The sequence below is a fragment of the Drosophila teissieri genome, chromosome 2L (assembly GCF_016746235.2).
Source record: "Drosophila teissieri strain GT53w chromosome 2L, Prin_Dtei_1.1, whole genome shotgun sequence".
NCBI lineage: Eukaryota > Metazoa > Arthropoda > Insecta > Diptera > Drosophilidae > Drosophila > Drosophila teissieri.
The window spans coordinates 14,256,824-14,327,797 of record NC_053029.1 but is presented as its reverse complement, the minus strand read 5'-3'; the positions used below and the strand labels follow the sequence as shown (position 1 = coordinate 14,327,797).

The 70,974-nt window shown below is 41.7% G+C and overlaps 6 protein-coding genes across 6 annotated transcripts; 3 read left to right on the top strand and 3 right to left on the bottom strand.

Annotated features, from left to right (window-relative positions):
* Positions 1–11,489: 11,489 nt before the first annotated feature.
* LOC122626585 lies at positions 11,490–11,875 on the top strand. Its single transcript, XM_043806902.1, has one exon. It carries the CDS (start codon positions 11,503–11,505, stop codon positions 11,794–11,796), a length of 294 nt encoding a protein of 97 aa, XP_043662837.1. The 5' UTR covers positions 11,490–11,502; the 3' UTR covers positions 11,797–11,875.
* Positions 11,876–12,210: 335 nt separating this feature from the next.
* LOC122626212 lies at positions 12,211–12,626 on the top strand. The gene has a single exon (XM_043806384.1). It carries the CDS (start codon positions 12,256–12,258, stop codon positions 12,574–12,576), a length of 321 nt encoding a protein of 106 aa, XP_043662319.1. The 5' UTR covers positions 12,211–12,255; the 3' UTR covers positions 12,577–12,626.
* Positions 12,627–21,249: 8,623 nt separating this feature from the next.
* LOC122617442 lies at positions 21,250–25,688 on the bottom strand. The gene is made up of 4 exons (XM_043793302.1): positions 25,530–25,688; positions 22,808–25,468; positions 22,245–22,693; positions 21,250–22,185 (listed from the first exon to the last, which is right to left on the bottom strand). Exons 1-4 carry the CDS (start codon positions 25,566–25,568, stop codon positions 21,345–21,347), a joined length of 3,990 nt encoding a protein of 1,329 aa, XP_043649237.1. The 5' UTR covers positions 25,569–25,688; the 3' UTR covers positions 21,250–21,344.
* A 10,257-nt stretch (positions 25,689–35,945) lies between these two features.
* On the bottom strand, positions 35,946–37,040 carry LOC122625992. Its single transcript, XM_043806082.1, has 4 exons — positions 36,876–37,040; positions 36,728–36,818; positions 36,577–36,669; positions 35,946–36,519 (listed from the first exon to the last, which is right to left on the bottom strand). Exons 1-4 carry the CDS (start codon positions 37,014–37,016, stop codon positions 36,308–36,310), a joined length of 537 nt encoding a protein of 178 aa, XP_043662017.1. The 5' UTR covers positions 37,017–37,040; the 3' UTR covers positions 35,946–36,307.
* Positions 37,041–37,420: 380 nt separating this feature from the next.
* On the top strand, positions 37,421–37,771 carry LOC122625994. Its single transcript, XM_043806083.1, has one exon. It carries the CDS (start codon positions 37,561–37,563, stop codon positions 37,729–37,731), a length of 171 nt encoding a protein of 56 aa, XP_043662018.1. The 5' UTR covers positions 37,421–37,560; the 3' UTR covers positions 37,732–37,771.
* A 9,883-nt stretch (positions 37,772–47,654) lies between these two features.
* Positions 47,655–50,436, bottom strand: LOC122622986 (tetratricopeptide repeat protein 30 homolog). The gene is made up of 5 exons (XM_043801823.1): positions 50,163–50,436; positions 49,927–50,105; positions 48,842–49,843; positions 48,498–48,708; positions 47,655–48,170 (listed from the first exon to the last, which is right to left on the bottom strand). The coding sequence occupies exons 1-5, from the start codon at positions 50,220–50,222 to the stop codon at positions 47,655–47,657; spliced, it is 1,968 nt and encodes a 655-aa protein (XP_043657758.1). The 5' UTR covers positions 50,223–50,436.
* Positions 50,437–70,974: the final 20,538 nt, after the last annotated feature.

Here is a 70,974-nt window from a genome sequence, read left to right as displayed (position 1 = left end):
TCAAAACAGTTGACCTTATTTACCTTTTTCAGATGAAGAATATATATGGATGTCATATGATCAATACAGGTTTACTTCCGTAACTTCTAAAAGATTACATTACCTTGAGTGGTACGAAATTTAAATTATCTTTTTTTTGGTTCAAAAAGTTATTTGTAAATGGTAGTATTACTTTTCTTAGATGACCTTCTGTGCCTTGTACCAGATCAAGAATACATATGGTTTTTACAGGATCAATACAGGATCATTGGTGCTTAATGCATCGAATAAAATTATATCTTTTATAAGGGCCCCAATTTTTGTATTATCAAAGGTATATAAAGACCTACATAGCCACATATGTACATATGTATGTACATATATATCCAACTTAATTGGTCAATAGTCTACATAAATTGTGCTTCTTTTTATAAACACTTTTGGAAATTTTTTTCTAAAGCGCGGTAATACCATCTGTTCAGTTTAAATCAAAGTTTATATTTTTATATATTTTTCTCTCTTTTTAACTTTTTAAGGGATGCTCTTAGTGCTTGATCAGCTTGGCGAAAATCGAGTTTGCAAAGATTGAATGTATGGCATATGTAAGCTTTAATAATTCACACTGACAGTCGCCAACAGGTAATTTTCGTGTTTTCGGGGAACAAGAAACGAATTTCTTGCTCGCCCCTTTTTTTATCGTACAAATCGCACGCAGCCTGCAAGTTGCTCTGTATTTTAAGACTGTTTTTAATTGCTTCGACTGGTTTATGAGGTGGTCGGGGTTCAAGAGCTCGGAACCAGCTGGCTGACAAATGCAATCGCAGACCACGACAAAACAAAAAAAAAACAAGTAAAAAGCAAGCGTATCGCCGAAAAAAAACCTAATTAGTCATATGAGCTGTGAACCCTGTAATTATAGCTACCTGTTAAGGCATCGGCTTTTCATAATTTTTGGCAATTTATATGCAACGCTTGGCTGCATGGCGACATGATACGATGGGCAGGGGGCCAATTGCTTTGTCCAATTGCCCCTCGTTGGAGTTCAATAAACGCGCGGAATGGATGCGAAATCCCTGTCCCCGGGTCCCGGGTCAGAGGCTCATCAAGAACAGTAGTAGTCGCATTATATGGGCATCAGCACTTCCTGCTTGCAAGTTAATGGCGTTTTAACATGCATTTTAAATTAAGTGCGGGCCACACACTTAAGTTTTAATGTCATAGCCCTGCTCGCTAAGTGCATTAGTCGTTCGCAGATTAATCATACGCCGTGTTGTGCGCTAAAGACCGAATGAGGAGCGAACGGAAGCGGGACGCATGTTTACTCCACAAAATGTATTTGTTTCGCATCTAATCCCCTCTGACATTTATCGTCCGAGCGACGAAAGCGTTTAAACAACAAGCGAGCGGAGCCAACTTGTTTGGCTATTCGAGGGTATTGAACCCGAACGATTTAAATACAAATTATTCAATCGCATAAAATGCAATATTCAACGCGAATTTCAGATGCCATTGAAAAAGATGTGCGACAACATTTTTGGCCACACATACAACACATACAACACGAAATAGCCGTTTTGCATATTTATGAAAATTTCTTCGCAAAAACTACGACATTATTGGTATAACGCAAATTTACACAGGCAAATCCAAATCGAACACAAAGTGCTAATTGATAGAGGCATTTAAAATTTATTTATCAAAATATTAGTTCAATTGAAAACGTTTTTGTTTCTGCACATGTTTACATTAAAGTTATATAAGCATGGGCTTAGAACTTTATTTTTAGCTATTATCTCTGGCTCTTACTTAACTGCTAACAATCACTTTACTCGGAGTAAAATGTAAACGTAATTAGACCTACTCGAGGGGCAAAAGTACTACGCAACTTTTTAATTAGACTGCGGACCACCTTGAGGAGTAATTTACATTTTCAAATAAATCGAGCGACAGTTTACCCAATTTACCCGACTACCAGACTCAAAATGGAGGTTCTCAGTCACAGCTTGGTCGGACTTTCGGTTCGAAAAATAAATCTCCCCAAAAGGCATCTGTCGTATACGCAATTTCTTCCAGGAACTGAAAAAATTGATGCGACTTTCTGCCAGCTGCTTGGGTCATTTTGTCCATGTCTATCAGTTGGCTTTAAGCTTTCGTCTTTGACTAATTTGATTGTCTTAATGCTTTTGCCCCGGATGAAATTATTCGTACCACGAAAGCAGCAACTTGCCGAAAGCGAAAATCTGTCATTAGCCGACTAACAAACATCTTAGTTATTTCCTCCCAGCTGCTCATCAGCATCTGGATTTCGCTCCATTGCAAGGAGCTGAGCAGCAGCTCCTTTGGCTTCTTCAGCGGAATATGCCACACACTTGAACAACTTTCGAAAACACCTCCGTCAAGTGGCGGAATGTTTTCCACTTTTGTTAGTCAGCCTGGCAACTACGGCTTTTCCGCCCACTGCCCTCCACGTACTTAGGTATTCCTTTTTGGCTTGCGATGGTTTCGTGAGAATAACAACATCCAAATTTAAGTACATATATAGTTAGGAGCATTCTCACTTAGTTTTAATAAATGGAATGTTAAAATTTCAATTAATTTTGTATATTTCTGGAGTGATTTAACTTATATGCTTTGAAATAAGTAAATATTAAATATTAATATACATGAAGCAACTTTTTAAAAAATGAGTAATAGAAATATCCCTAAATATCAATGTATTCTTATGCTTTACTATGATGATTTCTAGTGCTTATTTCGCCATTTGCAGATAGCCCATCTCTAGGATTCGAATTCGCTTAGAGCGCAGTGAACTTTTACCCTAATAAGCGCAATTGACATTTCAAGCTGCGGAGGGGGGAAAAGCCGGGAAAGTGGGTGAAAAGTGCAGGCGGGGGAGGAGACAATTTGGCCAAACAAAGTTGCCAATCGAGTCTGCGAAAGGGCGAAGGATGTTCCTGTGCACACTCCGTATCTCCGGCAGGAAATAAAGGGAAAGGGTATGTTGGAGTAGCAGGACCTCCTGGTTGTGGAGCAGCCAGGCATAAACATGGACATCCCATGGGGGCACCTCCACCTCCAGCACCATCTCCACCACCACCTCCGCACTCCGGGAACATTCAATGGAGCATTAAACTGTCCAAAATCAAACGAAACGAGCGCCGGCGACTGCACAAAAAAATCAATAAGCCCTGGATCTTTCAACTTTAAACAGGATGCGAGAATCGCTGGAACGGATTCTGAGTTTTACTTTTTTTTATTTTTTACTGCTCCACGTCTCGCTTCAGTGTGTAAGTGAATGGGGGCGTGGCCACAACCTGCCAGCGGTCATTAAAATTTCATTGGGTGTTTACGACTTTAAAACTGTTGTAAAAGTTGGCTTTAATGCGCGGTGCCAGCCCGATGCCCGATATTCCTGTGGCCAAAATAACAGCTCAACTTTAAATCGCTCGAGTCGCTGGAGGAATGCCGCCGGAGTATCTATTGGAGCACATTAGCCATGGCACATTGTGCCTACTAATGAGCTCGTTTATGGCAGACATCCGCATCCGTATCCGCATCCGTTTCCGAGCGTTGTTGAAAACAGAAAAAAAAAAGACAGACAAACAACCGCAGGACGGGGAGTGGGGGAAAAAACCAAATGTCAGTCTGTGGATTTTGGTCCGTAGGCCGCTCCAGCACACCTGAATCGCAAGACTGTGGACCATTTTATTTGCTCTGCCCTTACCGATTTTTTATGGCCCACTGCAGGATATTATGGGTTTTGTCGTGCAGCTTAGTTCGGGTCTCGTTTCGTCTGGTCATATAATCCGCCCGGTGTTTTAAAGCCCCAACTTTGTTGTCCTGCCGAAGGAGTCGTGCTGAGTGACGTAATCTGGAGTATTACTTCCTTATGGCCGGGTGTAAACTAATAAAAGGCGGATGTATAAAAGCTATATAGTTGGAAGTTATTTCAATTCGAAATTAGGTCACGAATCGTCGGATTTGTGCTGATTGCTTAGGATGTTATGGCAGCACTTAATCTCTAAACTAAATTGTATTTAATAAGCGGTTATTAAACTATTTGTAGCCATGTTGCTTGTACTAATGTAGTGATGTTTTACTCTGAATGCGTTACTATTAGACTTTTGATGTAAAAAGCTTACTATACTGATTTATTCCTTATCCCTAAAGTTTCGCAATAAAAACTTATTCATAATCAATATTTCTTCTTTGAAATCCAGTCTATTTATGTTTAGTTATTAGGGAGTTTATGACTTTTCTCGACTTTTATAGAGCATTTAAAAGTCTTGAAGGGTCGTAATGAATGAAATCACCTTCCTTTGCGTTCGCTTTCAGCTTGTGTTTTTCGGTTGGGAATGTCGGTTAGATTTCCGCTTAGCTGCACACGCCAGTTCACATATGCTCCCATATTCTTACCATTTTATTACTCCTTTTCTGCGTGTTCTGAAGGGCTTTCCCCCTTTTGGTACCTTGGCATTTGCCAGCCGCCATTAACATGAAAATTATGTGTAATCGCCGGGATGCGAAAAGGGTTCTGTGGCTCACTAAAGTGGGCATAATCTGGCTTAAAGGCAACGCCACGGAAGATAAGAGTCCGAAATTGCTTTAGGTTTTGCAGTAGATATGTACATACATATGCACAAAGATTGGGGCACAGCTTATTAGTTTGATTCCTGTTTGTACTTTTTTTTGGGGCCTGCTTTCGCTGTAGGCCAGGTTTCGGTGACACTATGTGGATGTTACAAAACTTTGCAATTAATTGCGCCTTAAGACGTTTCGGCCATGTCGTGTCAAGACCGAAATCCATTAAAAATGGTCTTAGGTATTTTCGCCGGCCGGCCCTACTGGTGACCATGCCCCAAACATAGTTCAAGATTTCACATTAAGATAATTCCAAGGAAATACCAACCGCCGCCTCGTCCGGCGCCGAAGACATCAATTGACAGTTTCGTTTCTTGCGGGCCAATAAAAAATACAAAAAGTACAAAAAATAAGAAAATAAATAAAATAACAGATACAACATTAATTTGCTTGGGGATTTTATTTGCGTTCGGCCGCACTGAAGGTCTGCAAAAAAGAAACAGCCATATACAAACACAAATAAATATTTTTTGGCCAGGTAGAAATTGGCCGCGTGACCGATACCCAAATTGGATGACCATTCTTCGGGGAACCAACAGCCCAACCACACCCTTCAAGGTATGTGAGTAATGCCTTAAAGTTAAGTTTCACAAAATGCGTAACGGATTTACACGACACTTGATTTACAAGTTATGATTTTAAAGTAATTACAGCACAAACAAGAACTACATTTACCACACCGATCTACTTAAGAAATGGCTTATAAATATTGTTGAAACAGCTAAAACTTGTTTATTAAATGTGAAAAAATCTAACTGATGTGAAGTATTTCATATAAAATATTACTTTAGGGCCGCTCAACACTTGGGGCCTGCGATCACGTCTTCTTTGCCATAAGAGAAGTGAAAATCCGGCCGTCAATGTTTAAGATCTCATTAACTAAATGCAGCCAACGATATTATGAGGGCTCCCAGCCATATCGCTCATAAAAGATCAACTGCAGGGTAAAAATCTTTAGCTGCAAAACGTTTTTGAGGTCACTAATTGTCTTTGTACACTTGGGACGCGTCTCCATTTCACGGAGATCTTGGGTGCGGCGCAATATGAAATGTATGAAATTCTTTTCCTTCTTTTTGTCGAATATGGTTTTACCGTAAGCCACTTTTACTTTTTGGCTCAGATATATTTATACATATACTCGTATTCGTATGTATGTGTTTTTTTGGTGGGTCTTGGCTTTGCTTTGCCGCTAACTGCAGACGTTTTTATAGGCTTAAAGTGGAGGCTGATTGCAGGCTGATTGACAGCTGCTTCGGCTACTTGAAGCTCAGTCGGTAAATCACTTGGCCAAAAGTCCCCCTGGCCACTTTCCCCCACCCCCATCCCCATCCCACACCCCGACTTGGTCGTCCTCCTTCTGTTTTTGCGGCTCATAAATATTTGGAGAACGCGTGCTTCGCCTCCGGCTTTTGGCCGTTGTTGATGCTGAAACTAAGGCTGCTGATAAACAGGCTCAATGTATTCCCTCAGTTTTTGATGCCAGTCAGTCATCCAGTCAGTCATCCAGTCAGTCAGTTACCCAGTCAGTCAGTCACTCGGTCATTCGGCGCCTGGCCTGGAAAGCAAAATATTGTTACTGCGCCAATATGTTTTGCCAGATATCCATCTTTAGTGGCCCGGGCCAGAATTTGTTATGATTTTGCACCGCGTCAGTATACTTGGTTACAAAATCGATAATAATATGAAATATTGACAGCCAAAAGTGGTCTTGACTTGTCTCGAATTGCTCTATAATTTGATTACCGGTAGATATATAAATACATAGTAAATATGTATGTACAATTTCCCGGGGTTCTTGTGACGCAAAATACAGCAATTGCTGAGAAGGGGATTTCTGGCACTTTATTCAATTGAAAAATAAATAATTGAAAGCAGTAGCAAAGATGTAGATAACATCCCTTTAACCTTGAAGTGCTATACATTTTAAAGTACTTACATTAAAAGTCCAGGACAAGATGACCTAAATAATGGCTTGATTCATTAAACTAAAGTCCTAGATCGCCATAATCCGTACAGTTGAAGGAAAGCAATCCACAAATTTCATAGGTTAGTTAATCAAGGCTAAAATTAAACAATTTTCTCCTGCCACAAGTCCCATCTCTTCCTAAAATATCTATCGATCCTTTATCGCGTGTCCTAATAAAACACGAATTTCCTAACAAATCTAATAGACGCATTTCCAGCATATATGTATTATACACAAAAAGTATCGCTGACAACTTTTCAGGCTTGTTTGGCAGTTCTCCAGCATCGCCACTTCGCTCCCTACCATAAATTCAAGAGCGAAACCGGCAAATAAAAACAAATTTACACACAAACAGGGTTCGTTTCATGTATATATATGTGTATGAATATATATAATGGTACTGGCAACACATCGTGGCAGAAACATAGCGATCCAAGTGTCCAGATATGTCAACAATGTCGCTGTTAAGCGCCGGAGTCCGATGATTTTGGGATGCCCCATGTTGCCTCTTTTTTTTTTGTCACCAAACGAGAAGGGCTTCCGCTCCACAGGAAGGGAAGCGTTTTCCCCATGCGTCACGTTAAAAATACAATAAATATATGCAAAACCTTTATAAATTTTGAAAACGAAAACCGAAGCTGTGCGCTCCATTGCCCAACTATTTTTTCAAAGGTACGAACAGACAGACCAAATTGAATCAGCGGTGCTTAAAAGATTCAGCGGAAAAGTCCATTGCACACTACCAAATATTTAAAGCTTTTCATTCGAATGAAACGTGATGAGATTAAAGCCATCAATGTAAACGGTTAAATGAAGGGAGAATTTTTGGTGCAGAAGAAGTTTAATTGGGCATTCATGGTAATTGTAAAATTTTAATGAAACAGACATTCGGATGAATTTGGTATAAATCTCTTTCTCTAAATTTTTAAGTTTAGTTGGGATACAAATTTTAAGTGGATTTTGTTGTGATATATGATGAAATATGATATGAAATGATTTTTAAACGTGCATCTGCTTAGTTAACTATTTTCCACTTTTTTCTTTTGGGAAAGGCATACAAACTATTATATAAATTAATCATGCTTGAAGTTCAGGAAGAATTACAATACTTTTCCAAACATTTGAACAATGCAAGTCGCAATGGCAGCCACAATGGGAAGTCGCTCAAACCCCCACTGACTCATCCGCGCAAAGTGGCTGCATTGTCCAGATATATACGAGTACTGTCATTTTTTTGGTATATGCAAATTTGGATTCATATTTTTGCAACTTTATTTTAGTTTTAATTGCGCGCACGCAATAATTTTCCTTGATGGCGCATCAACGTCAAGGCGAATCGCTCGCCAACGCTCCATCCATCATAAAAGGCCAGCTCAGCAGCGAGTTGGCCAAGTTGGCGGGTTTCGAGGGTTTAGAGGGCTTGGGAGGAGCAGACTCTTTGATTATGAGCGCGTGCGCACAATCAGGCAGAAAAATTCACAGAGGCACCCAGGCCCGTCTCGACTGGACTGCAGTCCAGTGGACAGGGCAAAGTCAGAGATTCACCCAGTTGGGACTCGATTATCATTGTCATTCAGGGGGCGCATCGGCCATAAAAACGATTCTGCGATTCCCTCTGTGTGTTTCTGTTAGCCAAATGGCGTCTTGCGCCTTGTTTTGCATGCTGCGCTCGTTAAGAACGCCACCGAGAACAATGCAGCAGTGGCAGCACTGGGAGCAGTACACTGGAAATAAAAGCGGGTAGTGCTAGAGGGTAAACACTGCATTTGAAAGGATAGAACCACATTGGAAGATATTTCTTTAAGGGAAATTGATTTAAGTCCAGATTATCATGACTGATTTGATAACCATTTGATCATGTTGATGTACATATGTCAACAATTGTTACCAATATTTTTTTTTTTGTTGGTCTCTTTAATTTTTTTCTGTGCAGCACCAGCAGCATCGCCAGCAGTTATCCAACTGGTGTCCAGTAATGGGCTTAGCCCAAGTAAACCCCCTCGCCAACCGAAAACACTGCGGTTATAATGACGTATCGGGCAAAATAAGAATTGAGTCAAAGCCGCGACCTGCATATTGATTTGGCACGGATTAACAAACCTGACTCTCCTTCTCCACGGGCCAAGTAATAAAGCCAAGAATGCGAGACGTTTGCCTACTCATGCCAATGCAATCCATTCTTATATAAATATTCATTTTACCCCATAGATCTGCTGGCCAGTGGCCACTAGCAGGTGCCATGCCTGCAAATAAGCCAAGACCAGTAGTCGCAGAGATCAAATCGATTTGTGGTGGACCTTGATGGTCAAAAGAGCTAATCTTTTAAATATGAATTATAAATATCACGATCAAGAACCACTTGCTGCATTGAAAATGGGAATTTTTTTTACATTAACCTAGCCTTTAAAGAGCAGCAATTATAGGTAAATAATATGATGGCTTTATAGTTGCAGCCATTTTGTAACATTGATAAAAAAGTTGATTCATTTACTCTTAGAGTAGGTGAAAATATTGTTAAAAACTATAACATCTGTTTCACGAGCAGATCGAAACTTTTAACGACTTCTCTTGGCTTTAGTTCTTACCAGTTCTCTTTGAAAAGTTTATAAATCTCTTTGAGCCAACACGGCTCTTTTGTGTAGCTCTTAGCCAAAAGTCGTAAGCCGAAAAATAGAAGAAAATCGGGCAAAAAGTAGAGACCAATTTAATTTGTTTGTTTTACTAATCAGCCGCACGTACTCGCACGTTTTTTGCGTCCAAGTCTTTAGTGCGGTCTTTAGCTGAATTCTGTTCGCCAATATCGGAGCTCTTGTTGTTGGCATCGCTGCTATTGGACGGTTCGCTTTTGACCAGGTCGGGTGTATCGGCTGCCGTTTGGCTAAACAGCCCACGTTTAAACATGGCTCAGAGCGTGCTAATCAAGTGGCTACGAAAACAAAATTACGCGACCGACTGAGCAAAAGCCAGCTTTGACTTTGTATCGTTTTTCATAAATTTCTGCTTCACTTCTAAAAGGTTTCATAATTTGTATAAGAGGTTTGTAACACTGGACAAAATATACAAAAAAGAAGGTATGTATATTGGAATAAAGTGTAACCGCTAGGACGTCATTTATTTTAGTTATTAAAATTAAATATTTGTATTTAGTTGCTAAAATGAAAAAATCAAAATTATATTAAACTTTTTATAACATTTTTGAAAATTTTAAATAAAGGATTATTGTGAGTTAACGAGTAATCAATTTATAGTAATTAATTGTAGCGTAAATATTTGTTTGTTAAGACTAAACTTCTAAAGGGTATTTACACTTCAGCTGGAGAATGAATAATTTTTCCTCTTTTTTTGATTGACTTTGGTTTTTTATGTTATTTGGTCGCGTTGCGTTGAAGTTGCTTTTGGCTTTGGATTTGGTTTTGGCTTTGGTCTCCGGCGGAGCTTGGGGTTTTGGGGCTGGGATTTGAGGCTAGGGCTGGGCCGCCGTTTGGGTACGCTTTGATGGCTTCTAGGTGAAGGTCATTGTGTGACTGAAATGTTAATTTGACTGACTGTCGTACTTTTGTGTCGGAGTGCCTGGGCCATTTCAGTTGTATCTTTTTAATGGCACTTGCTAAGGTTCTATACACCTAGAAGTGGGTATTCACGATGGCTTCAAAAACACTGAACAAAAAATCAAAAGCAAGTTTGATTTGCTGCGCCGCTGGTATCGGGGATTTTTAAAAGACTGACGCAGTTGTCATTACTGAGACGGGCTAACAAGTCAATTAGAAGATGGAGGAAAATATACATCTACAATATACATTTACAAAGACATGTATTATTAATAGAATTTAAGTGTGAATTATAAGTTGAAGAATATTTTAAATATTTTTTAAATAAATCCAGTTACTTGCACAAAAGTTATATAAAATTAAACATTTTCTGGAGTGCTTTGCAAATGAGTGAAAACGATCCGTGTAAAAGCTAACGCTGATTTCAATGGCGCAGTCTTAGACTCCAATGATGATGATGCAAATGAGCGACATATTTGCAGACAAGTCCACCAGCAATTGGGAGGATGGGTGGGTGCTGGGTGCTTTCCCGGAGGATAATGAGCTGCAGCCCCCGTGAATCGAGTCGGTGGCCCATCTAATGGTGTTGTTCGCATGGTGGTGGGGAGGTTGAATGCTGCAGCTTTGGCAGCAGCGATTCAGCACCGTTTTGCTGATGCGGCACACTCCAATGCCATAAAAGGGCATTAGCCTCGTGAGTAGATTGCATGTTTTTACCACAGGTTTTCGTGGATGGGCTCCTGGTTTTAGGGTGGCAAAGTGGGGTTGTACTGGCAGCTGAGTGCGCGCGCTTTGGAAAATTGAATAAAGTGCCGGAGGAGCCAAAGAGGCAAGGTTTGAGGCAACGAAGCGGAGTAAAGTGCTCGATGTTCGCAACCAAGTCATTTAAGGGTTGCCGGCAGCACTCACTGCGGCCTACAAGGAAATCACTCGCTAAGTACAGTCACTTTGCTAAGTCTATGATCAAGTATTTAGAGTATAACCTCTGACTATCATTTCGAGCCAACTAACACTTCTCTAGCAACTGACAGATGATTGGCATGGCCGAGAATTTTCTTTACGGACATGGTTATTATTTTAATTAATCATAGACTTATTTGCATGACTGTTGATCCGCAAGTGGCAACGAGTCGTATGCGCAATGCTTGTTGACTTGGTCTGCGATGATTCAGATTCACTGGATGAGGGGACTCCAGAGCCGCCCATCGCATAAATATGAATGAGGAAATCCAAGCAGCTTGCCACTTGGGCTTAGCCCGGACTGGATTTTCCAGAATTCCACTGAACTTATTACCGACCGACACGATCCATATAAAAACGAAAGAAACTGCAACTAGATATGCAGTTGCCGGCAGAGCATTGAACAGTATGAGGAGCCTCACTATTCCATTGGTTCTCCTACTCGGAATTATTTGTGCGGCTCTAGTTGCTGCCCATCCGCACGACCTCATTGAAGATCCGGAAGATTCTACGTATGATTCCTTGGTTGAATCCGGCAGTGGTTACAGCAGTGCCGAAGAGTTCCTGAGTGCCATGGACGAGCTGGTCAGACGGTGGCAGGAGTACGATGCAGCCCACGAGAACTCAACCGACTACCCAAGTGTGGATGACGATGAGACTACCTTGGATTTCATGGATATTACCACCCAAGCGGCGATTTAATATTGAAATTATTAGTATTGCATGTCAGCCTTCCTAAGTCACCCTCTCCTCATGTCTGTGAATAAACTAGTTCTTCAATAATAATTAAAATAATTAAAAAAGCAATACTAAAATTTTATCTGTTAAATAAGCTACATATACGATATACTTTTATAAGTGGGTTTGAAATCAATCAGGAGACCATTTAATATTTATTTAGTAAATTTCGATATAAGAGTTCGCACTATGTACTAGTCATAGATTAAGTTCAGTAGCTCGTTTAGTATACTAATTTAGCTTGAGGTAAGCACTGTTCGACGTTCAGCTGGAATTTCCCGGCTTACCTCAGTCTAAAAGTACACATATCACCTTTCGACCAATCATTTAGAACTGCTGATAACCCAGGGCTAGGCTATAAAAGCCAAGCTCAAGAGCCGACTGACATTCAGTCAACTGCAGCCAGAGCTAATCGAAGGAAAAATGCAATCCATTCTCCGACTGCTGGTGCTGTTTGGATTGATCTACAGCGCGATCGGTGCATCGGGTATATTTCAGAATATAAACCTAGGTGGCGAAGCAGGAAGAACACGATCTTCAGGTAGCAACCTTGATTGGAGCGATAGTGCTCACAGTTCTGATGTGGATAGGACTCTGAAGCTGCTGGAATCACTGGACAACAGTGGCAATGATAGAAATAATTGGGCCAACGATGCCGCGAGGAATTCTGGATTCGATATCGATAGATCCGGAGGTGACTCAAGTGAAGCCGCTCGTGGATTCCAGTTTATAAGCACAGGCTGAGCTCTACGATGCTAAAATACTCAATCTAAATAAAGTATATTTTTCTTTCATGTTTATAATCAATTTTATTGAATGATAACAAATAGGTAACGCTTTTATTGCTTTAACTATCAAATGTATTATTTTATGAGCTGATCTTTTCTAACAAATCCAAAAAGCCTTGACCCATTTCCAACTCACTTTCGCCTGTGTTATCATTAAGAAAATCCACTTTTACTGTCGAGTTAAAATTGCGCCCCTCACTAAATGTATTTAATCGAACAGCTTATGCTAATTAGCTGAATAATAAGTAGAAAAAAACGAAACCAATTTCGAGCTTAGAATAGAAATACTATGACGATGAAAACGAAAACAAAAAGAAATTAGCATATTTATGCGATTTTATGGTCGAACCAACGTTCTGTGTTAACAGCCGAGTTTCAGTCTTCAGCCGTAGCGTTAACCAGTTATATATAACTATAACTAAAGGAAGGCTGTCGAGAGAAATGAAATCGATTTCCGCATCATGAATACTTTTATTCAGTGCTAATCAGAGGAAAATGTTACGCAAGGCCTTATCAAAAATAAGGTAATTAGCTCTTACCTCTGAAAATACGAGATACATTTTTACTGGCCTTTTATCTAAGCAACGAATAAAATATTTGTTCCTAAACGTACAGCAAATCTAAAGTTAATTACGCACATTACAACGTAATTTCTATCTCGACAAATCAATCAAAAACAAACATCAAACCCAACAATCAAGTATTTCGATTGCAATGCAATCAATTACTATGCAAATTCCCTTGGCACAAAGTTACGACTGTATTCGTATAATTAAACAATTTTACGTTTTCATTTTGACTTAAATTTAAATGCTTTAAATTGCTTTTGCTAATTATTTACCCAGTTAAAATAAGAATTACAGCAGCGAATTCGAGGTGTAAACAATGGAAACCGCACAATTGTGCTGCGTTTTTGCCACAGGACAAACAGCAGGTTTCTGTTTTAAATTTGCAATTATATTTAAACGTTTCCCTTATTAAATGCACCCCACTTTCCACGCACATTATTAAACACGCAGAGTTTTCTCAGCCACATTAAATGAATTTTAATTGGGACTTTAATCCTCATAAGTAAATAAACACACACAAATAGCCGAAAGGATGTACATTTCCAAAGGGTGAAAAATCATGGAAAACTCGCACGACGAGTAGCGGTAAATAGAATGTGGTAATAATGCCCTTAAAACTGGAGGACGCACTGATGAACGTGAAATAATTTGAAAAGTATGTTAGCTGCCGGCTATGAAAACTCGCTGGGTGTCACAACACAATTGCCCTTTGAGTCGGATTTAAGAACTCGATTACGTATACGCAACGTGGGCACAGCCACAGCCACATTGTCCCCATGCCCAACGACAGACACAAGAACGGAATTAGAATCGGGCTTCCAATGAGATAAGCCAGTCCCAGTCAGTTGAGGAGATGGCAGAGGTGGAGGTCATAAAAAGGGCGGAATTGAAAGAAATGAGCGCTAAGCACTCGAAATATGAACTGATGACACAGGCGGCACAGGCGGCAATCTTAAAGTACATCTTAAATCCGAAAGTCAAAGACACTAGAAGTGGAAGCTGCCACGGAATCGGATTCGTATTGGGTTTCCACTTCCCCCATTCCTATTCCTATTCCTATTCCCATTCCCAGTCAGCAGCATCAGCAGAGCTTTTACGCAGCCAACTGATTAAATTTATTTATTATGTCACTCTGCGTCTGTGTCTCACTAAATGGATGGACGGCTAGATGGCTGGATGGATGGCTGGTGTCCCCTCCTCCAAGGGCTTACTTTATGGCCTGTTCTAGCTCTTAAGACCCATAATGGCAGAGCAATCGTTGGCTTAGGTCGCCCTTCGGTTCCATGTCCCCTCCCCTCTCCCGTTTTCTTATCGATGGGGGGCAAAATGAATTTGGACTGCTGCTTATCAGCCTTTTGTTTACTTGCTTATCGGGTATCCCAAATCTCTGCAAATGATACGAGATATACTGGCTCTGTGCCAAATACTTTGCTGATAACAAAAATGGAGGCGGTAGCACCCAGCACAAAAGTGCAGTACGTGTGTTGAAAGCACTTTCTTTTGGGTGAAAGAGTTGTCGATTTGGAATAAAATAATGTGCAACGAAATACGAGGCTAGTTTATATAATCTCTATTGTTCTCAGTTCTGTTTTGTATACTTTCCTCATTGCAGAGACATACAAAATTAGCGCTTCTTGTTTTTAAGTTCGGTGTTTTGGTAATCCCCCGATTTTGGTTGTTTCACTGCTACGGAATATTTGGAAATTGATATTCTTGTTTCTTTAATCACACGTTCTTTATTACAAAGTAATAAAAACTCTGGTTCGATTCTTTTGAATGGCATTAACCCCCGTGGCTGGGGGATTCTGCCATCGATTGCTGGCCACAATTAATTACCACATGCGAGCAAAACAAATTCTGCATTTACCTGTTTTTCCTCTTTTGCATTCGCCCAGACAATTAACACAGGCAGCTGGATGATTGTTGTTGTCGCTGTTGTCCCTCTGCGATTAACAAATGCAAAAATAATTATAATTAATGCAGAGTTTTTGGCCTTGAACTTGCATAACCTGCTGTTGCTCTCCCCCTCTCTCTCTCGACGTAATTACTTTGTGGTGGTTCTGCTTTTTGGCCAGGCCAACAAAATCGTCATCGGCAGCGGCATTGTCATGACCAGTTCGTGGGTGAGCCGCAACGCCAAACAAATTTCGCATTCATATTTGTTTAGTCGCCGCAAAAAAAAGAACAAAACAGGCAAAAACGTTGCTTAGCATTTAAATATTTTCAGCTTCGTTGAGCAGCGCGATGCAACTGCAAAAAAGAAGGGGGCAAATGGGTAGGAAAACTCAAATTCATATTGCTAACTAACATCTTTCTGCTCGCTTCTCTGGCCAAGTTCAAGGTGAACATTTGCCGCGAAACTTGGCGAATTTCTGTGGAAACATCCAGCGAAACATCCATATACGAGCTCCCGCTTATTACTCACCTTTGACAAGGCCCCAAAACGATCGTGAGTATTAGCCTGACTCAGAGAACGTGGGGGGCTGGACAGGGGCGGAGAAAAGGGGTCGGCAGAGCAGTCAAGTGCAGCCAGTCCAGCTCATCCAAAGAACGCTCTCGGGGAAAAGCGGGCTGCTCACTTACTCTGCTCGCTAATTAATAACTCAGCCAAGTCGGCGGCGGCACTAAATCATACTGCATGTATTTGAACAAAATGATCGCGTATCTGGGGATAAGTTTGTAGTTTATAGGAATATATTGCCAGCTGAAGAGATCAGGTTCTTATACATAAATGCAACAGAGTTGAAAGCTGGGAGAAGAAGATACTAGTGTTGCATTTGTAATAAACATTAAACTGTCGGGCTATTCAAATGTAATATTCATGGAAAATTAATAAACCTAAGCACTTGTAGCGAAACTCCGCAGATAAATACTTTATGATATGAAAGTTAATTGCATTAACTACTGTCTGGGTGTTAATGTCGCGGATTATTATTCAATTATTCTTTAACAATAATATATAAGGTTGTCAAATATCTCCCTTCCGCCTTTTTGTCTTTTGAATTTCGCGGCTATGTACAAAGCGCTACAGAGCTCGTATCTGGCAATACTATACATAATTTGAAAGGTCTTGACATAACCTACAAAACGACGCTATGCATGATTAGTTTGGATATTGCGTTCAACAGTTATAGACGTGTAAACATGGAGTTTACTAACGCCGAAATTCGCGCTATTTTAAAGTTTTCCTTCGTTAAAGGCAAATCCGCTAGAGAAACGTTCCGTGAGATTAATGGTGTTTTGGGGGATGGTACTCTATCACTTCGAACCGCGGAGGAATGGTTTCGACGATTCAGAGCCGGTGGTATGGCCAGACGCTTAATTCTACCATCTACTGCGAACAACTGGACCGCTTGAAGCAGGCGATCGACCAGAAGCGTCCAGAATTGGCCAACAGGAAGGGTGTAGTGTTCCACCAGGACAACGCCAGACCACACACTTCGTTGATGACTCGTCAGAAGCTACGGGAGCTCGGATGGGAGGTTTTATCGCATCCACCATATAGCCCGGACATAGCGCCAAGTGATTACCACCTGTTCCTGTCCATGGCGAATGCCCTTGGTGGTGTAAAGTTGAACTCAAAAGAGGCTTGTGAAAAGTGGCTGTCCGAGTTCTTCGCAAATAAGGAGGGGGGCTTCTACGAGGGAGGTATTATGAAGTTGCCGTCTAGATGGAAACAGATTATCGAACAAAACGGCGCATATTTGAACTAAATCCGATCACTGTAACACTTTTTATAAAGCATTGAATAAAGAGCAAAAAAGCGGAAGGGAGATATTTGACAACCTTATTTATATACATACAAAGAAGGAGACTAAAATAGATGCTGCGCCCAATTGGAAACGTATAGCAAATAGTTCTTAATAATAACCATAGAGTTCCCCCTTTTCGATGCACCACTGACCCACTTCCATCATGAATGCGGCGCCTTCTTCTCCCGAGGGCAAAAAGTCAACCTGCCTTGCCCCGCCTCCCATATTCCCTCCATATTTTCCCATTATCATCCCATATGTGCCTCGGCAGTTCTTATGCAACATTTGCAGATGCAATTCTTTTGAGTTTGCTCTCGATTTCTCGGTTCGCGGTTCTCGGTTCTCTGCTCTTTGCCGGCTGCAGTTTTATTGCTAAATTAAGTAATTGGTACAAGAAGCCGCCTCCGCATCACATCCGCCCTCCCATCCCCCTTCCCCTCCCTGACCTCCGGCGGAGCTGCATTCGCTTTGGATTCTGCAATCTAAATGTTCTGCTATGCTTGCCTTTGTGCGAGTATCTGGGTATCTCTGGCCGAGTATCTGTATCTATTAGACCGCTGGCGGCCTCGTATCTGCATCTGCATCTGGGCATCGCGGAGCGGCACACAATGAGAAGCGCGCTCTGTGCTCTTCTTTGGTATTCTACATCTGCCTTCCATGGCGAATGTATTTTGCAGATGCAATTGGCGAAGTGGTGAGGGCAACAGGGCGTATGCTGAATGCGGGTTCGGGGCGAAAACCAAAATAATGTAAATATACAAAAGGAAAATGAAGTCAAAGAGGCCAGGCGGCGAGCAAAGCAAGTACTCAGAATGCGAGTGTGGGTTGTGCAACTGTGGCAGATACTACAGAGAAAATGGTATCGCCTCTGCTACTTGCATTCTAAAGATTCTTTTCGGGCGTCGTTCTTTTCACATATGCATACTCCTCTCGCTCCTCTCGAGAATCGAAGCAAACAAATTCAAAGAAATCCGAAACTGAACCGAATCTTTTTATGGCATCCAAATGGCCAGACGTAAAATGGCATTACGAATTAATAAATAAAATAAAATGGGGGGTGAGATACCATAACATGAAGCACGCAAAGCAGATGAACTGAAACTGAAACTCCCAAGGTCGCTGGCAAAAGAACTTTTTGTTAGCGTGTTTATGAAGATTTCTTAACTTACTTTTTCTTTGTTGCTGGTGCTGCTCATTTTTCGGTTCTTCTCGGTTTGTTTAAAGAAGAATTAGTCGGTCGATCGGCGGAAGCCCCTTGGGAACTGGAATTTCGGGACTCTCATGCGAACTGAGTGCTCGAGAGTTGGGTAAATGGAGTCTCAGGTAATGCGACAAATGAAAGGAAAAAAGCTCAGGCCGAAAAAAGTTTAATTTCAGTGCTAATTAAAGACGCCGGATCGAAGCCAGCTCAGAATGCTGTATGTTCAGATGTATGTGCACATTTAGCCAACTGAATTTATGTGCACGGCTTTCTTTGAATTGCGCAGCAGGCACGATTCCGAGATCTCTGTTCTGGGATTGGGTGCTGAACCCTGTCCTTGACCCCAATGATATCAGAAAGCACCCATGAGCACCCATGAGCACCCGCTCCTTGTTTTCTCAGAGTTCTATAAAAAGCACAAACGAAACATCAGTTAAGACTAATTGAGTTTGGCTAAAATTGGTCAAAATGCGCAGCAAGCGGCCAAGACAAGAGCACCTACTCTGACCAATTCAATCGCATACAATCCAATCCAAGCCAATCCGAGATTCGCCCCAACGAATCCATCAACGACAAGCAGCTCGCCACGATGACTGCTGCAAAAAGTCACCTTTTGGCACCTATATCTACCTGCCGGATGACATCACCGCGTCAGCAGCGACGACAATTACTCGGAATACAAATAAAGAATTGCGACCCCAACTTGGTCGCAGGCTATCCTCACAAGCTCACAAGCTGGCAAACTGCAGCGCGGAGCATGACATGGCACCAAATGGCCACGGAACGAACTCGAACTCGCAATCGGAATCGGAATCGCAGCTGAGAGCCACGCCAAGCAGGCACCCAAACAGGCAAACAACCAAACAACCGAACAAACAAGCAAACAAACACTCGTTGAATCGAATTCGTTGTCCAAGAGGCGGTTTTAGAGCCAAGTCAAGATCGATGCTGCAGGGGCTCCATAAATGGCTAAGGCTGTGCGCTGATTACTCATACGCCATGTGGCCTGTGCAAAAACTTGATTCCATCTGCCTGCATTTGCAAGCGTGCAATTAGGATATTTTTTGGATGAATTAATGTATGGCGTCTATATAATATGATTATGATAATTTAGTGGTACAGAAATACTACTGAATAAATCGTGAAATTAGGATATATAAAACATGGGTATAATCATTTGATAATACAGAAATACTTCTGAATAAATCAATAACTCAAAATATGCATATAATATTATAGATCCCATTGAGTGCTAAACTCTTAATAGGGTTAAACCATGCTTAGGGCTTTGACAATTCCAAAGATCGATTAATCCATCTATCACTCTTGAATAAACCCATTAAAGCGTCTCTGAATTGAGTTTTTACCACTTCATTAGCTCGAGGGGACTTTGTGGTTGGTCATAGAAGCACTCCGTGATTAATGACCGAACTTTTGTCTGCTCTACGTTCACTTAATTGGTTAATTAATTTGTGTAAATTTTTGTAAATATTAAGTCGTTTAAGTGACGCACTCCTCCGCCCTTCAACTCTTTCCCCCACCTCCTCCCCCCAACCCACCGAAAAAGGAGAGGTTTGTGCCCCATATAGTTATAACAACCAGTAATTAGGCTTTCGCAGTTTTGTTTGCCTTTTGTTTGCGTCTTTTTCTGTTTGCTGCTTGTTTTGTTTTGTTTGAGATCACTTTTTGGGGTTCACCCCTTTGGGGCCCCCGCCCCGTCCCGACCCGCCCCTCCAAAACCCACCGTCCCACTGAGTGTTGGCACTCAAGTGGCAATTAGTGTTGACATTCATTAGCTGTGATTAAAATGAGATCAGATTGTGACCGGCGATGACGAGCAGCACGTGAGAGGAGGGCTGCCCGCCGGACCACGCCCACCGCCGAGCTGCTCCGAAAGGCATGTGATTCACACGATGAGTATGGCAATGGAAACTAAATTCGGTTTATTAGCTAATATCAGCTCCTCGTCTTTCAAAAAGATTGAAATACTTAAAAACTACGAACTTCTAAAGAGTAAAGATAAAGATACGAATTTGGTATAAATGCTAACTAAAAATATGCCCCCTTATGTATGACATTTTCAAGTACACTTTATAATTAGTTTCAACCGATTTAAGTTTAAGTGAAGTGAATCGAAGTGAGGCGGCATGGAGTGAACCAATTAGAATGCCTTCAATTTGGTTAATGACAGCAATGCAGTGCTAGGGATTCGGGGGAAAATAAGTCGCAATTCGCTGGAATGATGATGATTGTTCTGCTGCAGAGTCTAAGAGATATGTATAGAGATGTACCTCACAGATGCGAAAGCATCTGTACAGCTGCACTACTTTGATCATGTGTAGTCTTCGCCTCTCTTTCTCGCTTTTCGTGGACTGAATTACAATCTGCATCTGCATATCACATTCAGTATGGAAAGCAGAAGTGAAATACCAAAGAACCGAGAAGAAGAGAGGAGCACAGAGCACACTTCTCATTCTGCGATGACCAGATGCAGAGTATAATAGATACGCATACTCAGATACTTCTGCAGATACGCGGCAATCACAGCTGAGCAAGAGAGGTGGAGGTTGCAGAGATGGCGGCTTCTTGTACCAATTACTCAATTTAGCAATAAAATTGCAGCCGGCAAAGAGCAGAGAACTGTTGCATAAGAACTGAGGCAAATATGAGATGATATTGAAGTAATATAAGTGGCGAGGAAAGGCGGTTTGACTTTTTGCCCCCTGGAGAAGAAGGCGACGCATTCATGATGGAAGTGGGTCAGTGGTGCATCCAAATGGATATTTTTCCTACCGATCTTGTAACTATTGAGTACTTGACAAAAGACTACTTCATTCTAATGAAATATTTAAAATATTGGTCACTCTTTACGGTTCAATTATACCCATAAACTGAGTCACCCAACCTTACTTATTCTTTCGCGAACTGTTTTTATTTTTTAATTAACAAGCTCCGTGGGCGAGTTCGGATGATCTCAGGTTAATACTCTGGAAGAGAATCTCACGCGTCTCCGGTTTTTTTTGTCAAAGGTGAGATGGTTTTGGGGTGAGTAATATGCGTTCGTCTTTTCAACGACCCTGAACCCAAACGCAATTAAAATGGCTCGGTTAATGCAAGTGAAACAATACCGAGTGTATATTTGCCTTGTTGTGAAACGTAATACAAGATGGTATCTGAACAGAAATCATTAGGGGACTCCCTTCTAGAGCATTATTTTCTCGCATTTACATGGATGCTCGCCCACACGATCACCGCCTGTGTTCAGGATTAGTTTTCTCATGTCGTTGAGGGAATGCTTGATGGCTTTGCCAAATCGCATGACGTTGATTTGTGGGCAACTTTTCCAAGCGGAGATGGCGAAGATGATCTTTTTTTCCTGTGGGTTGTAGCAGACTCCATATCCGTCGGACAGAAGTGGTCCGTATGCCATGAATCCCTCGTGCGAGGTGGCTACCTGGGAGGTGAAGAGTTGAAAGGTCACCGATCTGAGGTAACCCTTGGACCGAAAGAATGCCGGTAGTGGCATTCCCTTTTCCAGAGCCATCTCCTGCAGGCCAAACAAATGCCGATCGATGCCCTGTCCATTGATGGCCTCTTTGATCAGCCTTTCGTGGGCATCCACCGCCTTCTGAAGAGCAGACAGTTTCTCACTCATTGAGGCCGTCGCCGATTGCATGGCCATGAGGAAGGCCTTGGATTCATTGGACGTGGATCTAATGGTTTCAGTGCGCCCCTCATGGAAAATCCTTAGGTGAGCGGACTCATACTGAGCGGGTATTTTCCGGTGCATGGAGTGGTAGGCCAGACTCAGTGCCAGCTGGATGTAGCTATCCGGATTCAGACCCTGCGCCTTGATGAAGCACTTGCCATGGCACTCGAACTGCAACACATTCATCTGCAGCTGGCCGGCGATCCTCTTAATATTTCGCCTGGCCTGGCACAACCACAAATTGATGCACTCGTTCACTGGCTGGAACTTCAACAGGGTGGACGTGACCTTCCTGTCCGCCTCGCAACCATCGCAGCCATAGTTCTCCTCATGGCTGAAGTACACGATTTATTTGAATATATTTATTTAAATATTTCCTATAGATATACTTACACTTTCTGCTGCACAAAGTCCATCAACATGGCGAGTGGCTGGCAGTCCGCGGGAGAATGTTCATAGCAAAATCCGGCCAGGCCATTGGGATTGACTATCAGCTGAATGGTCTTGTCCATCCAGCGATTGGCGCTGTTCTGACGCACTCCACCACCGTGGAGGAGCTGGTGGGCCTGGACAACCCTCTCCTCGCCCTTCGGAGTGGGTACACACTTGTCCAGACAGACCACGAACAGGGACTGCTCGATGGTCTCCACGGTATCTGCGTTTCCATGAAGTCGACCGAGTATGGTATACGCCTCTGCCCAGTTGCTTCTATTGTCGTGGGTCAAAAGGCCAAAGTGTTCGCCTACTTCAAGTGGACATTCAAGTATATCCATCAACGCATCTCTCAGTGTATGAACATGCAGCAAAGTTCCACTTTCGGAATAAATGGGCAGCTTAAAGTACTACGAAGGAGGTACACCAATTGGACTGTTAATATGTTGATCAAGTATTTATAGAAGTACAACTTTCTAGGATTGCTGTATTTTATTAGTATTATTATTATTATTAGTACTCACATTATTATTATATACCACCACAATATAATCGGCATCGTTGTACTGTTCGATGGTGTCGCAGAATCGACCCGGCTTGCGAACCGCGCCAAAGATCTTGGCAAACTGGCTGTTGTCCAGATAGTGTTTGCCCATCTTGACCACTGGAATTTTGTTTTGGTCGACTAGCTGCTTGAACTCGCACATACCGTAGATAGCCTTAGCCGTGAAGTTCAGAAAATCACTGGTTCCATCAAACTCCTGAATGGGAAAGGAGAGACCCGGACTGGAGAAGACGGTCAGCGGAGCCTGGTAGGTCAAGTATGCGGAACGTGTCCATCTGGGAGTTAGCCAGTTGTCCGAACGCTCGGCTTCGTTCTCGAGCAGCTCCTGGAGTTGTGTACCTTCGTTGTCCACAAACTCCTTGGCCACCTTCCGTTCCACTTTGAGTTCCTCTTTATTGAGAAATGGCTCAATACTGCTTAGATAACTGGCGATGCTTTGCTTGAGCGGAAGAGCTGGAAACTTTTTTAACTGGGGTTTCTTACTTGGATCATTGTTGGCGTCTGCTAGGTGGCGTACTCTCGATTCCTTGCATTTCTTTGGAATTTTCTGGGCTTCTGTTGCACATTGTGTTTTCACTTCGCAATTCGATCGTTTTGATCGGCCATATTTCGGCTCTTTAGAATCTGATTTTACTTTTTGCTCAGCAGATGTTTTGATTTCCTTTTTAGAAGTTGAAGGCGAAGGTTGTGAAGCTGGAGATTCCTTGGTTTCTTTACTTGTTGGCAATGGTGCTTTTTCTGCTGAGTGACTGAGAACTTTGGGTGCAGATTTCTCCTTATTCTGAGGCGGATCAGAAGACACGGGTATTTTCTTGACTGGTGGTGGAGGAGGCGGAGGCGGAGGCAGGGAAGCCTTCGATGATGGTGGAGTGTGAGATTCATCGGATTTCTTGACATCTTTTTGAGGAACGGGGCTTAATGAACTTGAAGTTTTACTTGATTCGGCGTCATTCGATCTATTTTTTTTAGCTTTACAGGAATCGGAGCCTGATTGGCAAATGTTGACTACCTTTTTACCGCAGGGACTTTCTTCCTTGGCTGATCCCCTTGGGCCATCCCGGCAGGGATTTCTTCCAATGGGAAAAGCTGACATAAGCGGCATGGAAAAACGGGAAGTTGATATCTCTGGTAGCTCTTTGTTCTTTGGTTGTTTGATAGATTTAGATTTAACCGGAGGACTCTGTGGTTTGACCGGAGGCTTCTTTGGATTGACAATTCCCTGCCTCATTGACTTTTTCTTTCGAGGTTCGGCTTTTGGTGCGACACTTTCCGGAGGCTTAGGTGATTCACTTGGAACAGTAGCTGCTTTTTTAATCGGAGATTCTTTTGGGCAAGTTTCCTTTTTAGTTTCCTGCTTACATTGGCTTTTAATTGCCACTTTTGGCTTATCGTCTTTCTCGGCTTTTTGTAGTGACTTTGGATTCGATGCCGCACATTTAGGTCCTTTTTTTTCATTCTTCCCATCAACGCAGGGATTTCTTCCCAATGGAAAAGCCGAATTCGACGGCATCGAAAATTCAACCTTTGGATTTGCAGGTGATTTTTCTGATTGAGGTTTATTCGAAGATGTACTTGCGATCTTCGGCTTTGCAGGAGCATCTTCCTTTTTCTGTGCACTTGATGCACTAGAATCGACGGCTTTAGGTGGATCTTTTGCTTTGGGTTTTGAAGGTGGTTTTTTTTTAACCGGAGGTTTGTGTTCATCTTTCGATGAGGTGCAAGGTTTGGGTTTGGGTGGCGGACATTTCGATTTTTTAGCTTTTTTGCCGTCTATACAGGGATTTCTTCCCACGGGAAAAGCGGATTTTTGCGGCATGGTAAATCTCTCATTTAGAGAAGTTGAACCTGGTGATACTTGAGGTTTTTTTGGAGCAACAGATGGTAGTGATTCACCAACCGATTGTTTTGATGCAGGCTTTGTTGAAGGCTCTTTTAATGCACTTGTAGGTTGATTTGTTGAAGGCTCTTTTAAAGCACTAGTTGGTTGATTAGTACTAATTTCCTGTAGTGGTAATGTCGTCTGAGGTTTCTTTGAAGCAACAGAAGGTAGAGACTCGCCAACCGATGGTTTTGATGCAGAAGTTGGAGGCTCCTTTATAGCATTTGCTGGTTGATTTGTACTATTGTCCTGCAGCATTAATGTCGCCTTTCCCATGACTGGCTCTGTAGATTGATTGTTATCTCCAATGCAATCCTTACAGTTCACAATCATTACTTCCGAACTATATTCGAAACAGTTCTTACAGTTGAATACTTCCGGGGTTTTTGAGTATACCAACTCCGGTTCCAATTGGCTATTCGATGGTGTTTTGCTCTCTTCTTTTATGTGAAGAGGATTTTTAGTCGATTCCTGGCTGCTGGAGTTAGTAGATGTCTGACCCAAGGATTCAAGTTTTAAAGGCTCTTTCGGCTTGCCACCATCACCAGAGTTTTTCGCAGATGCCAATACCCGACAAATTAAATCCAAAGTTGGGGTTTCCGGTGGTTTTCCTTTGCCTGATAGAAATCGTGCGGAAATTGCTAATCGGTGAGACCTGATGACTTTCTTTGCTACTTCGTAGAGCTGCTGAGGGGGTAGATAGGAACTGCCATGGTGGTGCCATCGTATCCGGTGCTTGCACTAGTAGTGATCACATTTAGATAAGACAGTTTTAAAGTGTCTAGGAGACCGTGGCACTTACGAGGTTCAGGAAGCATTTGGTGCCCAGAAGGACCCTCATTTCGCGATTTCAAACAAGGCCTAATTTAGTTGGTGTGGGGCCGAAAGGTATTGTATTTGGGAGGGGTGCTTATTTTAGGGAGAACATTGCTTAAAATTTAGACATATTTCTGAAAGCCAAGTCTTTTGCATCTTGATAGCAATATTTCCATTTAACATACAGATCAGATTTTATTGCATCCTTATCAGTAATTTCGCTTGAAGGAGTAAAAGAACCTTTTAGACAGCATGATAGTTTTCCACTTAAAGTTTATCGTGCACTTCCCGAAATCAATTTAAAGTGTTTTGCCATTAACCTCGAAATTGGAGCAGAGCAAACCAACTTTGGCGTCGCTTCATTAACCCAAAGAACTGGGTGCTGTTGCACATCCACCGATGCATCGGCTGCCTTCCGAGTTCCGCGAATCGGGAGCGGTGGACAGAGAACAGTGGAGCAGTGGAGGGGCATCTGGGTAGGAGGAGAAATATTAACAAAATCAACACCTCGGAGGCCTCGGGTTGATTGCTTTGCCAAGTGAAGTAGCCATATTATGATTATTGCGAACTCGCCTCTCAACTCTCCGCAAGTGACGCAAACGAAGCTGAGTCCGCTTGAGGCTTGCAAAGAAAATGTAAAAAATAAATGCAATAATTGCATATTGACCCATTTTCTTAACAATGCATTGCGAAGGGCGGCGCTCGAGGGGCGGGGCGTGGCAGGGTAATGGGCCGGGCAGGGAGTGTTTGCAGGTTACGCATGCGTGAGCGTTGCCTTCATTTAATTAGGCGGCGACACCTGCGCGGAGACGGAACCGAAGTTCCAGTCGCAGTCTCAGTTCCAGTCGCAGTCGCAGTCGGAGTCGGAGTCGCTGTTCCAGTCGCAGTCGGAGTCGCAGTTGCCGTCTCAATTGCAGACGTCGCCATCAATCAGCAAATCAGCGAACGAGGCAAACAAGGTGGCAAGTGAGGCGTGAAAACGGCGAACAAAACTGCAGAAAAACATAAAAATAAGCCAGGGAGAAGTGTTTTTCGTTAAAGCCATTATATACCCTGTAAGGCCATCTATAATGTATCTGGCAATTTTTATTTAAGAGGGAGTTGATTTTGTATTAATTTATTTATTTTTGTAGTTAATAGCTTGGCCTATATCAAAACTATTAATTTTACGGGAAAATAATATTTAAAAGAAATTGGATTGTAAATGAAAAAGAATTCGAAATGTAAAAAATTAAAAAAAAATTATCATAGAAAAGATTAAAACAACAAAATATTAAGAAAATCAAATGATTCAAAATGAATTTGTATAGAATTGTAACCATATTATAGGGTATCGCAAAAGTGAGATGAAATGAAAACGAAAACGCAGCAAAGATTGCTGCACAAATGAAATCGAGATGGGGATGTGGATGGCAGTCGGGGGTCGGGGGGCTGAGGAGTGGGTCCTAAGGGGGCGGAATCGGGGCCGAGGGGCGTGGTGTTTAAGCTCATTTGACAATGAAGTGCTTTGAGCCTGACGACTGCGTTTGGGCGCGTTTTTATTATTTGCCTGCCCCACTTTGCGTACAGCGGCGATAATTGACGCCACGGTGGCTGCAACTGCAGCACCACCGCATCACCGCCGCATCAGCACCACCGACAGCAACAACAAAGCCAGCAAATGCGGGGCATGCGCCGCCACCCGATGGCCCACAATTTGGACTGCACTTTATTAAAGTGCCCGTTGGAATGGAGCCACCCAATGCCCAATACCAAATACCTAATACCCAATACCTAATACCCCCAATCCCAATCCCCAATCCAGAGCCCAAAGTGCGTCGCGTGTTTGCGTGAGTGTTTTTCACTTGAGGCCATCATCATCAGCAGCCTCGTCGAGCATTTTGCCTGAATTGCATTTGTCAGGTGTTATGCAATAGAGGTTGCTTGCTGCCACGTCAATTGGCAACCCAGCGTTGATGCAGTGGTGCAATGTGGGCGAAGGGCAGTGATTTGGGGCTGAAAAATCACGGAAAAGGCTAGATATGCTTCAGAAATATGGGAATTAAATTAGTGGTGCACTTTAAGTATACGCAAAAACTGTCACTCGTATTATTTCCAAAATATTCAGTTTGGGTGCTTAAAAGTTGGAACCACAAAGTACACAAGTAAATTGAAATTTGTTTTAAAAGTTTTGATTACACATTTCTGTAGAGTTATGTGTAATTGCATTAAACCATTTTTTTATGAATTGTATTTAATTTAGAAACTACGCTTACGAGTTAAGTTAACTTATGTCAGTGAACCAGGACACCAATTTGTTTCTTGAAAATACGAAATTTCGGAGTTTGGCAAGGGAATGTTTTAATAAAATGGAAGAAAACTCCCTCAATATCCTTGTTGGCTGTACGTATCACTTGCTGAAGCCCTAAGCGTAGAAAAGAATTTCAATCTGGAAATAAGCCATTCCTTCTCCGTTTGCCTCTGATCCCGCTGGCATCATTATTCAATCCAAGGCTTTGTGCAAATTCCGCTCCACAATGGCAAAGGAAAATGTTGATGTTGCATGGCGTTTTTGTTGGTTTATTGTTGGCTTTTCCCTGGCACTGGGTAAATGCGAATTTCCTGTGCATTGTTTTGAACTGTTGGCCAAATGTTCTGCCCCCTGGTCGCTCTGTGTGCTCGCAATCCACCTGATGACCTCAGCAGTTCCAGAGTTGCAATTAGTAGAAAAGTAATTTTCGTTTGGTTTCTTTATTGTTGAATTGCGGTTGCTTTTTTTCACCCCACCCCTCCACTCCTCCCTGACAGCCTCCACCAAAAAGCGACTCTTCAGCGATGCTGAAACAAAAAGCATTCTAACACCCTTTGTTTGGCTGGTTAGCTGGGAAACGCACATACATCTGTACTACTAACCGAAACTTGGTGGGATGCATGATTAATGTCCGCATTGAGTCATGTCCGAGGAGCGTGGAACCAATTGAACTGGGCGCCGTAAACCGAAATTAAAAAGCGACAGAGCTTCGCTCAGGTTTCGTTGATAACGCCGCACTCATCGAGAAATGGACAGCCAAATGGTGGCACGTGTAAACCCGAGACGTGGATTAGAGGGCCCCCAACTTCTCAGCTCAACGAGTTAATTTTTATCGCCCTGTGACACACACAGAACAAGCCAAACAAGCCACGTAACCCGACGAGACCTGAATCGCAGCTCCATCGTAAATCCACTGCAGTTCTGCTCCCCAAAGGGGAAAGTGCCCTCCTCCAAAGAAACCAGCACTCGGCACGTACTTGGATTTCGGATTTTGGATTTCGGATTGGGTTGGGTTGGGTGCCGTCCTCCTCCTTGGTTCCACTTCTCTGTTATCTGCCAAATATTTGGCACAAGAGTCGCCATATCTTTTGGCTGAGATTCCGATTCGCATTCAGATACCCGATAAGTGAGAATCGCAAAACAAAAGACAGATAAGCAGCAGTCCCAATTCAATTTGCCCTCCATCGATAAGAAATCGGGGGAATGGAAATGGGAAGAGGGCAGACTTTAGCCAATGATTTCCCTGTCATTATGGGACTTAGGAGCTACAAAAGGGCATCAAATCACAGCTTCAGAGCCATCATCTGTACCAGAAGACACAGACATAGAGTGACAGAGTAAACAAATGTAATCAGTTTGCCGGAGTGGAAATCTTCCGCTGTCGCTGGAATCCGATTCTTGGGCCGCTTTAATTTTGTGTGTCGACTTATCATGGTTTTTGTGGGCCCCTGGCTTCTTCTTCTAAAACCTCAAGATTCGAGCGATGAGCGCTAGTTTTTGTTTCAATTTTGCCCCTGCTGGCGACCTCTTCCATCCTCCAAAGAGCTGGCTTATCTCTCCTTGGCCCAGCTTCTTGTGTATTCTGAGCGAATCTAAGACAATCTGACTCGGCCACGCTGCGTATGCTTAATCACGGCCCGAAGGTCGGAGGTCAATTGTGGCGCACAAGAAGTGTGTGTTGTGGAATTATTTGTAGCTCCTCAAATTACTAAACCATTTGAAATCTTATCAATGCCGTTGGGCAAGCGATTCCATTTTCATTCATCGATTCCCCGATTCACCGATTCCCCGATTCCATTGACCCAATTCTAGATGATACCCAATTGACGATTCTAGTCCTATGCGATAATTAACTTTTACTTTCTGTCGCTTCGTCGCGCGCTTTTTGTTTTTATTTCGTCTGCTTTGGGCTGTGCGGCAAACAAGTCCATTAAACATTCACACAATTTATGCAAATCAAATGAAGCTGAAATTAATTCTAAACAAATTCAAGCGAACAGCGCAGAATGTTTACGTTCGCTTCGTGCGGCACTTGACTAATTAACATATTTATGCGATTTATGCGAAGCGCCTCTTCATTTCAATATCGCAGCCCAGTCGAGCGCACCCTCTTCGCCCTCGTCGGCTAGATTTTCCTACCATGTAATGTGCTAATTGGAACTCACCTGTCCAGTTGCACCTGTATCTGTATCTTTATCTGTTGGTCAGCGCGGGGTCTTCAAGGACTGTTTGTAAATGAAATTTGTAGTGTTCGCTTCCGCTTTGGGCTCTTTTTTCATCGTTATTGTAATTCTTGGGTGGTTTTTATAAGCGTATTTGAAAACCAGTTGGCAACCTGTTGGCCAGAGTTCTTAGTATCTATAAATTACATTTTATACTCGACGCGATGACGACGATAATGATGATTGGGTGGCGGAAAAAGCCGCCTCTAATTCCATACCAAGGCCAATTTACTTAGCAATTCGAGGAATTTTCATTTCATGTCAAGCTTTTGAAGTTCAGCTTTTCAGATTTTCCGAAGGCATTTTAAGCTTTGCTCCTGCGAAAGATATAAATTTCATTATTGGAGGAGGTTTCCGCGCTGCCATCGTTGTTGCCATTATTGTTATTATTAACGACACAAAAGAAACTCTTCGTCATCGTCATCGACATCGTCAGTCAAAGTGGAAGTTCAACCAATATATATACATTTTTCGCCCTCCATTATAATTCCGCCACGTATGCTGTTGCTGGGATTCAGGACATGAGTCCTGTTTGCATTGCAAATTATATGGCAGACTTCGATGAGGGCAGAGAACCCCATCCTGCCAGCTCAAAGTAAAGGCAAATTGATTTAAGTTGCGGAAAATGAGTGGAAAAGTTAAAAGGCTGGACGAAATACTTGCATTCGAAAAGTCGTTCGCAGATTGCTCTAATAAATATACATTTGTAGAACTACGATGCTATTTATTCCAAACAAGTCAAAGGCAGGTGTCCAATTCAATGGAATAGTAAAACAAATTTCTTTAAATTATATATAATAATCTTTAAATATATGATAAGATGCAAGTAGAAAGCAGACTAAAGCCCAATAATTGTCATGTGCGAAAGCTCTGAAGCGGATTTCCATACCCAGCCGGAATCATTTAATGCCCTTACCCACTTAAGAGTGGGGACAACATCCGCAGAGGAGCACCATGCGTTGAAGGCACATGGCAGCTGCCGCCGAGCCGAAAACCATCTGGGGAAATGTCGCGACGGGAAAATAATAAAAATAAAATGTGGGGGGAATAAGGAATATATTGAAAAGAGAAATATATCTCAAAGAACAATACGCAAATTAATCACCACCCACATACGAGTCCCATTGCAATGTGACATTCGTTAGCCGTTTTCTCCACAAAAATGCGACAGTCCAAAGTATTTTGCATTAACATAAATTTTATTGCGTATACGCAGCGTTGCAGTGGCATCGAGCAGCCCCAGCAGACGGCTGTTACGATTTTTTGGGGATTCGGAAACGCCGGTGAGAATGTGCCACTGCCGCAAACGATTTTAATATTTATTATTTGCCCAGCGATGGCATTGTCCGTGGACACTTTTTGCGCCAGTTCTGAGGAAAACTGTGGCGGTGGTGGGGGTGGGGAAAATGGGGGAAAATTGGAAAGTGGAAGGCGGCGGCAGCTGTCGGGAGTCGCTTTCAGTTGGCTACTCACGGCGCCTGGCACAATGACAAATTACGAGTTGAAAGTTGAGTGAACTTTGGCGCGACAGTGTCCACAGTTCTGCCTCTTAATTTGGCTATTTGAAGAGCAGAAAATAGATATTCGGCATGTAGGCAACGGTTGTCATTGATCTAAATATATGAAAATCATATTCAGTTGAATCTTAGAAGTATCTTTCAGAGATCGTAGTTCTTAGGTTGTTTGATGGAGGTGTACCTTATATGATGATTACTCACAATGAGAGTGTATCTCGCGGTCGGTCTTAACTGCATCTTTTTGCTACTTTGTGTATATATTGTATCTAGTTCTGCGGCCACAGTATCCACGCTATCTCCTCCTGCAGACAGCTGTCAGTGGTTCAATCTTGGACCCCGACGGTCGAGGCCTTTGAAATTGATGAGGCTTTTGTTGCCGCCTTTGGCAAATGAGGCGCAGATAAGCGTCAACTTTGACGCCCTCTTAGGCATATTTTTTCAGTCGGCCTGATGCTTTCTTAGTTTCCGATTCCGATTCGGTTTCGTTTTCCCCTTCAGAACTCTGCGTTTCATCGAAACTGTTGCTTCTTCTTTGACACAGGCAAATGGGCGATGGAAAAAGTTTTAGGCGCTCCTTGGGTTTTTGTGTCTGTGACTCGCCTCATTTGAACCCGACGAACCTAGTTCCATTCCCTTTTATTTTTGCCTTTACATATATTTTCGAAGCATTTTTTTTTGCGTTGTTTTCTATTTTTTACGTATTTCTTGCAGTTCTTTTTGTTGTTTGTGCGTGACATATTTGTGTGAGCATTTGACTCTTCGCTTTTCCCCATTTGGGGGCAACCATTTGTTTGCCTGAACGCTTGACTCGGATTTGTTGTCTGGCACTCTATTTTCTCCTTTTCGGGCATGGAAACATGCCCATCAAGGATGGAAGGAGCCACTTAAGGCTTATCATTCTGAGGGATCGATGAGGTAGGCCAACAAATTGAACCTTTTGACGGCTATGCAAATAACCAAAAAGATTTAGGGGTGTTGCATGAAATGTTAGAAAATGATAAAGTCGAAAGAGTCAATTCAAAAGTCTTTCACTATTAAAATGCTTTAAAATTTGAAGAATGTTTTTTTGATAGACATATAAAAACCACATAATTGAAAAATTCTTAGTTATAACAAATTTTATCAAGAATAAAACCTATTACCGCACAATAATGTTAAAGATATTATATTAATATTATAATATATATATATTTTGGGTATGAGTCAGAGTTTTGAAATACATGATTACTTCGGAACAGCAATAGAGCATATGAACTTTGGTCACAGTTATAGTTTTTCCCGACTTTTGCAGTCTATAGCTCCTCCTGCAAACGAGACAGAGACAGCGGTGCGAGGGGGTGGGCGATAGACGGAGGAAGATGGAGCAGCGAAATCATCACTCATCACTACTTGCACTGATTCCGCAGCTGCTGCTGCTGCGGCTGCTACTGCAGTTGCATCCGAGAAAATCCCCCAATGAATAGCAACTTGCAAACTGCATTTGAATTGCAAACCCAGGTCTACCCCCGCCCCCGCTTCCGCCACCGACCCCCTCTGACGAGCGGCAACTACCCACATTAGTTTAGCATATGTTTTACATAACTGAGAGTTGGAACCGGAGGATGGGACTACGACTGCTCCCCAAAGCTGAACTGAATCCTGGGCTTATGCTCCACTTCTGGCTGTCTGAACTTTCTTTTTCTACTCTATTTTACGTTTTTTATGCGTCGGCTTCTACACAGGAAACTATTATTTCGATCGGATGTAATAATTGTTATATGACATATGTAATATAAACCCATTCAACTCAATAAATCATAAAGCAATAAAGTTTACTTGGACCTTCGCACAAGTTTGTTAACCGATGCAATATAATTTATTACCCTATATAAGTTCGTTTGTAATAGCAACTAATTAGTAGGCAATCTTCAGAAGTATACAATTTATTTCAGTGGATCTCCGCACTTCCTGCTCGCCCTATCGCCAATCTTTCGGATCGGAATGCTAGTTTCATTTCTGCTACGTCGGATTCGAAGATTGAACGTTTTGGGTGTCCACGAAGTGTACGCAGTTCAACAACAAAATTTATTGAAATGGCAAAAGGAAGACCTTGATCTTTAGATTATCACATCAATAAATGTTTATTCTTTTTCTGTTTTTTTCTTTTATTTTATTTCATATACTTTGTCGCAGTCGTTTTGCCGTTGCTCTTTTTGTTTTAGTTTTGGCGGCGTCTTCAGCATCTTGTCTTCGAGCTCTTGTTGTTCTTGTTCTTGGACGTGAAAGAAGCGAAAACGAAACCGAAACCGCAATCGAAATCGAAACGAAATGAAACGGAAACTGGTGGAACCAGTCGAGCAGCAGATGACCAGATGACCGGACGACAAAAAGCCAAACCCACTGAAGTGGCCAAGCCAAAAGAACTTCTTCGGCTAATTAAGAGTTTTTTTTTTGGCTAGCGCCAGCTAACTCGTATTCACCAGATCTCGATATCCACGTTCTCGGGCCATTAATTTAAATGCAACTCTATTAGAATCGTCTCATTCTGCATGAAGTCACAGTCATCATCATCATCATCATCTGGATTCAAAGCTTGCTTCTCACATACGTATTCCACAAATGACGCTTACGTGATTACATAAAGACCCATGAAAAGTGATTTGAACTTGAAATCGCTAAATGCGTCATGCAATCGAAACAAAAACCGGCGCTTGTTAACCAACAAAAAAAAAAAAAACGAAAGAGACTAGAGAAAATCACTGAAATCGGTGGAAATAAAAACGTACTAACCATAAAATTGTTACAATGACAACGGACAGGCAAATGGCTAAAACAACGGCAGCAACCGCGCAGTTTGCCAGTAGATCAAATTGAATAACTGCTTTAGCTTTAGCTTCGGCTTTAAGCCAAACCAGCCACAACAGCAACAACAGCAGTTAGCTATATAACAAGAAGATCAACAAAACCAGGCAATGTTGGCAAGAGCGCATCAATTAGGCTTATAGCCATGTATATATACTCGTATGTATATACCTATCTTTATATACTGCACACTGTGACATTCGTGTTCTTGGCAATGTTGCTGCTGTCACTGCAGTTGCTGTTGCTGCTCGCTGTTGCTGCCCGCTGTTAAACGACAATTGCTGTTGTCGTAACAGATGTTGCCGCCTCTGTTTTTGCGATATTCTACTGTTGCTTTGGTTTTTTGTGTTGCAACTCAGCTGTTGCTGCTGCAGATGCTGCTGGTGTGGTTTCTGGGTTTGATTTTCATAAGGCTTGTTCTTATTTGGTGGTTTGCCACCATTATGATCGCAGTTGATCCTTAAATAGCAGGCAGATCATAGTCTTATATGATTATATTCGTTAGTCGTTGAGTAAGAGGATATATTGCAACATGTTGGAGGATGCGTTTCCAAAGCCAATATCGTTTCCAAACCAAAGCCCACATACACTTGAAACTAGAATTTTAAACTTTTTTTAATTTTAGATTATCTCAAAAGCGTGGCTTAAAAACGTTTAAACGCATGCAGCATGCTCTGATTATTACGCACAATTTGTACGACTTTTACTGTAAAATTCACATTAATTATTCACAAGGACCAAACAAATTAACCAAATAGCCCCAAACAATTCAATTTCGCAAACAAACGAAATGTCACAGTGGGTTAACTCAGTCGAGGAAACCGTTTAAAGTCCAAACGAATTAGTAGTAAAATATGGGCATTCAGACGGATGCAAATGCAAATGGAAATGGAAATTCGTGAATGGGATTGTCCGGGGGCTTTTTGGCCTGGGGGATGGGATGGCTGTAGGAGCCGGAAGCGAGATTCTCGTGTCCTGTGGATCCGAAATTCGCATGACAATGACAATTATCCCTGGCTAGTGACTATTATGCCACATGGCATGGCCCCATCGCCATGCCTGTGGGGACACGCCCACACAATGAGGGATAATTGTGAGTTACGCATACGCCAAGTGGGCCCCAGTATGGGTTTGATTTTATTGCCCACAGCCAGGAGCCCCAAAGCCAATTTGAGACTGGCCCGAGCAATTTGGCCAAGAGGAAGCCAAACAGCCGACCGGAAAAAATGTGAAAATGAAAATGGGCAGAGACACACAAATTTCGGAGGCCCATAGAAATTTCCAAGTTTCCCTTTTTTTCGGAAGCGGAATCCCCTTCGGTAAATTGAATTGAAGCGTCGCCAGAATGGGCAAGGCATCAATTCAATACCAGGAGGCTGTCTGCGCTCCATATGTGTCTGTTTACACAGTGGAAAAAATAGTTATAAATAAATGTTATTTATATTTTTTAAAGAAAAGTAATTTATGCTTAGCAATAATACAATTTAATATATAGATTGTGTATTGTAAGTAGTTTAATATTATTTTAAATGTAGAAAAATGCTATATGTTTGCAAGCAAATTGTATATCAATGGGATTGAAATGAATTGCAAATGCTTTAGGATGTAAGTTTAAATATCTTTTAGTGTTGATATATGTACATGTATATATTGACATAAATATGTCTGAGTTTTGGGAGCAAGGACACTGAAATCAGCACAATTGGGTTCCTTGAAGGACCCGGGCCCAATCAGTCAAGTGAAACTGTCGTTGGTAATTGATTTTGGTTGGGCCAGCCCAAGCTAATTAAGTTATACGATTTCCTCTCCACGTCTGCGGCTCCTCCATTGATTATGTTGTAATAATTAGCGATAGTTATGCAATTAATTCATGCTGACAGCAACGGCCACATCATTAGTGATCCCAAACCCGGTTGACGGGCGCATTGAATGCTCCTGGTCTGCTTTTTAAGTGGTACTTCAACACGTACCACTCAAAGCAAAATGCCCTCGCCCTGAGGAAATCCAATTTAGTAATCGGGAATCCATGTGACTCCAGAAAGCGTATTCCCTTGTTCAAATGTTCCACCACTGGCGTCCGAGTGCGGGTTAAAACGCGTATTTTAACTACAAACGGTTAAATAGTTTGAATAAAAACAATACTATTTGATCCGAATTACTTACGATCGTACAGCATTGTCATATCGTTGTACTTGCAGTCATAGGTGATGACCACGTGCTTGTAGTCCGTATACACGATGTTGGTATCGAAATACGCTAATAAAATTGGAATGTATAAAATACAACTTTGCGGCAAGTAACTACCAAAACTTACGACTATTCTGGACATTGTACGATGCACAACGACGTTGATAGACGGGTATATTCACAGGTGTTGTTGCATAAGCGAACCAAACACCCAGTAACTAATGCAAATCAAAAGTTTATGAGGCAGTTGCTGAGCTCTAGCTCCCACATCTTACCTTTTTCTTATTCACATGTTTTAGGATTGTAACATTGAGGCATTTCTTTACTTCAAGGGCAGTTACCATACGAGTTCTTTTCGCTCCATCAGACAAATGCACCAGCAAAAGCAGCACACATATGAAATAGGTCAACTGCATTAGCACAATGTTTTCACAATAGCCTTAAATTATATGTATTGCTATTTGTCTTATCAATTGGGGTTGGCTAATGAATTCGACGCGGACTTTAAAGCGTCTACTTGGCTTTCCATTGTGGTCGAATCTCACGTGTGGCACTCGACCAATGTTTTTGGTTGTATTCGCTGCATTTATTTGACTTTTGTTGAGTATTTCCAGGGGCGCGGGAATCGCAATTGCACAACGAATGACGCCTCAACGATGTGATTGTTTTCGCTTCTTTTCGCAGGTGTGTACACATACTCGTATTCCATCACGGAAACGTGCAGCGGAATCGGAAATGGGGCACGGACACTCGCAATTACATTCCGCCCTTGTCTGTCGTTGTATTAACTTGGTCCGTGCAATTTCAGATCCAGCCACTTGCATTTGCATTTGCATTTGCAACGGCAGCTGCTGATTCTGATGCTGATGCGCTTATGTCATCCGCATTTGGTTCGCCGATTCGACAAGCCTCCAATGTGCCTTGGTGCCCGAGTTGTGAGTCTCTATTCCAGTCGGTAAAATGATTCCATCGCTGTGTTCTCCCGTGTCTTGGCTTGTGGTTCTGCTGCTCCTGATGGAACTGGTGGAGGTGTGGTCCACCTGCTGCACCTGCCCAGCTGCTCGATGCAACATTCCCCAGTGGCCGTGCTGCAACAAGAACACCAAGTGGTATGACTTTATGTTTGGCTAAGAAATGGGGCTAATAAAGTGGAAGTGGAGGTGTTTACAAAGTCAAGTGTCGAATCATTTTGGGTCACAAAAGCTGATATCAAAACTTATGTACTTTGCTTAGAGGTGTTTTTGTCTGATTAATTTATTAATAGGTTTTTATATCTTTAGTCATTATAAGGAGTCTAAGTAAGTAAATCCTATCAAATCTGCTTGTGTCTTGAAATTATCCATGCCGCGTAGCATTTTGCTTCACTTTGAAGGCCATTAAGCAGCATAATTTATTTATTTTCAATTAAATCAGCGCAGATTCGCCGCCTCCGCTTGCCGAATTTCGCGCTTATGGAAGAGCTTTTATTTTTGGTCAGTTTTGCGCAACAATTATGTGAACCCACGAACTTTTAGCCCTGGTTTTCCCAACGCCCCCCGCCCACATTTTCCCAACTTGACTGCTCGACAACGTCAAATGATTTATTCAATTTGTGCTATGAAGCGTAAACTTTTTGTTTGCTCGCTGGCTGCGGAAGTTCACTGTGTGAATCAATCGCGGGAGTTGAGCACCCACTTTGCCCCCATCGAGAGCTGCTATTTAAATAGTTTTTCCACATGCCAATATGGGGGATATGAGTATATACCCCGGTCCAGAAGGTCAGGCGGGATTTGAATATTTAACTTGATTTTGTGCATTGCAGTGGTTAATGCAGTTTGAAAGGATGGATATTTTACCCTTGTCACGGCCTTTTTATCATAATTACAAGTATCGCGTTGTTCTGCCAGATAAAGTGTTCAATATTATTGGAGTTTGCAGCTTAATTTCTTTCTTTATGACTGGTTTTTCGGCTTAGCACTGCTCTGGTATCTTTTGTTCTACGACAGTTGGGTTCTTTTTACAGCGATAATTAAGTTAATTACTTGTGCGGAAGTTGGACACGGGTGTTTATGGAATGCCAGCCTGCAGACTCATAATTAATAAGCGTTTAGTTGGCCACACCTCGAGCAGCTCCTCAATGATGTTGTCAAAAAGCGTGAGCTGTTAAAAAGTATATTTCATATTTGATTTTTATGATGCACTTCGCACGCCCCCCAATTGAAGGGCGAACGTGCCTGCCACTCGATGATTTCACCAGCCTTCCAGAAAAGCGCTCCACCAAGAGAACTGCGGCTGCTCGAGAAGAGAAAACTTAACTTCATCGAAGGGCGAAAAGTGAAACCATAATTGGTGGGCAGTCTGGAATTACTGGGCTTATGGATGAGGGCTCTTATTGGGATCGACCGCGCTAATTTGATGACCAGATAAGTCGGGCAGATGATGCTGATACGGATTAAAGATTATGAAGATACCATGATACGTATGTAAGTGGAGGTAAGAAAACTATAGCAAGAATGAATGTGTTAAGGAAGTCTAAATACATTAGAAACTATAAAAATTACACTTCCCTATTTAAGGTGAGAAATATAGTAACAATGTAGTAACTGTGGTCACTGAAAGAAGCAAATAAAACAATAAATGGGTCTTTTAATAAATATAAACAAATAAAATGGTTGATTTTTATTCCTTATTCTCTTATTTCCTTGATTTATATTATTATGTGTTATATGAAAACATGTTTATGAGAGGCGTCTTCATTGTATTCGCCAGATTGCCGAAGCTAATTTGAAAACATTTTACATTCGCTGTCTGTCAAAGTAACGCAGAATGTATGGCTCGTATAAATTTCATTTATGCCAGTTAAATTAATTACTGTCAACACATGCTCAGGCGGCAGCTCCACCACCGCCAGCCAACACCGCCAGTGCCATGAAAATGGCCAAGAAGAGGAGCCGCAGCCGAAGCCGAAGCAAAAACAATTGCCAATCAGCCACAGAAACTAAAGCAGGCCAGGCGTCCGACCAAAAGTCCAAAAAACAACGCACAAAACTGGCTGCGAGAGTTGAGCGTGTTGCGAACATAAACACAAAGTCATAAAGTTTTTACACAAAAACATTTAATTTTATTGCATTTTTGGGCAGCAGCCAGACCCCAGACCCCAGATCCCCAATCCGAAACCGAAGCCGAAACCAGACGACGTCGTGAACAATGCACCACCCAAAGGCAGTGGGTGGTGTTAGGTTTTCGGTGGTTGGGTGGGTCTGCTCCAATGGGTGGGCATGGTCTGCTGGCCAGGCCAACTTAATTTGCCGCAAATCGAGCAAAACTGCAGAACAGAAGCGAACAGAAGCGAACAGAAGCGAACCGAAAATCGCACAAAATTTTTGCCAGGACAGGCGTGTTATTTTAAAAACTTTAGAGAAATTCGGGCCAAAGAAAAATAAACGAAATAACACGTATAGAAAAAGGCTTTGATTGTGCAGCTATAGCTTAGGTAAAAAAAGATTAAACTCGCGGATAATATCGGCTTTATATGCAGATTTAATTTAGTTTAATGGATGGTGAAAATGAAGTTTAAATAGCATTCAATTTTAATCAAATCCATTAGCATAATATGTTGTAGAGCATTATTTACTTTATAAAATGAAAGAGAGTGTATTAAATTTATTACCTGACAGATATTCAACCTTTCCTTTCTAGTTTTTAGAAAGTATTATTCTTAATATCGGTCGAAAAACCTAAAATCGATTACCGAAATAAATACGAGAAAATTAGGCTCTCATATTCCCGAGAGGAATAACAGGGAATTAAAAAAAAAAATATTTTGAACGCATTGATTTATCTCTCTCTATATGAGAAAGGAATTAAATAAAACAATTGTCTACTTTTAGTCACCTTTGTAATAATGGTTAGTAAAATATTTATTACCATTTTCTTTCTCCTTTTTTAAAGTATACCTATTTCATTTCAGTAAGAAAAAGCGAATTATTAAAGTTTGAGTGACTACACAAAATAATTTCTGCTTAGCAGCGGGGCATCAAAAATGGCATTTGCAGTTGCAGACTGGATGGATGTGGCCAACATCTTCTCCTCCGTCGAATGGTTCCCACAAGACTCGTGTGGCAGGCACGGTTGACGTCAGCAGCATTCGTGGAACACCCGCCGCCCGCAGCTCATAAACACCATGCCTACATGCATCTGCAGTTGTTTAGACAACTTCTTGTCTTGCAACTCGCAGCTGAAACGAGAAACCGAAAATCAGCGTTGCGAGCAGGCGGCGCACTGAAAAATGGCACAAGCAGAGTTCTTCTGTATTTTGCATTCTGTATGCTGTCTGGAGGTTTTTGGATTTTTTTCGCTCATTTACACAAACGTCCTCGTCCAAAAACCATCTCATTTTTGGCATGTGCCTAAAGTGCAGCATTAAAATAAGAATTATGCGGCAGACGGCGAACTGCATATCGAAAAAAGCAAAATGCAAAATGCGAGAAAAGAGAGAAATAAAAACGTACAGCGTGCGTATACGTAATGTGCATTAACATCAACAAGTGCGGAGGAAAATTCGCGTAGATTTGTGGGTCTTTGTGGGCGAAAAAGTAGGGTGTTTGGCAAATGTGGTGCCGCTGCAAATGGGAAGTGTGCCAGCTACGAATTTCTGCTCGATGCCATTTCAAAATGATTTTCAATCGCGGGTCTTCGAGAGCCGCAGAATGTTTGAAACGTCCATGATTATGCCAATGATAATCGCGACGGTGATTGCCGACCAAAGTGGTTCAATTTGCGGCCTTCTATGTTTGGTTAAAAATCACGTATGGATCACAGAAGTTATGTACTGGATTAAATGGATGGGAAAAGAGAACTTATGAAATCGAATAAATTTGTAATATAACAATAATTTTAAAAACTAAACTATGATCTATATTTAAGTGATTACGAAATCGAAATTCAAATTGGAGTTCATTGAATGTCGTTGTCACAGGTGACATTGAAAACATCCTTCTTATTTTCATCCTCCTACCATGCTTACCTCACTGAGCGAGGTCCTTCAATATCCCCACCATATGCTGCTTATTATTTTCGCAGCCGAACAGCCCCTCCTCGTGGCAACTGTCAGTGTCAGTGCTGGATGAACAACAATGAAGACATTTACATATGGCGAGGGGTGTCCTTTTTCTTTTAAGACCGTAGCATCGTGGCATCCAGCCACCCCCAATGCGGCAATTCAAGGGCAACCTAAACATACCAATTTACGTTGGCCGGGAGTATAGAGATTTGGACTGCGATAAAAGCATCCAGGACATGCCCCGCGACCTCTGACCGCCGCTCCCCGGGCCACGCCCCCTGGTCAGGGCTCAGGGCTCAAGACTCCTGGTCCGTGCCCCATGGCATACTCGTATGTCTGGGATGCTCATTAAGGACGCACAGCGTGGCGTGGCTAATGTGACAACATCGTGGGGCAATGGCAATTCCTGCCTGGATGGGGGGTAGACGGCCCCGCGGGGATTTTCATTTGACTTTGCAGTCAGTGGTTATTTTACCCCGTATTCATCACGGAAAGGATGTCTATTCTTTTTTAGGAGATGGCGCACAAAAATATATTATCACTGAAAAAAAAACTTAAGACTAAAACATCAAATAGCTAAATAAGCTTTTTCTAAATTACTAGCAAACTTTAAGTATAACAGATAGTTGAATGTCTTCTAAAGTAGATTTACATATTTTATATACAAAACAATCAACTTTTTTTTTATTAATCTGAACTTCTATAACAACAGGTATCTTTCAGTCGCAAAACCTTCTGTCTTTTTCCCACTGCTGTTATTTATTTAGAAAGGAGCTGGTCTACCAAAGGTTGGGGGATAAAAAACTGGTGGCTACAATGGAAAAGGAGTCAGGAGGCCCGTTTCGTCCTTTCAACTTTTATTCCTTTTCCGTCGCTTTTATTGTTTTGTTTCCACTGCGATAGTCAGTGTTGTTGCTGCTGCTGTTTTGGGTAATTCAATTTACTGCCACAATTTTCATTTGTGCAAATTTCAAATGACTCGGGGATACAGTATATACTTATGTATGTATATATGTATATATGGCATGTAAATGGCAGCGTCCAGTTCTTGGGCCTTCGCCTGGGAAGCATTTCATGCACAATTTGTTGGGTCTTTTATTTTTATTTCGTCGCTTCGTGAAAAATTTGCCTTGAGGCTGACTGCCTCCTCAGTTACTTCAGTTTCCCCTTTTGAAAACTCAAATTGTTTGTGACTTTTGGGTAAAGCCAATTTGTTTAGCTAGCTTGAGGGTTTTTCGATTCAATTCTTATCAATTTCTTAGAAATGAAAGAACGTATTTTGTTCTTCCCGATGCGTAAGCTTACCTTTCTTAGCTTAATCTGCGTTCTAGAGCTAATCAGCAAATGTTAAATACAATTTAAGAGAAGTTGAGGATGTGAAATGATTTCAAGTTCAAGAGAAACTTGCTCTCTTAGTAGACACCTCTCTTTCGCTGCAATTGTTATTTGCTCTTTAAGTTAGCAGATAATGTTACGCTTATGAAATGTTAGGCGCCAAGAAGATTAAATGGTGGCATTGTTGTTGTGATTGTATTCTTCAATTTTTATATATTTTACTAACTTCTAGATGTCGGCGATTTCATGTGCAGCCAGCGTGCTGATTAAATTGGCTGATATGCTCTAGATCTATTTATAAAAAGCAGGTAATTATAGTCAGGTGATAAGGGCTATTTTTAAATTTTTGTATGAGTGTCAGATTGCAGTAATTATATGAAAATAATACTAAATTTAAAATCACATTTTTTGTCAGCCATAAAGAACAAATTACTAATTTCATGTTGAGCCTGAATTCAAGGAATTCTTCTTAATCTCTTTATCTTAGGAACCATATCATCGTTGACAGTTCTCTTAAGGGAGAACTACCCCAGCACTGCTACTCTTACACCCTTAACAGGCCATGTTAGAACTGGGACCAATGTACTGTTAAGGTTATTGGCCGCTGCTAAGGAGTCTGCCCCAACTCCAGGTCCTCATTGTCCTGGAAGCACAGCAGTTCGGGCAAATGGCGCAGAAAATTTTAATACTCCCCAGGGAAACTTTCAGGGCTTAGCTGTCTGGACAGTTTCTTTGCGAAACGTGTTGAAGCAAATATTTGCTACAGCCAGCGATTGAAGAAAGCCAACAATCCTTGAATGACATTGTTGCATCAATCATGAGTGGAAAATACATGTCGATATTGACCCTTCTAAGGCTCTGGCAAAGCTATTGATTAATGAGAACCCCAATGACAAAATGTTGGTCTGAAAAGTTTCAAAATTAACTAAAATAAATGGTTTCCAGATTGCATTTCAGGGCCAGGACCATGGCGCTGAATCATTAATAGTGTTTGAATTTTAATTCCTAGACGACAGTTTTTATTGCCTTCGTGTAAATACGAATAAATGGCCAACTCAGCTCTTTTGGCATCCATTCAAGATGGCCAGCAATTATTTGATATTTGATTTCGCCTCTCCTTTCGACTCGCCCCTTTGTATTCTCTTTCGCTTTTGTCTACGCTGCGTATACGTAATGGATGTAACAACATTTTAGTCGAAACCCCAAACACGCCTTGACAATTTCCTCTTTCAATTCAGCCGAATTTCCAACAATTTTTCATTGCCATATGTATCTGTGTGTGAGAAGTACTCGTGCCGTTTCAAAAGCGTTATTTGTTGCTCTGACCGTAGCGAAAAGTGATTTACTATTTCTATTCGCCTCTGTCTGAGTTTCTGTTGCTATTCTGTCGATAAAAGCAATCAAAGCTTGATTTATTGTGCTTAGTAGTTCTTGACAGCCGCGGGTAAAAATTGTGTCTGAGTTGTCGACAGCACAGAAAGGATGGCCTGAAAGGATTCATAAAAGAATGATGGAATCACGTAAAGTGAAGGTTTGGTATCTTATAAGGTATTGCTTTGCGCAATTTGCAATGAATGCTCCACTTACACCATTGACCGATAAACACTTGTTTGTGTTTTATTTACCATGTTTTCCAACAACATTTGAATGAAATAACAGAGCTTAAATATTTTGCGGTTGGACGTTATTTCTCTCAATCGCTTGGCAGAAACCGGAATAGCAAAATATTTGATTTCCTCTTGAAAATGCCGACGTTCCTCCCTTCTCCAGCTTTTCCCATTTCATATTGTTTGGATTTTCAACTGCCGCCTGAGTTATTTCCTCGCTCACAGTTAACCGGTCACAAACGCGCACACACACACACACTAACACACTTACACACTCACACATTGACATGCAACAATTGCCCCGCCAAATGCCGACGGTCAACAAAAACAACAAGAATCACAACAGGAGCCGCCATAAAGCCTTATTGATTTTTGACTTGAATGCGGTTTATAAAATGGATTTATACCCTTTTAAAGGGTATTTAAAACTAGTCATAATATATTGAATAAATAAATCATTATATTTTTTACAGAAGGCCTCAAGTAAACTCGTATATATGAAATCTTTTATATAAAAATATTGAGTTGTGTTAAAGTTATTTAAGTATACAATTTTTTTTTAACTTTACTTTTAGACCTAACCTTTATTTCAGATTTTATATATTTATTATATATATAATATATTTAAGGGTATGTTTATTTCGGCTAGGAACGGTGAGCTCTGCATTTTTTACCCAACACAATGGCAGCGACAGGATCAGACAGCCTAGCTGGGGACTGCATTGAAGCTGTTTGCGAGGACATTTAGAAAAATGCATATTTATGTGCTTGTGGCTCTCCGTGTTTGCTGCTTTAAATGGCCTGGAAAATCTGTTTGAGTGGCAGGCGCAATTTAGTTAAAGTTGCCAAAAGTGAACTTTTGCTTGGCAAACTGCTTGAAAGGCATTCATATTAACAATCGACACAGCGCTTGATGGGTTAAGTGGAAAATCGGGGGCACCAGAGTGTTAAGGCTGTTGAAATGCACAATTTACTGGAGACAGACCGAAATGGAATTGGGCAGAAACAGAAGGAGCTCAAAGGACGAACGGATCAGGAGGCAAGAGGCTCTAACAAAAGGCGGCTAACAAGCAGACATGATAAAGTAAAAGAAAATGAGAAACTCTCGACGGCGTCACAGAAAAAAGAAGTGAGCTAAAAAAGGTTAGCCTAAGTTTCGTGTACTCTTTGGAAATTCAATTATATCTAGGAAATACAATCGCTCTCGAAATGTCAAAGAAATGCACGAAGCAAATAATTACAGTGTATAATATATACTTCTATAGGTAAATAGAGTAGCCATATTGTTCTGTTTTCTTATAAATCTTTCCAGTTGACTCCAATATTTAAACCATTGGGCAAACTAAACGTTAATACCCTAAAAATAATAATATCTATATTGGTTTTATGTTTCTTCGAATTTTCTAATTTTTCCATTGGTTTTCCCTTCTTTAAAATCATATTATAAGCTATTCTATGGATTACCTCCCTCAACCAGCCAAAGTCTATCTGCCGTTTAGATCTAAACGCTCCACTTTCCGTGAGGGTATATCGAAATTCCAGCTCAAAAGGTGTTGCTGTATTCGCTTAGAGACCGATGCAGGCGCCATTCCATGTCCTCAAGTTTTCGTGAGGGCGAGTCAGTCGCTCAGTCTGTTTGTGTTAATGACAAGTGTTTCCATGTTCTATACGTATGTTCCTCCTCTTTTTTCGTATGCGTCGCGTAATGACAAGGAGGATGTCGATGGGTATAATGACAACATCAATGCTGATGGTGATGGGTGTGGGAATGGGGGATGGAAATGGGGCTGGAAACGGGGATGGGTAATGGGGATGATGAGAGAGTGAAGAGGACATGGGCATGCCACAGCACCCAGCAGCAGCTTAAAGTGCTTGTTAGCGATTTTTGTCGCCGTTTTTATACCTCATTTGGAACAGAGTGCACGGAGTTCAGAAAGTAAGAGAAAAAATGTACTTAAAAGAACTGGTAATGTTACAAAACAAACATGCTTGCTAGGGAATTTGAAAAAGATATCTGACTATAATGGCATAATAATCATGGTTAAAGCATATTTTTCCTATAATTAAAACATTAAACAGTGACTAAGACAAGACTAAATCATATTTTTTCTATAATTAAAACATTAAACAGTGACTAAGACTAGGATTGAATATTTTATGTGTAATCCATTGCCGATTCATTTTTCAAATGATTTTTTCTACTGATTTCTGTTTTTTCTAATGGCACTGGCTGTCGAGGAATCGGCTTCAGGTAGGCAATTTCATTTCTACAAGTTCCGTACCAAGTATTTGTTAGTCGGGTGCTCATGCCCGACTTTTTTGTGCCATTGATGAGGACGATGATGATGATGATGTCAACATTCGATGAGGCTGTCAATGCGGAATCGAGCTGCGACATAAACACGTTGTCAAATCGAACGCGTGAGTGCTCACGTGCTCGCCGAGCAAAACGCTTATGGGGTTGGGAAAAAGTAGATAAATGGGCAGGCAATTCACCCCGGTTAGCACGTGCTGTTCGGGGTCTTTGTCAATAGATTGGCATACAATCCACTTCCTGGTTGCGCTTACCTGCCTGATGTGATGCCTGATGAAAGTCTGCCATTATTGTGATTTATGACAGATTTCTGTTTATCCACTTTTTGTGTAATTTATATTTATTATCCTCCTCCTTATTTTGCCTATTCACAGCGGCCAGAGTCCTTAGTGGAATTACCAGCTGTCACGGAGCCAGGACAGGTTAATCCCTAAGGTTACATCCTATTTTTCTGCAGGTACTTCTGAAATCGAATTTTTTCCTTATCACACTTAAGTGTAAATATTCAAATGGTACAGGAAAATGCGGGTGAATCTTAAAAGTTCATAAGTGCTGTGAGAAGTAGAGACGAAAATTAACTAATTTTAAATAAAATATTTTATTAACAAACCGAGTTCACTAAATTTGATGAAAAATAATGTCTTGTAAAGGAAGAATATTTAACACAATTTCTTGTTAAATCTTTTTGTTATTTATTTCTTATATGACAATACTATGTTTCTTTTTCATGAATACATTTAAACATTTAATGCAGAATCTAATAGTTATCGTATTCGCTCAGTCTGATCAACAGATACCTCAACTTCCTGGCCTCCAGCCCAATGGTGAGTGGCTCCTCCGGCACCTGTTCGGTGGCCGAAAAAATGTTGGCCGGCGTAAAGAGGCCGTAGGCCTCGCAAAAGCGCAGAAAGTTGAGGACCTCCTGCACGGTGGCATAGGGCAGGATGATGTTCTGCTTGGCCATGCCGGTGAGAAGCCCCAGGACACAGCGCTTCACATGCAGCCAGGTGTCGGCATACAGCCGGTTCCCAGACCCACCCTCCAGGGCGTGGGCGATGCGGGAGAGGCCGAACTCGTAGTTGGACTTGGCGCAGTACAGTGTGCCCACCACCAGATTGACAATGCACAGGTGGTGGTACTGCTTGCCCAGGTTGCCCTTCATCTCCTCGGCCTTTTCCACTTTACGCATCAGCTCCTCGGCCTCCTCGTTCTGGAATGTCATGATGTAGGAGACGCACAGGTTGGCCAGCACCGCGGCGGGGACGGACATGATCTGGTTGGCATGGGGGATTGCAGATTAAAGTTGGGTGCTACTTGATATGGTAAAGTCGAGTGTACCGACTGTTAGATACCCGGTACGTGTGTGAATGGCATTCTGCTGTTTACTGAGTTTCTAATATCAATATTTTGATAGGATAATGCTAACAGCATCTTTAATTGTCCGTATAATTATACGGACAACTCAGACATAGGTATATTACAAATATTTCCCATACTAGGACATAGCCAGGTTCAAACACCTGTTGGTGGCATTCACTTTGAGTACCGGGCCTTCAAATAGCAAATATCTGTGTGAATAGCTTGAATGTTTTAATCTCACATCATCTGAGTGCTGTCGCACGATGGGTTCATAAAAGGCAGCCGCCTCGTTGTACTTATCGCCCTGCATGAAGAGCACATGTCCTGCATTCAATCGCCAGATGGAGTTCTCCGAACAGAACTCGGCACTTGCATGGAACTCCCTTTCAGCTCCGGCGAAGTCATCATCCCGCCAGGAGATCCAGGCTCGAGCCATCACCACAGGCAAGTAACTATGTTTAAAAAAGCGTTATAATGTAACATTGAATACTGTTGCATTGAATATATACAAATGCTGACGCGAGCCATACTTAATGAAATGTAAATAGATTCTAGTAAGTAAATACGACGTCAAGGTTAACTCACAGTTCCAGTGCCTGCTCGTAGTCCTTGAGGGCATCCCTGAGTGCCTGTTGCTCATTGGTGGCCCTGACCTCCTGAACTTTTGCGGCCAAGCTGCGCAGCTTACCTGCCAGACTGGAGGCCAGAGTGCCCAGTTTCTTCTCGGCCAACTCGGCACTGGTTTGTGCGGTTATTAGGGAGTCCAATAACTCGTACAGATATTGCGAAAGATACTTGTAGGTGAGGTCCGTGTGCTCCGCCAGGATATCCGCAGCAGTTTCGTAGAGTTCGTGTTTGCAGCAGATGAGCAGGATGTTGGCGAAGGTCTCCTTCGGGCACGAGGGAGCACCCAGCTCCAGGAGGAATGCTAGCTTCCTCAGACCCGCCACAGGTCCTTGGACATCGGTTAAGGCCATGTTGTGCAATGTGACGGGATCTAGTTCGCTTTCGGCTCGAGGCGGAAGGTCCAGGAGGGCGTCCCTGGCCGCTTCCTCATTGCCGTCTTGAAATTCGATGGCCGCCTTGAGATTAAGTGCCTGCGTTATGCCCGAAATGGCCATGGTGATGGGATTGCCCACGCTCCTGGCGCCGCCATCGGCTAAGTCCACCTGGGCACCTATTCCCAGCTCCGGATGATTGCGCATTCCCCGCTCCACAATCTCGGAGGTGTAGTCCAGTGCCTGGGCTCTCTGTTTTTTCTGAAAATGCGCCAGCGCCACATTGTAGGCCACTAATGGGTTAAAGCCACCCACTTGGAGGGCCGCCTGAAAGCGCTGCACCGCCGCCTCGTGCTGATCCGCCTGGAAGAGCAGGCATCCCTCATCGTTGAGGGTTTCTGCCGTGCCACCCGCCCGCTGATTGAGCAGGCTCTGTGCTCCCGCGAAGTCCTCGCTGGAGTAGAGGATCGCACTCTGCAGCTGGAGACACTGCTCCCGGAGCTCATCCGCCTGGTCACCCATTTGCTTGAGCACCCGCAGCGCTTCGGCAAAGATGCCAGCCTGATAGAGTGACTGCGCATAGTAGAATCTGAAAGGATACCGAGAACAACACATTTACATTGCATTAGATCCTTTTCAATAAAACTGGAATTGTATTATTGCATGTGGCACCTGTACTTGGCTTCCTTGGGCGCCAGCTGGCAGAGCTGCTCGTAGCAGGTGGCCGCCTCCTCGTACTTCTGGGCGTGGTAGTAGCAGTGTCCCAGGGTGGACAGACCCGCCCTCGTGTTGGCCGCCTCGCCGAAACTGGTTATGCACTCGATCACATCCTCGTAGCGTTTGTCCTTGATCTGAAGTGCTACGTCGTTCAGTGTTTGCATTTTAATTTTAATTATGTTACGGTTTACCAGATTATATATGGTCCTGGTCACATGCCCCTCACGCAGGATAATTCCCTGATGCAACATTTTCGCCGAGCGGTCCGTTGGTAAATGAAAAACACACTTGAAAGCCCTTTGTTATGGTCGCTCGTCGGTGTTTCCATGGCGACCCTTATTTGTTTTCCGTCCAGTGTCATGGCAACGCTTTTCCTTTGGCAACCGGCAACAGTTGGTTGAAGTTGTGGTGGTTGAAACAGACAGTTTACCGTTCAGTGAAGTCGTATAATTAATTATTTTTATATTATAATTTTGTGAGTTTTTATGAGTTTATCTTGTATATCTACGAACTTTGATACGTTTAAGTAACCACATAAAATGACGCCTAGAAAGGCAAACAATATCCATTCCCTAGCCAAAACTCGGCGATAAAAACCAATTAAGATAGAGTCAAACGGGCGCAAGTGGCGCAACAAATCCATTTGAAATGTAAATGAGAAAATGTTCTAATTGAAAACTTTAGCATCTTGATGGCAAGCTCCTTCACCAGCTTTCGCCAGCTTTCAGTCCGCAGCCCGCTCCTTGACTTTGCGATGGAAGACTTAAAGTGTTAACTGGAAGCTGCCAACCGGAGGCATTAATCCGTGCTGAAACCTTTCAGGCGGCGGGTTCAAGGAGCACTTTTAATTAGGTTTCCCAAGGAGCAACAGTATCCTTCGCCTGTGGAAATCCCACACTCACTACTACTACTACAGCCACAAAGCGAACGTGCGGAAATGCTAATTAGGTTCTGTGTCTGTCTGATAGCCGAGCCAACTGGGAGCGTGGAAAAGGCCAGTAGTCGAGCGCGAATGGAGGTTATGTGGTGACCGGGCTTTAGAAGTAGAACCGGGTCAAGGTTGCACGCCGTCATCCGTCTGGCCAAATGCGGCGGCCACCAAATGTTGCACAACGGGTTTTGGCCCGCTCTCGTGCTCCAGCTCTTGGCGAAAATGGTTCAAAAACGCGACCATGAGACTCCGGGGCCAGCTGCGTCCCGTTTCATGGTGAACTGGAAATCTTGGCAGCGATACAGCAAATGCATTTGATGCCAGCTAAACGTTTTCCTCTCATGTCATCTCATCGCTGCTCGCATCTTTAGTTGGCAGCATCAAGTGCAACTGCATTTTCTTACAATGTCACCCGTCGCGCATTAGTTTTTCTCGATCCCGAGCCTAAGGCTAACCGCTGTTAGCCACAGCCACAGCCACATCCACAGCGACAACGCGGCGCATGAGTAATGCAATTGATGCTGGCAATTACCAGATATCACACAAGCACTCGCTCCCAAGGTGCCAGCAGCGGGCTGAAGTTCAAGTTTTGTTTTCTGTTTTGCTGAATTATTGCAGGCCTAATTGCCCCAAGACTCCGACCAGGCCAGAACACGCGGCGAGGCATTTAGATAATGTCAGATGAAGTATCATTTCGAGTATCGTTTTCTTTTGAACTCCTCGCTGCATTGGGTGCTTTAATTTTCCTTGATGTCCGTTAAAATAAAATTCATCAACGGTTTGGCGACACGTTTTTAAGATCAAATTTATGATACTATGTATATGATGTATATGGTGATATACCGCCATTTAGATATTGATTGTGATGAGCTTTAAAGGAAAGAACTTTTTACTAAACCAATACAGGTCGATACCTTATTTTACTTGTATAAATAATTTAATTTGCATAGTTAAGTCTGATAGTTACTAAATGATCTATTTTAAATTCAATTATAAGGTAAGATCAACATTGGCTAAAGCAATTGACTTAAATCATATATTATATATAGGTACCATTTTTATCAGTATTATGAATAATTTGAAAAAGGAAATTCGAGGGTATTTTCCGCCTCGACTTCCGAGTAATGTTACATTACTTTCCTGCTGGTTTTATCGCATTCCCTGTCTTGTGCCGAGCTCTCCCGACTTGTTTATGGCTGAAATTTTGCATTTGCTTGTCTCGTATTAATCTCTTAATTTTTGCTGCTTTTTTAAGTTGCACTTGCCGGAGGGCTGTTTTTCAGGGTTGCCGGGTTCAACAAGAGCTCGGGTTGATGTGGCCACAAATTAACACTTGCTCGGTCCTAAAGTCTTGTTTCAACTGCTTTTGCTGCGGCTGCTGCTGCTGCTGGTGCTGGTACTGCACTTTGGAAGTGGTTTTTATTTTATGGCCAGACGGTGGAGTCAGGGGTTTAGTTAAGTCATCGAGTCAAGGGTGAAATTACTGGCTAGGTACTTAGACTCTGAAAGATCATTGAATAGTAGAGAGGGGGGTGATCAGAAACATTCATTTTCAAGAACTCTTACTTACATAATCCAAACAATATTGCACACTCCTCACAAATATTAAGTCCACTCCAATGCTTGTGTCATAAATTCTTCTTAACTACCCACTCAATATTTTTCTTCACGATTTTCTAGACATTTGCATGAGACTGTCTAAGAAAACCTAGAAAATCATTATCGTTTGCTAGCATCTCTGCGCATCATCTCAGTTGTAAATTAGTGGCGAGAGAAAAAACGACTAAAAACAATAATGCGGTTTACTTCAGCTGACCTTGTGGCACAATCTTTTCCTGTCCCGCAGCCATAAAAAAACTTGGCCCCAGAGAACTGACAATGAGAAACCACACAGAGAAGTCGAAGAGGAAATAGTGAAAAGAATCAAATCGCGAGCATTTCCTGCTTTGGAGGGAAACAAAGGGAATGTGCTTTTCCAATTGAATAATATAATATTTTAAGCTGCTGTAAATGGAAAGTTTAAGTTTAATTAGATTAGAATAAAAGCGTTACGAACTTCTTCAAAGTAGCACTTTTAATTTCTGCTTAAAATATTTCTATGAAAACAAACTATTGTTTTATTCGCCTTAAAACTAATCATTTTGGGGCTTGCAAACATACTTTTGAAAACCAATAATAATGATAATCCCTTCCATAAGCTTGGTGGGTGGTGGGGGCTGTCTTGAAGGGCATTCAAGTGCATTGTGGAGGAGCTGCTGGAGCCGCTGCGATAAATCATGCAGCTTTTCTCGCTCGCCCCTCATCTTATTCATCTCAGTTCGCTGGCTGCATCTTGTTTGGAGTCTACCAAGTGTGCGAAGTGCCAGTGTTTAGATTTTATAGAGAAACACACAGACAACTCAATTTATATGTATATAAATAGAGTGAATATGTATAAACTCTAATACCCTCTTTCCGTTTTGAGAATAAATACATTACAAATTATATACAATTTTGGAATCATACTTTTGTTTACTATACAAAAAAAGTTTGTTTCCAATTGGTAGCTATTACTGTTTACAAGGCTTTTATTAATCGAAGATGCACGACTTTTTTCATCAATATTAAACTAATAATATATCAATATTAAATTATATTAGGTAGCTTATAATAGCACAAGTATTGTCCTAATTATTACCAGTTTAGATATTCAATGCTTTTAGTCCATTTTTAGTAAATAATAGTAGATGTTATAGATGTTATAGAATAAACATAATTTTATTACATCGATAAAACTTATTTCCTCCTGCTTCTTTGCTTGCTGCTTGTTCATCGTTTCTTGTTTAGCTGATAATATTAAATGTTAATGCAATAAACATAATTTTATTACACCGATAAATCTTATTTCCCTCTGCTTCTTTGACTAACGCATTCACGTAGAATGTGAAAAAGCACATCTTTGATTGCTGCATGTTCAATAAATAATTAATTAATTAATCAATTGTTGTGGTCGCTGCTTTTGGCTGTTTTTTTTTGGCTGCGGTGCAAAGTTGATTGAACTTAAAATACATGGAGCTCATTTAAAATGTGTAAACAAAAGCCGCAGCAGAAACGGATACCAGACCCAGACTTGTGTGTGCCAACGACATATAAACAATTTATCAGAAATAAATTGGTTAACAGGTAAAATAAACAAATTAAGCGCAGAGCCAAATAAATGCTGGAAATATTTGTATATTTTGCGGTTTTATTGCAAGAGTGAAATGTGGTGAGTGCATTTAGCCCAAAATGCTTTTGGTCTCATTGCGGTTTTACAGAGCATAATTAGATCTTGCTACGAAATTTTGCATATTGATTTGGCCAATTTTTTCAACCTTTTAAATTGTTTGAACAGCCATGAAAATCTTGGTCTTTTAATTTAAAATATGTTTTATATTTGCTTTTGGAGGATTTTATTGGTAAATAATTTTATTTTATATATTTCGTTGGGAAGAAGTATTTATTATACCAGGTGTTCTTCTTCGTTCATTAATTTTGTTGCTTTTGTGCTGCTTTAAAGCCTTTCTTTTAATTTTCGACAGTCTTTATTAACACGCTAAAATTCGGCTGAAAAATCGTTGCCTGGCACTGGGATGTTTCCAGATATTTGAGAAGGAAGAGGAGGAGGGCTAAGATTCAGTTACAGGTAAGCCGGGTTTTTGCCTCATTTGCGTCATGCAGTCAAAAGTCGCAGATCTTCTTCGGGCCAGTCCCCTGTCATCTGGTCGACTCCGATCTGCCCACAGATCTGGCCGTACCATTCCGTTTGCAATTTATTGAAACGAAGTTGACCTTGAATTTGGTTAAAAGTCTTTTAACTTTATTTCGCTCGCTGCGCTGGCCTTTTATGCGAGTTTAGGCGTATATGTGCTTTTTTCGGTTTGGTTTAATGCCGCCGTCTGATGATTCTTGCTGTTACTGCTGATTACTTTAACGATGATGTCCATAAAATGTATCTCGAGCCCCGAAGCTCGCTGGCCACTCTCATTTCATTTTCGGCAACTCTGCTCGTGCGGGCAGCAGGTTTCACAAATGGCCAGAATGAAATCGCCGCAACGAAACTTAAGCTGATCAAATTAATTTAAGGCTTGTAAGTGCAGAAGTCAAGTTCGAAGCAGGGTGGAAAATTGATTGGGCTGGATGTGGGTGGGAAATGGTCGCAGGTTTGCTCACTATACATCAGAATGCTGTCTTCGACTTTAAGAATTTTCTGTGAAAATTGAAAAAGGTTCATGCTGCCTGTTATCTATAACTTTTTAAGTAGTTGATGTACACATTTCACTTCAACTCCTGTATTACTTTTCAAGTATTAAACACAATGTATGTGCTTCAATGCAAACATTAAACAGTTTCAAACTTTTATATGTTAAATGTATTTCCCTTTTGCTACACATGTTTGTTTGCTGAGTTCTGTTGAATTTTCCCACCTTTTTGTGACGACGCACACTTGCCCCACTTGCCCCACTGGCCCGCCGAATGCTTAATTAATCATTGTGCCCACACAGAGATGACGTATGGAAATTGTTGTTGTCGTGCCTGCGCTCTAGTATTTAATTATTATTGTTTTGCTTCAATTTCTTCTGCTATTTCTATTTCTATTTCGATTTGTGACGCTGTCACCCCCCGAAACCCGAATGCTCTGATACTTCCGTGCAGTGAACTTGTTTTTATTTCATTATCGTTCAAACGAAATGTTCTAGGCATATATTTGTTTACACACTCATATGTACGGGTATGTATATATTGTATTTGTTCTAGATTCCCCACACTTTTTCCCCATTTCTCTCTGTTTATGTGAATTTTCGAACATTTGGCTGGTTTGCTCAAAATGTTTGCTCGCTTACTGCGAGATCTGTTTATCTGGCTGGGATAGAAGGTCATTGTCATGGAATTTGTTTATTTTCATTCCCGTCGTGCGCACTCCGCTTAGAATATTCATAGAACATTTTCCGCGCCAGCAAAAGTGTGTCACAATCTCTGAATTATTTTCGATAATTTCTATTCGAATTGATTGTGTGTGAATGTGTGTCGTTTTCACAGTTTGCGCGATAGTGAAGTGAAATATTTCGCCGATGCAGCCTTTTAGGTTCACTCAACCTATTCACAAAGAAAACGCGATGCGGAAATCAAAGCACAAAAAAGGGGAAATGTACGTGGGCAAGTGTAAAATGTTTTCTAAGTGGAAAATAAATGTGAAAACGCTGTGCACTGTGGGCTGTGGGCTGCATTTTCCATCAAATGTGACATTGAATCGTTTTTACGGTGGCAATGCGCTATGCCCACCTTGCACCCCCCTTTACCATTCTGTCATCGTCATCGTCAGTCACTCAATCCGCCGCATTGTGAGTGATATTTTTTGCTTAATTATAGAACGCTCAATGGTATATATCAAACAGTAAAGTAGCATACAAGTTAATAAACAACGCTTTCACATGCACGGAAAAGGCAAAATTATCTGACAGATACAAGCCGTGTATATACGTATGTACACGCATAGAGGGAGGCTTCTTTATGCTAGATCTCGATGTCAACGTCGCCGTCGCCATAGTCGTCATTATACTCATCGTCAAAGTCTTTAATGATTAATTTTTGTATTGTTCTTTGAATGCGGTCGCATCTGTTGCGCCAACGACCGGACAAGGCAAGTTCCCCATTCCGGCGGACAGCCAGATGGACAGCCAGATGGACAGATGGACAGTCGGTCACGTTGGCCAGCTGGAGATCGGGCCAAGCCAACAGGCGGGCGATAACCACCCACCCACCCGAAAGACCGCAATAAGCCTCAATTAAATGAAAATTGCACGCCAACGGCATGAAAACGTAATTTGGATGAAATTTATTGTAGGCCGCCTCGGCGCCCATATGCACATATAGATCATTCCTATATGCTTGGATATAAGCGCGTTTAAGTAATTCTTTATAGCTTTTTATTTTCCGATTGCGGATACTCTGCACAAGGGAAAGGTATGTAGTTCCTTTCAAATGCAATAAACATCCTTATGCTTTATAATATCACTTCTACTATCTTACTTCTTAGATGGACCCAGTTAGCAGATTGTGTAGTTTGATTTAAGCAAAAATATCATCACAGAGTATCCACACATTTATGTAGGACTGCAGTGCCGAAGAGTGTGTACCATATTTTCGCATCTACTTGGCTACATCTGTCTGTTTGACGCATTTTAATGTGCAATTATTTCACTTAAACTTTACGGTGACATGGCGATGCGTGGCCGTAAAATAATTTTCCATATGACGACGCTCCCCAGAGGCCGTACCTTCCCATCCCATCCCATCCCATTCCCACCCAAGTGGCTGTGGGGGGCAGAACAGGGGGTGGTGCTTCCTTGGTTGTCACACAATTTATGTAGCCTGCCAACCACTTGACAGGAACTGCTCCTCGCCCTTCCGCTTCTTTTGGGGCCCTTGCCATTGGGGGCGACCCACATTGATTTACATATTTGCACACAAGCAGGACGAGTGGGTGGTGGGATGTTTGCCTCGGCTAAACGCACATAACTATCAAATATTTGGCATTATTCCGGCTTCTGCTGATATGAGTCAACCCCAAAACAAAAACAAAAAAAAAGAATGAAAAAGGTGGAGAAAGGCAAAGCCGAAAAGATAAGTCTATATGGGCCGACTGGCAAAAGTATCTTTAAATTAAATTTTGATGACTTGGCGGGAGGAAAATGATGTGCCAGAGATACCATTGCCCTTGGCCGTCAAATCGATGCGAAAACCGGTTGTGAGAAGTCGACAAATATTTCTCTCACAATCTCACTCACGCGCGCCATCGTATCTAATATCAAGTTCAAGGTTGCAAGTGCCGCCGACCAGAAACGGGTCTAACTCGCCGATGCACTAATAAAAAAGCTAAATAAATCAAAGCATCGACGGGCAGGGGGACAGCACAGCAAAGGGCTGTACATTTGTAATTATAAATTATAAAATGCAACAGCAGCGCAGCAGCAGGTTGCATTTTAAGCCAAATGCATCTCACGAACTGCACTGTACTGTACTGGATATTACGTATACGTTGCTAGGCCAAGCCCTAGAACGAAACTCAGAGTGACTAATCCAAGAGTGTTTCGCTTTTCAGTTGGTAATTGGAAGCTGCGCAGATTCTAAACACCCAGCCCACCCAGGTGGATGACTCAGATTGTGCTGGATTTCCAGCTAAATGTTCTAAAGAAATGTTTACCAGCATAGGTTTCACATTACTCATACGCACCGTGTTTGGATTCCAGCTAAATGCATTTGTCGCTGCAAAAGCAACTCAAAGAAACCAGAAGAGCAAGCGTTTGGCTATAAGTAATGCGAATATTAAAATACATGAAATGCATCAGTGTTATATTTTTGAAGCAGTTATATTTCGATTTTTGGGAGGCTTTCAGTTTGCTGGTTTGTTGTTGTTTGTTTGCTTTTGATTTCTTAAAAAACGGAATATAGAACTGTAAGATAAAAACATATTTAGATAAGATTAACTTTAATTTTCGTAGTGGTAATGGATTTCCCAAATAATTATTTCTCTTTAATCATCTTTCCTCACGATTTAATTGCAGCTGTTCCCTAAACCATCTAGCGCTTAATGCCTGCAACATTAATGTTTGCTTTGCTGTCGGCTTTAAAAATTTAATTTAAAAAGAGCTCACCATGTAATTGCCAAACTAGAGCTGGCTGAAAATAAAATGTATAAAAAGTGGAGTGGTGTGGAGTGCAAAAAGTGAAATTCGCAACAGAAGCTGAACAAAAAGTGGCTGCCAAACCATTGAAGCTCGGGGTTGCAATATGAAGTGGAGGTGTGGGGTATGGGGATAAAATAGGAAGCTGAAAGCCAATTGCATTATTACACAGCAAGTTCTCTCTCCTTCTAGCAAAAGGTCTCTACTATTCCCCACCGCTGGGATTGGGATGCATTAAATGCCATGGAAAAGTTTTCACTATGCGAAAACGGTTCACTGTTGCACTGCAAAAATGTTTGACTGGCTTCGTGCCTTTTTTTCTGCTCTTTGGCTACAAAGCGAGTATTTACTTCGCACACACACTCGCGTATGGATGCGGATCTGTTGGTGTGGGTGACCATGAAATGTTCACACAACGCTGCTCATCTGTATTGGTGTGGGTTGGTTCTCTCGGTTTTCTGTTTTCTGCTTTCTGTTTTCCACTTCTGGACCTGCGACGCAGATTGACGCTTCATTACTGCGTTATGTAATGGCTTGTAAAGCTCCAAGTGACAAAGGCTGCTACTTCTCTCGCTCTCTGGATCTGTAAGAGATTGCTCTCTTCCCATGAGCTTGTGTGTGTGTGTGTGTGCAACGACAAGAGAGAGCTAATTCAGTCGCTTTGGTCTTTCATGCAATGAGTGCATGTGAGATCATCGCTCACAGCCGAAACCAATTCTACATTCTGTATACGCCCCGTGGCCCAGCAGCGCATCATCCACAGCACCGCCACCTTCATCAAATCCATCGCAATCATCATCATCATCGCGATGAATGGCTGTAGTTGTTGCTCCGCTGACAAATTGCAATTACGTTGCACGGCATGACTTTGGCCGAGAGTGTCGCCAGCCGGGCATCCCGAAGTAGCCGCCAAAAATCAAGGGTTTTATGTGTTGAATGAAACTAAAGAATCATCATTTCCATAATATACATCTTCCTTACAACTTTATTAAAAGTTAATGATAATGGCGGTACTTTAGAAGAGTGTAAAATGTGCAAAACTGAATAGTTTTAATAATAAGCAATAACTTTAATGCTCAATACATTTAAGAACGCTTTAATGCTAGTTTATCATCGATATAGACACACTAGTAACCAACCATTTAGCTGCAGTAAAGACAAATCGTAAAGATGGCGGGACAGATAACATTGGTCATTAAGTGGCCCATAAAACTGGCATACTTCCATCCTTAAAAGAGACAACGCTGCGTATACGCAACCTATTGACTTCGCAAGACTTGTCACCCGAAAGCGAGAAAACCAGAATTTGCATTTGCCACTCAACGTTTGCCAGCATCATTAGCAGCGGAGCAGCGCCATTGCCACATGTTCTTCATTTGGCAGCCGAGCGAGAAATTTGCATAAATAAATACCAATATCTTACCTTCGCCGTGGAGAGCCGACGAATGTATCTGCACTTGTTCTGGCCACTCGAACGGCGTTCTGGCGGTTTCGGCCAAAAGAAGCTGAAATTACTGGTGCCGAAATGTGTTTTCCAGCCCGTGTTGTCATCGCCGTTGTCGCAGTTAGCCTTGATCGTGTTTATTTCGGCAGTTAAGCGATACACGAAATAAATAAATAAATAATGCGAGCCCAAGAATTCTTCTCATGTTTTGTCGGTCTTTTGGCAATGCCAGACCCATAAATGGCCCACCAAACAGTTGAGCAGTTGAAGATGGCGATGGTTTACTCAGTTCTTTTCGGTTCGGTTCAGATCTGTGAGCTGGTATTTGCTTTATGCTACATGGCGTGGTCGGGTGTCAGTTCAGTTCTCGTGGGGCTGCCCAAAACGGCGGCTGAGTAATTGAGGTTGTAAATCAAAAAGCCTGAGTGTGGAAATTTGTCCTTGAACATTATGTCAAAGTTGTAGACAACTGGTGGTGGATGAACAAGAGCGCGAAGATGTTTATATTGGACAGATTATGACTTTGATTTTGGGAATTATTCGACACCCCTTTGATGACCACTGGAAGTTATCGGTGCTGGACAACGACTTAATCTCTCAATCGTCCTAATCATCTTGTCAGCTGTTTCTAATCGCTTCGTTTCCTAATAAAAACATCGAGACTAATTTTAGTGCTGATTATTTAACTAATTGGTGAGATAGATCAGGCAGCGAAATGATGATCGCATGATCATCATTTTTACTGATTGTAAAATCGCAACCAGCTAGTTGTAATGTAATACTCGTATTCAAACTAAAATTTAAACATTCTTGGAAATTTAAAAAGAAATCTTCCCAGTATACGTTTTATAAGGCAAAGGTGAGTTAGTTGGAAATGCATTATATTACATGATAGTAAACCCTTATTACTTTGTTAACCTACGTTTTATCATCCTTTTCAATGCTCTTTGGTTTTTGAGAACCATTTATCTTTAAAGCGTATATATTCCATATTTTGTGTTCGGTTTCACTTTATCCGATTTGGCAATTGATTATACATTCGTACGCATTACAAGCTCGTCGAAATCTTGACGAATAAATGTTTAAATTATCATTTAGTAAAGCCACATGAAAAGTAAACGCATTTCAACTGTAATTTTCTCCCCATCTCTTGCTTAATTTCCTTTGGCATCTCCCTCCGAGCAACAGTTCAATCATTTAATTCATTTGTACATTTCATTTATTGCATTTTGATGTGAGCTGGGGCAAGGCGATTTTATGGCAACATATTTTAACATTTTACGGCTGCGAAACAGAATCCAAAACACGCACAAGAAGCAGAAAGATTTCGGCTCGGATTCGTTTTCGATTTCGATTTCAGTTTGGTCGATTTGACAGCTGGAGCTGCTCCGAGTTGTTCTCTCTTTTTTTCTTGGCCGATTTGATATAGCATTTCGTTTACCAGTTTTGGGTCTCTCAAGTACAAGCCACAAGACGAATTTGGTCATTTAAAATTGCGGCAATGTCTGATGGCCAGATGGATGGATGGATGGACGGATGGATGGACGGATGGATGGACGGATGGCTGTTGCTTGCTGGTTGGGCTGCTTGAATGGATGTTTGCTCTGTCGCTTACAATTGTTGTCATTGTCAACGTGTTGGCCAGCTTCTGCTCTTCGGTTTGTTTGGTCTTCTTCTGCGGGGCGTTTACCACCACCACCGCCAACAGCAGCACCACCACCACTACCAGAAACAAAAACAAATGCAACAACCGCAGCTTTGTCTTCGACCCATTTAACGGACCAGTGCACTGGCGAAGCCCTAGCATTGGACACGATATTGGGAACGTGAGAGTTGGCCCACTCGGCCCAGATGCACTCAAAAAAAAGTAAGTAAATTAAGTTGTGAAATTTATCGTCAAATGTTGAAGTGCTATCAATGTGAAGCAAGTTATCCGTATATTTATAGAAAGGTAAGTATGTAGTAGTCGTTATATAGTCAGATACTGGGCTGAATATTCTTTAAATTATTTATTTTTATCTTAACCTTCTTGCAGTGTTAAATGCAATTTAAAGCTTGAAGCTACCATCGATTTAAACTTGGTTAATCTGGAATCTTTGGCCGCGCTCTGCGCCATCACATGCAATCTGTATTGGCATTTATGTATGCAAATTTTCAAATGAAGTGTGAATTGCTCAGTCGCCGTCGCGAGTCTCCGACTATCTGTGTGTATGGCCATTAAGAATATCAATTAGGCACGTTTTGCAGCTTGGCGGCAAAGTTCAAAATATAATTACAAAACCAAACCGAACCGAACCGAACAAAGCAAACAAAGCCTCGACTCTTACCCCTCTTAGTCAATTTTCCACTTGACTTGACTCCACTTTGACTCTGGTCATTAAGCTGCTAGAATTTATGATTTCAATTGCAGCAAATACAAAGAAAGATTTTGCAGAAGCTAACGTTAACTGATCTTCATGGCTAGCCGTGGCAGCCATTTTGCTGTAATTTATGTCAATCATTTGTTTGTTCTCTGCATTTGCATTTGCATTTGCATTTGCATCAATTCATTTAAATTCGCCTGTGTTGGCCACTTGTTTGGCTCTTGAGCAGAAAGTCAAGATATTAATAGGCATGAATGCTTGGTACACTTTGATCAGATAATCGAGGAAATAGTCGGTGAAGTATCCAATTAAATAGAAAAGATAAAACATTAATTTATATGCTAGAAGTTAACTACATTGAGACTGAATGCAGGCATAGCTTATGTATAATCTGAATTTATGTTTCCTAATTATTTTGGGTATAATTTTTATAAACTACAAATAATTTTTATACGCGAGCTTTTCTTCGTTCCCATGAAGTTCAACATACCAAGTTGGTATTACCAACATTAAATGTGTATTGAAATGGCGACCAATTCCAACGTTTGATTTCAGCTAATTAGACCGATTTCATGGCAATTTTGTTTACCTCAGCATTAGCCCAATCGATCCACCTGCCATCTCATTAAAGTTCTTGAGAGATACCAGCACTGGCCGCAAAAACAGCAATCAATCGACCTCCAATCGGATCTGTTCGAATCAATTATGCAAACGGCAGAGTGTGAAAAATCCCTTGCCCTTGTCCATCATGGTTAAACACGTTCTGTTAGTGTAAGTATATGTAAGTGTATCTGTATCTGTATCTGTGTATCTGGAAAATGACACACTAAACCCGGGCGAGTGATTGAGTATTTGTACCCAAAAGAGCAAATACAATTTGCACGATTTTTTTTGTAATTCGAGCGCGGCCAGCAACGAGATACGTATCTGCATGTGTTTGGGCATTTGTATCTGTATCTCTATCTGGTCTATCTGTAGTCGCACACACTCCAGATACAAATGTATCCGCCGGCCATGATGGCCATCATGCTTGGTGACTCAATATGCCTAGTCGAGAGCCTCCAATGCTGTTTGCAGTTAGCTATTGTCTGTTTGCATTGGTAATTTGTGTATGCACTTGAATTTGCAATTGCACTCGGAGATCTTTTCACATCCTCACGCAGGGAAGAGCTATTTAAATTGAGAGCGATATTTCACCAACATAGATTGCTTAATTTGTCAGATTTAATCCCTTATTTAAGATTACCCAAGCTACAGACTTTGATGGAATATATTCATTATTATAACTCTACTGCCATTTATAAACGGACCACATCACTCAAGTTGATGCTATGAAAAATGTTGAAAGAGTGTTCCACTATCGACTTTTGCCCCTGTAATTTCTCTTCATGTCTTCTCACTTTTTTCGCTGTCCCTCATCTCTGGCTAACAGATGCAAATTACCTGGTGTTTTTTTCCGTCTTGAACTTGAAGTGCCAGCCCGCTGGGAAGCCACTAATTTGTGTGTCAACTCGGGGCGTGCAACGCCCACCTGTCCACCCCCGAAACTTGATCGGTTTCTCAGGTGGTCAGGCACCACTCAGGTGCTCCTCGCGTGCATTTGCGGAGGGATGGATGGAGGAGGAAACTGAATGTGACATGCAATTGTCATCGTGTGCGGTTGTTGGTTGTAACAAATTGAGGCTTTCGACGAGGTAACCTTGCGGAAATTGCTGGCTCTCGACCAAATGTTTTTCCCAGGCCCAGCTGCACGGAGCGAGAAAACTTTTCTGATTAGAATTCCTTGTGGAAGTTTCTCGGTTTTTTGATGTGGCTCCGCGTCTCAAGCAGGAGAAGCCAGAAAATGAAAGGCAAAATTGCTGGCCAAACCGCAGGGTAAAAATCTCCTGTTGCTGTTGCTGACCTTCGGTTGCTTATTAAAATTTCCATCGAAGGCGTAGGCATATGAAATCGAAAAAGTTCCAGTTTTTGGCCAGGCCAATTCCTCCTTGGCACTTGTTGACCTTCGAGGCAGAAACGGCAGTAGTAGCAGCAGCAGCAGCAGCAGCCGCAGTCGCTGCAGCAGGCGGCATAAAATTAAACACTTGCAAGAGCCGTGGCGACAATAATGAACAATGATGAACTCGATTAAAAGAAGAAGCTACCCTCAAACCAGTTGACCGGGCCAAAAAGCCAGGGAACAAGAAGCGAACCGAAGCGAAGCGAAACCAGAGCGATCCGAGATACAAGATACAAGATACTCATATACTTGATGTGAATGTTGCCACATTGGATGCCGGCTGCCCAAAAGCAGTTCCATCCAATCCGATTCCGTCCTGCAACATTCTCGTTTTGCCACTTTGGGATTAAGCCTGAAATATGCATTCATAATAAGCTAAAGAGACCGTCGCTAGCTCCGACCTTTTTGTCAACTTGATTTCTGCCTTGGTTTTTATTGCATATTCTGCTTTTAGCATAAACTTGGCCAATCTTGTGCCCAAGGCCAGTCAGTCAGTCAGTCAGTTAGTCAGTCAGTCAGTCAGTCAGTTGGTTCAGTCGAGAACTCTCATAGTTTTGTATTTCATTCAATAAGCTCAATCCAGTGAGGGGTAGCTAATGGCAACGATTATGGTTCCATCAGTCAAGTCTTCCTGCTCCTTGGAAACCAGACGCTGTCCTTGTGCTCTCATCAATATTCTTGTCTAACAATCAACCAGAGTTGGGATGCTGGGAAGTTGGAAAGGACATGGTTTGGATGAAGGAACCCTACTGAATCGTAGCTATTTGTGCAATTAATTAGACATCATTAGGGCAAAATTGGGTTTAAATGGGCATGCCATAACCTACGTATTAGTTGGAAATTGTGAGTTAATAAACCAATTTCCATGCCCGAATTCTGCGTCCAATTAAATATGAAAATCGATTTATGGCATTTATGTGATAGGATCTTTTCGAGTAATTTAATATAAATTTTTGGGTGCATTTTGGTCATGAATATAAAGGGCTGGTCTATAAATAATTTACCCACAAAAGCGATTTAATTAAGCTTTAACAGCTCTATTTTTCAAATAAATACTAGAAAATGTAATTACATTAAAAACGTAGACAACTGATGGGCATTTATAATCAAAATGTATTGCGGAAAATCACCAAACACTAAATTAACTACAAGTAATGAGAATTCTTGCAACAATAAATAACAATGCAAATCCCTAGCGATTCCTACCCTTAACAACAACTTGGAATAATCAGCCCATTTAGAGTAGAGCTCGTTTTAGCTGAATTCCCAGAATTCATAGCTAATAAGTTGAATCTTTCAATAGATCGGTTCCTCTCAGGTTAAGGTAATTCCCAGCTCAATTTCCATTTGACGAACCACAAAACCAGAACCGCAACCCTTGTCCCCACCAACCCTTAACCCCAGAGAGCCCAGTGTCTAAAAAATCCCCTTCCCATAAAAATGCGACTTTAACTCATCGCGACGGCAGCAACAAATCAGCAAAACTGCATTGTTCTGAACTTTGCTTAATAACCGAAATTCTCGCATAAAAAAATCCACTTTAGAAGTCCATTTAGGGGACGACAAAAAGCGTTTCTGTAAAGGCGGAGGAAAAAGTCACATGATTTAGTTGCCGCCCAGCTTCGCGCCCTCCTCGTCCCGCTCGTCTTGCATCTCTTTCGCACTCTTGCACTGCGGTCAAATGGGCGTTGCTGAGCAACAAAAAATATAAAAAAGCACTGCGAAATTTCCGCACAACAACAGCAGCAAAAAGTTATTGCTAAACTGAAACAGAAACAGAAACACAGTGGTGGCTAATAAGCATCATACATGCTGCGCCAGGTTTTTGTCATTTCTCTTGGGATTGTTCATATTTATTAAATTCCAAAGAGTTCTTAAGCCATGAAACTTCAATATTAGAAGTGTAGGAAAATTATTAAGTTATGCCCTACAAGAAAATAAAGTAAGTACACAATTTATAATGTGAATATTAAATAATTTCGTTTAATTATTTGATTTTAAATAATAAACATACCAAATGACAACGACGCTTGCTGTTTTAAAAATATTTAACTTTAAATAAGGGGTTGATTACAAAAGGGTGCAATATTTTAGTTATAAAATATGCTTAAATAAGCTTAAATATTTTGCATATACCTGTATTAAGCTAAATTTCCCTTAACGGGTGCCCACTGTACGGGCGGCCAGCAAAGCAGCGACTATGGAAAATAAATCTTTACTGCGCCATAAGACGATGACGACGGCGCGGAGCTTTTCTGAATCTAAAATGTAATGGAGAATCCGAATCCGCCTCAGCTTATCTCGCAGCCCTCGCTGCATCTGCAACCTCCAACCCCCGAACCCCGAACCCTGAACGCCAACCCCTCGCACTCTCCTAATGAAGATGATAATGAAATGAGCTGGTGCCAAGTACAAACCCATAACCACAAGCCTTTTGCTTTACCAGCTTCCATCCCCTGGCTGCCGCCCTGCGATTTCGCAATCTGCAATCCGCTCATTTTACAAATTGCTTAGCTGCCGCCGCTGCAGAATGCATCTTCGGGATAGCTTTTGAGGTCAACTTAAAATACCCTAACAAATAATTAACAAGCACAAGCTTCTAATAGTGCGATTAATATTCAATTGGCTTTAATGTTTGATTAGCCATTGGGTGGGAAGGCAGGTGTTTGCCATGTTTGCCGGCCAAGTTAATAACCGAGATAGTAGTTTTCAACGTATGAATGTCTTCTGTTTAAACAGAAACGATAAAAGCTGGATTTACGTATTATAGAGTTTAGTAAATGCTATAAACATAAAATTTTTTATCATTTTACATTGTGAGCACAGGTGAACATAAACCGTATTTATAGTCGATATAAATTACCATTTATATTTCTCCTCAAGTTCTTCGCGGTTTGCCTGTCATATCTTTTGATAATCAATGCTTAAAAGGGTCATTCAAATTCGCCGATGCTGCGGCAAAGTTCCCAGTGGTTTTCTTTGGAAATATGTAGTTGCAAGTATTTTTTGTTTATTTATTTCTTTATTTTTAACAGCGCTGCGGCTGCGGCTGCGGCTGCTGCCATTGTTGCCGTTCCATCCGCCTGTCGATTTGTTTCGCTCGTTTCGGTTCTAAGTTTGCGTGTTGCATTTTGTAATTTTTTGTTGTTTCGTTGTTTTTTTTGTTTTTGTGTTTTTTTTTTAGTTTAGTTGTTGCCGGTTATTCCAGGGTGATTTTGCATTTTGTTGTTGTTTCGGATGCCTCCAATCCCAGCAGCGTTTCAAGGTCTTTGCACTATTTGTTTTTGCCAAGTTTCGCACACATCCCATCTATACTATATGGAATATATGGCCGGGGTGTTAGTTTTCTGCCCGATCTCTCGGTTGTGTTGTGTTCTGTTCTATTCTATTCTATTTGGTTGTATTCAGTTCTGTTCTGGGGAAGAGCGAGAAGTTTCGCCTTGTGGAAATTTCTTCGCTGGCCCGCTCGTGTTGCAGTTTTTGCTCTTTTCCACTTGACTGACAATTTGATTGGCAGTTTGCTTTTGCATTTGCCATTGTGCGATTAGTTGTTGCATTTGGTGTTGGTGCTGGCGCTGGTGCTGGAAGCAGCTCTCTATTCTATCGTCTCCCTCCGGCAATTATATTTAATTTTATTATTGAAGATTGCAGCAAGATTTTCGCCCCCAAGGTCAGACGTGTAAATCTTCTGCTGCTGCTGTGGTCACGTAAGCAAAACTTTTTTTAAGCCCCCAACCCCGCAATGTCGCGCCTTTTTTTAATGGCTGGCTGCTTTTGTCGAGTTGCTGGAGCAATTTCAGTATTTCGCTGTTCGTTCGGCATTTCCTATTAGAAATTCTTGGCATTAATGCAGCTGACCGGTTGTAGTTATTTGTTATTGATGCTGCCGAAGTTGTTTTCGCTATCGCCAATTTCCTTTGTACTTATGCCAGCCGGAAGACTGCTAGCGTAGAAGTAGCAAGGTTGGCGCTGCGAGTGGATTGCATTGCGTATGCGCAATATGGGCGATTCGATTACGCATCCGCAGCGATGGCACTGGCAATTCGAAGGGGGAAAGATGTCGATTGAGCTAGCTCGATAAGTATGTGAACCCAATGTGTAAGTCGCAAGGAATACAACACTCATATGAAAGGACATCCACAAAGACACTCATATGAAATAAATAAGTTTCAAAAGAAAAAGTGTTTAAGAGACTAGATTGATAAGATTATGATATTAAATAAATGTTTCCTTATTAAACAAAAAGTGTTTTTTCTTTAATAAATGTATAGTTTAAAACCTATATTATTTAAAGCTTATCACTTAATCGACTGTCCGCCGAGACCTCGAAGAACTGGCCGTCCATAATCATTCGAATCGATTACGAGTCCACTATGTACTCAGCACTCGAGTAACTAATTGCACTGCATGGCCATAAAAGACGGAGAGATGGAGAGGGAACTGTCGGGAGGGAGGGAATTCTTAACTAGCCATAATTGTTATATTTTTCAAGCATATTGCAGTCATATGCGTGTCGTTAGCTGGCCGATTCTGCAGCAGCAGCCGCAGCCACAGCAGAAACATCATCATCATCATCGATGTCGGTCGGTCTACTAGCAAGTTGCCTGTGCAATATCATCGGAATACAAAGCTCAAGGTTACGCATACGCCATGTGCGCCGGGCCAAGCGATGCGATTCCAAACGATGCGAGCGCAATGTCTAAGCAAATAGACGACAAACGAGCGCGGCAATGCAAACACGGACACTTGTGCGGTCCGTAGATAGAATTTTAAACACTCTGGTCTTGGTACATACATGGTGGATTTCTAGGGGTTTCCATCGGGTTATCGGCGGCTGTGCCAGATGCCTTCTAGTGCACACACGGTGTCAAAAGTGTCACGGAGCCATGGCTAAGTCATCGATCGGAAGTGTTCTCAAAATATCTCATTCCTCCCAAACGCATGCTGCGAAGTCATTTTATTAAAAGCTCCCAGCTTTTCACATAAAAGGCATTGGAGTCTTTATAAACTAAAAAGTTCACATAAAATATTAGTTTCGCATATTTTAAATTTCTAAAATACAAATTATTTGGTTGCATACGTTTACTGAATACTACACCATAGTTAACATAGAATTTGCCCTTTTCCAATTTTACCTACCCTATTTTCCAGCAGTTTTCCCGCTGCTCGTTTCGTTTAACCAAAGCAACGCTAATTGCTCCGCTGAAGCGTAAAACATTTTCGCAAGAACTAATAAATGCAACTGCAGAAGTGGAGTACAGGCAGTGGAGGAAACCCGAAACGACGCAGGCCACCCTCATGGCAGCCGTAAAGAAAACTCAACTAACAACTGTCTTTGCCAGATGCTGTCTCTGAGGCATCCCCGTCCTCATCTCTTGTCATCGTTGGTGGCCCCAAGGCTGCCTTAAATGCCCTTGCTAATACCCTTCCTTGGGCTGTGTAACTTACAAGGATGAAGTTGTAACTAATCGCCTTTAAATGCAACGTAACAGATTAAAGTTTAATTTAACTTGAATATAAATAAAATTACGATCTTATTTTTTGTAAGTAACTTTGCATTTCTTAACCAAAACAACGCCTATTCAACCCAAATTTAGCTTACACATATTTTGCAATCTTTGACATCTCTGTGCCCTGACTGCTCCTTTCAGCTTTCTGTGGCTTGTGGCTCCTGCTCCTTCACTTTGTGTCCTGTGAAGATTTTTAGCTGCAGGCATATAAAGTTGTGGGTGCGGCATGTACAGAATGAATATAACCAAAAGAAGAAGCATCCGCGTGCCTACAAAGGCATTAAAAATCCGCATTCTATCGCCTACATATGGATAGGAGGTTCGGGAGAAGAGGAAGGATTCCTCTTGTTAATTGCAGGCCCAAAAAGTTGGAATTTTAAATAGCCTGGTGGCCAAAAGGGGAGTTTGCTCACAATCAAAGTGCCCGAGCGTGTGGAGCAATCAATCAGATGGAGTGGGGGGTGCGGGCCCGGGAATCCTCCATCCTTCCCGTTACTGCCCGAGAATTTCAAATTGTTATGCAAATTTTCAGCGGCTACTGTGTCGGATGTCTTTGGGGTGGCCAAGTGCACGGAGAGAGTGTGGCGAGAACAAAGGCGCCGGGCAAACGCCATAACTCAAGTGGCCGCAGCGATTTCATGCCTGATTTCAATTATCAATACGCGCCATCGACAGCGGGCGACAGGCAACTGGCAACTGGCAATCGGCAACCGGCAACCGGCAACTGGAGACCGGCATCCAGAGCCAAATCAATTCAGAACGGGCCAGGAACCCAATGAAGCCACAAAGCCCGAGGAGCCGACACGTCCAACAATCGAACAATGGGCACAAATCATTTCATATGCCAAACGTGTGGTCGATGATTGGACGGCTGCACCAGCTTCACAAACAAGAATGAAGAATGGTTAACTTAAAGTCTGGCCGACGACTTTAATACCCTAGTGAAATAAGAGGTATCTTGCCACTCCTATTCATTAGTAGTTTCTGTAATCCATCCTTTGAAATGGTATTTAAATGAGATATTAAAACATGCATGATATTAAGCAGAAGAAA

What these genes read in the sequence shown, in the direction of transcription:
- LOC122626585 (XM_043806902.1), top strand. Translation starts at nt 11,503, where the DNA reads ATGAGGAGCCTCACTATTCCATTGGTTCTCCTACTCGGAATTATTTGT.
- LOC122626212 (XM_043806384.1), top strand. Translation starts at nt 12,256, where the DNA reads ATGCAATCCATTCTCCGACTGCTGGTGCTGTTTGGATTGATCTACAGC.
- LOC122617442 (XM_043793302.1), bottom strand. Translation starts at nt 25,568, where the DNA reads ATGAGGGTCCTTCTGGGCACCAAATGCTTCCTGAACCTC. An exon ending in CCAAATGCTTCCTGAACCTC is followed by an intron (nt 25,469 to 25,529) that starts GTAAGTGCCACG and finishes GATCACTACTAG; the next exon opens with TGCAAGCACCGGATACGATG. An exon ending in TGGTGGTATATAATAATAAT is followed by an intron (nt 22,694 to 22,807) that starts GTGAGTACTAAT and finishes CCTCCTTCGTAG; the next exon opens with TACTTTAAGCTGCCCATTTA.
- LOC122625992 (XM_043806082.1), bottom strand. Translation starts at nt 37,016, where the DNA reads ATGCAGTTGACCTATTTCATATGTGTGCTGCTTTTGCTGGTGCATTTG. An exon ending in AACATGTGAATAAGAAAAAG is followed by an intron (nt 36,819 to 36,875) that starts GTAAGATGTGGG and finishes GATTTGCATTAG; the next exon opens with TTACTGGGTGTTTGGTTCGC. An exon ending in TATGACAATGCTGTACGATC is followed by an intron (nt 36,520 to 36,576) that starts GTAAGTAATTCG and finishes AACCGTTTGTAG; the next exon opens with TTAAAATACGCGTTTTAACC.
- LOC122625994 (XM_043806083.1), top strand. Translation starts at nt 37,561, where the DNA reads ATGATTCCATCGCTGTGTTCTCCCGTGTCTTGGCTTGTGGTTCTGCTG.
- LOC122622986 (XM_043801823.1), bottom strand. Translation starts at nt 50,222, where the DNA reads ATGTTGCATCAGGGAATTATCCTGCGTGAGGGGCATGTGACCAGGACC. An exon ending in TACGAGCAGGCACTGGAACT is followed by an intron (nt 48,709 to 48,841) that starts GTGAGTTAACCT and finishes TTTTAAACATAG; the next exon opens with TTACTTGCCTGTGGTGATGG. An exon ending in TGCGACAGCACTCAGATGAT is followed by an intron (nt 48,171 to 48,497) that starts GTGAGATTAAAA and finishes CATGCCAACCAG; the next exon opens with ATCATGTCCGTCCCCGCCGC.